This window comes from Podarcis filfolensis (assembly GCF_964270895.1).
Source record: "Podarcis filfolensis genome assembly, chromosome: 5".
Classification (NCBI taxonomy): Eukaryota; Metazoa; Chordata; class Lepidosauria; order Squamata; family Lacertidae; genus Podarcis; species Podarcis filfolensis.
In genome coordinates, this window is record NC_139608.1 from 73,031,387 (window position 1) to 73,103,475 (window position 72,089).

A 72,089-nucleotide genomic window follows, 5' to 3' on the forward strand; every position below is an offset into this window, starting at 1 on the left:
CCACTAACCCAGAAATAGTACCTTGGGTTAAGAACTTTGTTTCAGGATGAGAACAGAAATTGTTGCCCGGCGGCGGCATGGCGGCAGTGGGAGGCCCCACTAGCTAAAGTGGTGCTTCAGGTTAAGAACGGACCTCTGGAACTAATTAAGTACTTAACCCGAGGTACCACTGTACGGGCGAGCTTTCACCTATAATATTCCCACTTGGTGCAGTCCAGAAACAGGTTTATCACTGTATCTTTGTGTGTATGAATGAGGCCATAATCATGACTAACCTTGTCTGGTTTGCTCCCATGATATTTAAGAGTACAGCATCCAAAGGTGTTTTTCTCCTTAATGTGCTGTATAACTGCCAGTAGCAGGGGAAAACTAGTGCACCACATTAATACATTTGTTGAAATATTTTCAATATGCTGGTTGTTGGGGCTGCCTTTTTTTTTAAAAGAAAAATGCACACAGTTATTTCCATTGTATCCAGTCCCTGGAAGCAAAGTGAACCAAAGGTCAGTTCCAAGCAGTATCCTGTATCCCAGATGTCCTGTGTGAGGAAGTGCATAGGATACAGGATTTGTGGGCTGTCGGTGTTGCAGCTGATAATTTACAGCTCACAGTGGAGATTTCAAAAGTAATCAGCATATATAATGGTCTTGGACGGACTCATAGCAATTGTGGCATCTGCGATCAGCATGGATAAGAGACGTGGCCTTATCATCATTAAATAAATTTTCATTCATTTTCCATCTTAATGTTCTAAAGTCTTTTCCTTTTACCTCCGTATATACTGGGTTGTGATCAGATAGGGTTTGTGGGAGGATTTCTGTCTTAATTACTCTTTGCATCAATTCCTTCGAAATCCAAATAAGGTCTATTCTCCCCCAGCGTTGATTTGGGTTTGAAAAGAAGGTAAATTGTTTTATCGTGGGGTTTTTAAATCTCCACGCATCGATTAGTCCCAGATTTTCCACTAGCTCGAAGAAGGCTTTCGGTAGTGTCAGGGAACTGCCATCGGGAGAACAGGAGGTGAAGGGACTCCCAGAGGTTGAGAGAGACTTATCAGCTGAGGAAGGAACCAGCAGGGGGAGGGAAGGAGCTCCTAGGGAAAGTGAGTCGGGGGGATGGCTCAGAGACACTTCCAGCGAAAACAGTGGGGAGGTTTCAGGACCTCCTATAGGGACACCCACTCCTCACCGGAAACTGTCACGCCGAGAGTCCAGAAGGCGGGTTTCCGTTAAGGAGCTTTTATGCTGGAAGAAATTCCGTAAACGCCCACTGTCGGATTCTACCAGCGACTGACGGAGCCATGCTTAGGAGCTCCGTTACAGACAGAGGTTTGCGTACATAGCCAAACTCTGAGGGACTAGGGATTTCACGCACAAGCAGCTCATCATCCCATCACAGCAATCCGACAGTCCCTGAAAGCAGCTTGTGCAGAGGGGCATCATGAGCAACCCAGCCGGAACCAGAGAAGCAGGAGGAGCTGGAGCGGGTCCAAGCCTGGAAGAAAGGTACCGGGTGTTGGAGGTCCAGCTAGTGCTGCAAACGGCGAGGCTCGAGGAGAGGAGGGCGCAGGATGCAGAAAAGGCAAAAGGGACCCCACTGGCAAGAAAGATGCCAGGATTGGTGCAGAAGTTTGGGGGGGATCCCAGGAACTATCAAGCCTTCAGGACAGAGATGCAGTATGCTCTCAATCTGCAGTTTGACGACTTTCCCGACGAGGAATCGCGAGTGGCGTTTGTGGTGGGCCATCTCGAAGGGGGGGCAAGAGACTGGGTTAGACCCCTGATGGCAGGGAATAATGCCGTCCTGAAGGACACAAGGAAGTTTTTTCGCGCCATGGACCTGATGTTTTCTAGCGACATTGAGCAGGGAGTGGTGCACAGATAGTTGATGGCTTGCAAACAGGGGAGCCGATCTGTCCGTGAGTACTGGACTGAGTTTACCATGTTGATCCATAAATTGGGGTGGGATCTATCGGCGGAACCCATTCAAATGCTTTTCGAAGAGGGGCTTTCTTCGGCGGTGAAAGACGAACTTTCCCGGGCGCCCAGGGCGGAGTCTATGGACCAGCTGACCAAATCAGCGCTCACCATTGGAGCGCGCCAGGAGGCGAGAGCCTTGGAGAAGCGCGAAGGGAAAGGGGAGCGTTGGAGGGATTTCCGCATTCCAGAGATTCCGGAGCCAACTTTCCCGCCAGGGGAGCCGATGGAAATTGGAACAGCGCACGCGCGCGCAATTTCAAATCCCAGTGAAGGGCGGAAGAAGGAGGGGAAGAGCCCCAAGAAATGTTATCTCTGCCAGCAGCCAGGTCACTTTGCCAGAGTCTGTCCACAAAGAAAGGAATGGCAAGGGATGGCGGGAGCTGTTGGGGGAAAGGAGGAGGAAGTCCAGGAGCAAGTAAAAGCCAACGCCTGGCTGCCACCGTCAGGGCACAGCAGCCAGGCCAAGGAGCAGTAAAAGTGCCCACGCCGGAACCTCCAAGACCAGCTCTAGTGATAGATGTGTTGCTAGAGCTGCCAAACGGACACCCACTAAAGATAAAGGCGCTTTTGGACTCAGGCAGCTCCTGTAATTTTATGAGTAAGGAGTTTGCAGCTGAACACCAGATACAGACCATCCCTTTAAGTAACCCCTTGCAGGTGACCACGATCGATGGGAGGGAGCTGTTGGGAGGAGAAGTCAGCCTACAGACCGTCCCAATGGTAATGAGGGTGGCCAGGCACACCGAAAGAATAGCGTTCAATGTGGCCACCTTGGGAGGGGCTCCCATTATTTTGGGGATGAGCTGGCTAGCGTTGCATGATCCGCTAGTGGGCTGGCATCAGAGAGTGGTCTCCTTTGGGTCAGCACATTGCCTAGAACACTGCAAAGAGGGGAAGGCTCCGGAAGGGGCAAAGGCCTTCCTAGCAGGGATGGAAGTAACGGACAAAGGGAAGGTGCCCAAACAATACGCTGACCTAAGCAATGTCTTCAGCAAAAGGGAAGCAGACAAACTACCACCGCATAGAGCCTTTGACTGCCAAATCAATCTAGTCCCTGGGGCCCAGCTCCCAGTAGGCAAGCTGTACGCCATGTCAGACAGGGAGATGCAGGAGTTAAGGGAGTTTATTGATAAAAACCTGAAGCGAGGTTTCATCAGAGAGTCCAGAGCGGTGGGGGGCAGCCCAGTGTTTTTTGTGGACAAAAAAACACACGGATAAACCAAGACTGGTCGTGGACTACCGGGCCCTAAATGCCGTGTCGGAACCAGTGGCTTTCCCTATGCCCAGGATTGATGACATTTTGACCAGGGTGAGGAAGGGAAAGATTTTTACTAAACTGGACCTGAGGGGAGCATACAACCTGATACGGATAAGGAAGGGGGATGAATGGAAGACCACCATGTTCACCCATTTGGGGGCTTTCGAATATCTCGTTATGCCCTTTGGATTACAAGCAGGCTCAGCATGTTTTCAATCGTTCATGAACCACGTACTGGGACCTCTGCTCTACAAGAATTGCGTGGCGTTCCTAGATGACGTGTTAGTATATTCAGAGAATGAGGAGCAGCATGTAAAGGACGTCAGGGAAGTGCTGAGCCAACTGCAAGCCAACCAGCTGTGGGTGAAATTGGAGAAGTGTCAGTTTCACACCAAGGAGGTGGAATTCCTGGGGTACCGCTTGTCAGACAAGGGATTAGCCATGGATCCAGGCAAGGTCCAGGCGGTGCTGGAATGGAAGACACCGAAAACGAAAAAGGATGTGCAAAGATTTTTAGGATTTGGGAACTTTTATCATAAGTTCATCAAGAACTTTGCCCACTTAACGGCTCCCATTACGGACTGTCTCAGTAGCAAGAAGAAATTTGCTTGGACGGCGGAGGCGGAGCAAGCATTTGAAGAATTGAAAAGGGCATTCGCTTCGGAAGAACAGCTCCTGCATGTGGATCTACAAAAACCGATGAGAGTGGAAACTGATGCCTCAGACCGGGCGGTGGGGGCGGTGCTTCTTCAGCCGGGGAAGAGTAAGTCGGAGTGGAGACCGTGTGCCTTCTTCTCGCGTAAGCTAAACAAATCCGAGAGGAACTACACGGTATATGACTGAGAACTACTCGCCATTCACGAAGCGTTCCGGAGATGGAGACACTTACTAATTGGTGCGCAACATAAGGTGCAAGTGTGCACGGATCACAAGAATTTAGAGTATTGGAGAACGGCACGAGTGCTCAACCAACGACAAGTGAGATGGGCCCAGGAGTTATCCAAGTTTAATTTTGAAATTTGCTATGTGCCAGGTCCGGAAAACGTCAGGGCGGACGCTCTCTCACGCAAACCTGAATATTTGGAGGGGGAGGGAGCACCCGAAGAGAGACATATCATCCCAGAGGACCGCTGGGTGTGTGGGGCAGCATTGGTGGGGCAAAGGGAACTGGTAGAGGAAACGGAGAATGATGAATACGCCCAGAATAAGCTCAGATGTCTAAGGGGAGAGGGAGAAAACCCCGGAGGTTTTGAAGAAAGAAACGGGGCATTGTTTTACAAAGGGGCAGTATATATACCCGAAGGGAAATTGAGAGGGAGAGTACTCAGACAGCTGCACGACAGCCCCACAGCAGGGCATTTTGGGCAACACAAGACCATGTGGTTGGTTACCAGGGAATTTTGGTGGCCCAAGGTGAGGGAAGATGTACGGGAATATGTAAGAGGGTGTGACCAATGCCAGCGAGCCAAAGGAGAAAGGCGGGCGCCGGCGGGGTTATTAGAACCGTTACCCACACCAGAACGACCATGGGAGGCGGTATCGATAGATTTTATGACTGACCTGCCAAAATCCAAGGGGAAAACCGCCATCCTGGTCGTAGTAGACCTGTTAACTAAGATGGGCCACTTTGTAGCTTGCTCACATGCAGTCACGGCGGAGGAGACAGCGAAATTGTTTGTAGAACATATTTTTAGGCTGCATGGCGCCCCCTTGAGGGTGGTCTCAGACCGGGGCAAACAATTCACGTCCAGGTTCTGGAGGAAGCTCATGAGCTTACTGCACGTAGAGGTCAATTTTTCGACTGCCCGACACCCTGAAACCAACGGGCAGGCGGAAAGAGCAAATGGTATCCTCCAACAATACCTGAGGTGTTATGTCAATGACAGAGAGAACGATTGGGTCGAGAAGTTGGCGCTGGCGGAATTTGCCTACAATAATGCGGAGAATGTGTCCACCGGGATGAGCCCCTTTTTGGCTAATTATGGGTGCCACCCCAGGGCATTTCCAGGGGGAGGAGGGGAGAGATGGAGCGTCCCGGCCGCCGAACATTTTGTAGAAGAAATGGAAGCTATCCATCGTCAACTCCAACTCAACTTAGAAAGGGCCAAAGAAGAATATAAGAGGCAGGCAGACAAGAACAGGAGGGAAGGTGAAACCATAAGGGTGGGGGATCAGGTGTGGCTGTCAACCCAAGGGTTGCCGTTCAAGGGGGGTTGCAAGAAATTGAGACCCAAAAGATTAGGACCATTTGAGGTCATTCAACGGGTCAACCCAGTGGCTTTCAGGCTCCGGTTACCGAACCACATGAAACTGCATCCAGTATTCCACAGGTCATTACTGTCACCGTATAGGGGGGAAGGTGAAGGGGTTTCCACACGGGGACCAGTCTTAGAAGAGAGGGAAAGCAGCAACCATGTGGCGGAAATCATCGACTCCAGGTGGAAGGGTAATCAGGTGGAGTATTTGGTAGCGTGGGAAGGGGAACCGGAGTCAGAAAACACCTGGGTGACAGCAGAGGAGGTCAATGATGAGGTTTTGATCGAAACGTTTCATCAAAGGTTCCCCAGGAAACCTCAGTCAGTAGCGAGGTTCCGGAGGGAATACTTTGGCACCACCGACGAGGAGGAGGAACTGGAAGGATTCGCGGAATCGGAGTTGGAAGAAGGAATAGACTCCGACGAGGAGGAGTACTTAGAAACCAGAAACAGCAACCGGTGGAGGGAAATGTTCGAGACTTCGGAAGATGAGGGAGGTTCTTTCAGGGGTTTTGCTCCTTCGCCGCCCGCAGAGGAGGGAAGGGGAGGGGGTGAAGGGGGCCCTGGAGGGGAGGTGGATGTCAGGGAACTGCCATCGGGAGAACAGGAGGTGAAGGGACTCCCAGAGGTTGAGAGAGACTTATCAGCTGAGGAAGGAACCAGCAGGGGGAGGGAAGGATCTTCTAGGGAAAGTGAGTCGGGGGGATGGCTCAGAGACACTTCCAGCGAAAACAGTGGGGAGGTTTCAGGACCTCCTATAGGGACACCCACTCCTCACCGGAAACTGTCACGCCGAGAGTCCAGAAGGCGGGTTTCCGTTAAGGAGCTTTTATGCTGGAAGAAATTCCGTAAACGCCCACTGTCGGATTCTACCAGCGACTGACGGAGCCATGCTTAGGAGCTCCGTTACAGACAGAGGTTTGCGTACATAGCCAAACTCTGAGGGACTAGGGATTTCACGCACAAGCAGCTCATCATCCCATCACAGCAATCCGACAGTCCCTGAAAGCAGCTTGTGCAGAGGGGCATCATGAGCAACCCAGCCGGAACCAGAGAAGCAGGAGGAGCTGGAGCGGGTCCAAGCCTGGAAGAAAGGTACCGGGTGTTGGAGGTCCAGCTAGTGCTGCAAACGGCGAGGCTCGAGGAGAGGAGGGCGCAGGATGCAGAAAAGGCAAAAGGGACCCCACTGGCAAGAAAGATGCCAGGATTGGTGCAGAAGTTTGGGGGGGATCCCAGGAACTATCAAGCCTTCAGGACAGAGATGCAGTATGCTTTCTGGGATTTCACGCACAAGCAGCTCATCATCCCATCACAGGTAGTTTGCCCTCCCTCACTTCCTGTTTTCTTGTTGATCTGTCCAAGTTTGGGAAAACCACTCCATTAAAGTCCCCCATCAATATCAATTGTTGATCCATCCATTCTAACAATTTGTTACCTAAATCAGAATAAAATGCTGACTTTTTGTCATTGGGTGCATATATCCCCACCACATTTATCTTTTCTCCTTGATGGGTGATCTGTACTACTATCGTTCTCCCCTCTTCGTCTTTATATATTAATTTTGGATCAAGTTTTTCTTTTATATGTAATACCACTCCTCTTTTCTTGACATTATCCGATGCTACAAAGTCCAACCCTAATCTCTTATTACTTAAAATTCTTTTGTGTTTTCTTGTTACATGAGTTTCTTGTAGACAGATTATGTCAAGGTTCTTTTTAAGCAATACATGAGCAATTTGGTTCCTTTTATTTTTATTGTTGAGCCCGTTCACATTCCACGAGATAATTTTTAAGGTCATTTTTAATGTACAATCAGTAAGTGGTCGAATCTAAGTTAGATCTACTGTTCCTTGTTATCTGTCTCTTCCTCTTCTTTTTCTTCGTCTAGATTTTCCTCCCCTTCTCCCTCTCCGCTTCCTTCACCTCCACCCCTCTCTTCCCCCATCTGCTCCCCTTCTGGTTCCCACCCTCCCAACCTTCCCAGTTGCTTTTCATATCTTCTTGCAAATTTATCCAATTCCAGAGGGCTGGATAGTTTGAATCTTTTTTCCTTGAAATAGAATGAAATCCCTTCCGGGAATTCCCATCTATATTGGATCCCGTTCTTCTTCAGTTGGTTAGTTAGTTTTTTATAAACATCTTTCTTATGAAGAAATCTCGAAGGAATCTCTTTAAATATAATAATTGGCTTTCCTTCAATACATAGTTTTTGATTATAGTTTAGCTTTAGTATTTCATTTCTTATATCCAGAGAGTTAAACATGACCAGGACATCTCCTGGCAATTTCTTCCCTCTGGCTTTGGCTGATTTTGTTTTTATCCAAAAGATATTTACAACTGAATATCCTATGTCTTCTTCCTTCATATCTAACCAAACTGCCAATTCTCTAACCAACTTAGATCGTATATTTCTCTAACCAATTCTCTAACCAACTTAGATAGTAAATAAAGCAAAAGAGACAATTGAGGAATACTTTAAGTGGAATTTGAATAAAGAAACATCTCTAGAAATGGTGTGGGATGCTGGGAAGGCCGTCATGAGGGGTTTCCTAATCCAGAAAAATAGCATTTTAAAAAAGAAAAAAGAGAAAAGGAAAGAAGAAATCTTATTGCATCTCATGGAGAATGAAAGACAATTAACAATTAAACCAGGAGATGAAATAATAAAACAAAATATAAGGATGCTACAAGCTCAATTTTCTATGATAGTGAACCAGGAGATTGAATGGAGGATTAAAATGATGAAACAAAAGAACTTTGAATCAGCAAATAAGATAGGGAAATACCTGGCGTGGCAAATAAGAGAGAGGAAAAAACAAAACATGATATGTAAGATAAGGGATGGAGAAAGAATAGTGGAGGACCCAAGAGAGATAAAGAAGATATTTCAGAAATACTATAAGGAACTATACAAAAGAGAAAAAGAGATAGATAATGAGATAGAAGATTACTTAAAAAAATACCAATTGCAACAGATCACGACTGAAGAAAGAGAATACCTAAACCAGACAATTACAGAAGAAGAAATTAGGAAAGCAATAAAAAAAATGAAAACAGGAAAAGCGCCGGGGCCAGATGGTATCTCAGCTAAATATTATAAAATATTAAGTGATCAACTTTCCCCAGTGCTATGCGAAGTCATGAATAATGTACTAAAAGAAGGGAGAATTCCAAACACCTGGAAAGAAGCGTATATTACCTTAATCCCTAAAAAAGATACAGATGGCCTAGAGGTAAAAAACTATAGACCTATCTCATTATTAAATAACGACTATAAGCTATTCGCAGACGTATTGGCGGAAAGGTTAAAAAAAGTCTTAAATAAAAGAATCCATAAAGACCAAACGGGTTTCCTTCCGGGGAGACAATTAAAAGAAAACGTAAGAAACGTGATAGACATTATTGAATATTTGGATAGTAGAATAGACAAGCAGGCGGCGTTGATTTTCATTGATGCCGAGAAGGCATTTGACAACGTCTCCTGGCGCTTCATGAAGGAAAATTTAAAAATGATGGGAATTGGTGAAGGATTTAGAAAAGGTATTGAGGCTATTTATCAAGAGCAAAAAGCCAAACTTATAATAAACAATAATATACCCCATTCAGGGGTACGGACGAAAGCATGGCAAGCCCCTGGATTCCTTTAATGGAATTCCCTTGCAGCAGCAGCATTGGAGGGGCAGGCACTGCCAATCCTTACTGCTCCACCAACCAATTTTTTAACCAACGCCTAACCGCAACCTTACAAGTTGTGACGATTTGCTACGCAGTAGGCAAAAACCAAATGGCACCAGCCAATCAGCCAAATCAACAAAATTCCTACCAGGCCCCTGCCCCAAAAGCAGACGACCCCATGACAGGCATAGCAAGGTCAACGCAATAGCCCTAGATTAGGGAGGGTGGGCGGGTGATCCGATGCATGCAGCAAAAGAGCCCAGTCAGTGCTGCGTGACTTGATTTTATAACCTTTGGTCCGTCCCCTAAATGGCAACATCAAAATTTGCCCAGTAACCCAACCGCCCAATCACTGCAGATGGTCATCCATACTAACCCGCCCAGCAACAGAGGGGTGGCCTGTCAGACCCCACCGCAACACGTGCTCTCTATGAAAGAGAACACGCTTTATCAGCACCACACTCTAACCAACTGAGCTATGCAGGCTGTCATGCTCACTGTTGGTTTTCATGTAAGACCACAAGGGGCAGGCTGGTGGCTGCAAGTGCCACTGAGAGGCCTAAGTGGCAGTATGTGCTGTGGATGAGGCTGTGTCATGATTTGGGTCCTGCTGTCTATCTGACCCATTTCCACATGGCCTGGGAGAGAAGGACTGCCACTGTCATTGACTCCAGCTACTCCTGCTGCTTCAAGCTTTCAGAATCTATTTCCTATGTAGCGTTAGTATGAATGCTTTTGTTTCTCTAAAATACCATGGGTGGGATTCAACTGAGTTGCTGCACATGCAGAATGAGGTTTGCTCATGCAGCAAGATTCTCTCCCCCCCGCCGCTGCCACTTCCACCACCCTCAAGAGGTGTCTCTCCAGATTTCATGGGAAGCCTGTTTAAAGGCTCCTCATCAAATTGTATTTGCAACCGTGTGTGTTGTAGGTTTATGAATTCAATCACATTCTGATGTGAGTTGCACTTTGAGAGAAAGCATCTTAGCACCGTCAGGTTACATGCTGTGCAGGCCTCCCCCCTCTAAAAAAAAGCGCTATTGGCCTTTTTAAACCATCATGGCAGTAGCTATGAGCCACAAAGTTCTGGATGCACAAAAGTGTCTGAATGCACAAAAAATACCGCATTTTTTGCTCTATTAGATCCACTTTTTCCCTCCTAAAAAGTAAGGGGAAATGTGTGTGCATCTTATGGAGCGAATGCAGGCTGCGCAGCTATCCCAGAAGCCAGAACAGCAAGAGGGATCGCTGCTTTCGCTGCGCAGCAATCCCTCTTGCTGTTCTGGCTTCTGAGATTCAGAATATTTTTTTTCTTGTTTTCTTCCTCCAAAAACTAGGTGCGTCTTATGGTCTAGTGTGTCTTATAGAGCAAAAAATATGGTGACTGAATCCAAACCCCTAATTTTAAGCATTAACATCACATCTCGACAAATCTTTGCAAAGAGCTATTCAACATATACTTTCAACACACACACACACACACACACACACACACACACACACACACAATGCTCTTGGTATGAGCCATATAGCCGGGGTTTATGCATCTAGTGTTAAATCAGGCACTTTTCTGTCCAGCCCAAGCTGGCAGATACAGATAGACAGGCATCTGTCTGGCATAGTTTGAGGGCTGCCCTCAGAGACGAGTTCCCCAGAGTACAGGGGTGCAGCAGATCCAGAAGCTTTATAGTAGGCAGTGATAAGGGGATGTCTTTCCACTGTTGCCTGATTCACAGTGTGGGGATTTTGCAGTGTGGTGTTGGCATCCTGTAATAGCTGCTCTGGTGGAAATAAGGGTCTTAACTAGAAATGGACCATGCAAGTTTCATATGTGTTTCATGTGCTATTTCTGGTGGCCCGTGTCAGTTCCACCTGCTAGTTCAGGCCCCAGTCAGGTTAACATGAACTCATTGGTAAATCACATTTCTGTGATTTAAGGGCATGGGGCTGAGGGAGAAACATGAATGTTCATATTAAAATATGCAGCCAAATACACATTTCTGAACGTATTTTCTCACATCCTGTATATTTCTAAATACATTTTCTCATAAATTGTTGTTGTTGTTTAGTCATTTAGTCATGTCCGACTCTTCGTGTCCCCATGGACCAGAGCACGCCAGGCACTCCTGTCTTCCCCTGCCTCCCGCAGTTTGGTCAAACTCATGCTGGTAGCTTCGAGAACACTATCCAACCATCTCATCCTCTGTTGTCCCCTTCTCCTTGTGCCCTCCATCTTTCCCAACATCAGGGTCTTTTCCAGGGAGTCTTCTCTTCTCATGAGGTGGCCAAAGTATTGGAGCCTGCTTCAGGATCTGTCCTTCCAGTGAGCACTCAGGGCTGATTTCCTTCAGAATGGATAGGTTTGATCTTCTTGCAGTCCATGGGACTCTCAAGAGTCTCCTCCAGCACCATAACTCAAAAGCATCAATTCTTCAGCGATCAGCCTTCTTTATGGTCCAGCTCTCACTTCCATACATCACTACTGGGAAAACCATGGCTTTAACTATACAGACCTTTGTTGGCAAGGTGATGTCTCTACTTTTTAAGATGCTGTCTAGGTTTGTCATTGCTTTTCTCCGAAGAAGCAGGTGCCTTTTCATTTCGTGATCTGCAGTGATCATGGAGCCCAAGAAAGTAAAATCTCTCACTGCCTCCATTTCTTCCCCTTCTATTTGCCAGGAGGTGATGGGACCAGTGGCCATGATCTTCGTTTTTTTGATGTTGAGCTTCAAACCATATTTTGCACTCTCCTCTTTCACCCTCATTAAAGGGTTCTTTAATTCCTCCTCACTTTCTACCATCAAGGTTGTGTCATCTGCATATCTGAGGTTGTTGATATTTCTTCCGGCAATCTTAATTCCGGCTAGGGATTCATTCAGCCCAGCCTTTCGCATGATGAATTCTTAACCACTCATAATTTATTTTATCCTAAATAAACATCCATATATGCATTTTGGTACTTTGTATTGCTTTGTTTTGAGCAAACCACATTGCGCGAAACCCAAAGGACAGCTGCATTCTTATCTGTACATTAGCCGAGGATCTGTGGATTAGGTCAGCTCAAAAATCAGCAAAGATCTGGTACCTCAAGCATCCCCGCTCTTGGCACTTTCTGATTCTGGTGAGCATCCGCTGGAAAAAGGGCCAGCCAGCTGGAAGCTCAGCGGTGACCCTTGCTGTTCCTGAGTAACTCACCTGAGGACTGTTGAAATGCCCAGAACAAGCCAAACAAATATATATTAATGTTTGTTGCACTTGCATTCTATGGGGAAGAAATCTGAAAGTGAAAAAGAAAAAGAAGTTAGCAGACTGACAAACGAACAGTGTGTTCTAGCGGTCATGGAAAACGAGGCCACAATTAAAGGAGATTAGAGGCGAAGGAAACAGAGCAGCAGCGTCTTATTGCAATAAGTGTTTGCTGCAAAATTCCTCTCAAGTGGCTTATGACATATTGAGCATCGGGAATGGGAACAGCCCCCCGACCTATAATGCTGAGGCTCCTTCATCAGATAGTTCATGTTGAGCCAATCGAGTTGATGAACGTGCCTCTCAAACTAGCAAATATAAATGACTTATGGGGATAATATTTCAATATGTAATGACACAATTACTGTGAGGATTCTTTGAAGAACCAGCTTATTAAATATTAAATATCAAAGCTGTAAATTATTGTAGCAGCTTTATATAACTAAATTAAATTCAAACAAAACCTAATTTTCTTAATCATTGACTGTAATCCTCCAGGAACATATGTTATTAACTCGGCTGCAAATGGCAGAGAAACGGTAGGACTTCAAACAAGTTATTTGATATTAAAATTTAATCCTCAGGAAAAAACTTCCAACACTGATGTCCCCCTCCACCACCTGCAGTGGGTACTTAAGACAGCGTTTCCCAGACTTTACACAGCCATGGTACACACCCCAAAATTAAATCTAGAGGCACATGGGAGAGGTTTGTTTTGGAGTCTGAAAGAGGAAGAATTCTCTGTCCTCAGAGGAGCCCGCATCCTGTGTTTCTGTATGAATCCCTCCCAAGGATGACCCCAAATAATTTGTGGCAAGGGCACTCCCTTTCCATGGACAGACCATTTTATACACAAAAGCTTATCAGTCTGGCAGCTGAATCTGACTGGAGCTGCGGCAACAAAACAACATCCTGAAAGCGGCAGCTAGACTGGTGACTGGGAGTGACTGCCGAGACCATATAAAACCTGTCCTGAAAGACCTACATTGAATTCTGAGCAGAATTCAAAGCTTTTCTTTTAGGAATTGTAGGTACCAGCATTACAAAGGAGCAGAAAAGACTTTTCATGTATGTGGTAATAGCCACATGGATGCTACTAGCCCAAAGATGGAAAGAAGACAAAGTCACCACAAGAGAGGAATGTCAAATTAAGCTGCTAGAATATGCCGAAATGGCAAAACTGACTGGAAAGCTCAGGAACCAAGAAGACAACAACTTCAAGAAAGAATGAGGAAAAATTACAATGTATTTAGGAGACCACTGTAAGCAGATGAAAACATTAGGTGGATTTTAGCAACACTTGTAATGTAACAAATGCAATGGATAACATGGAAAGATATAAAATATGGGTTAGGTAATGATATGCAGGTGAAAATGCTGGCAACAGGACCCATGGAGGGGAAGGTGGGAAGTCGAGGGATTCAGAGAAATCTCTACATGTGGTTATGTATTTGGTAATGTGATAACTTCTTACTTGTAAAATCAAATAAAATTTATTTCCAAAAAGAAAAAAAAAAGATTAAGCTATCAAGGATAGATCCAAGCTTAAACCACAGTAGTGGTAAAGAAAAAACCACTCCAGTTGCCCAAGAGATAAAATTGCTCATCTTAGGTTCAAAAGTTCTAATGCTCCAAAATTGTCAGCAACCAGCTCTAATCACTTGCCAATGCGATGCTTTTGATCGTGCTGGCCCTATACTATGGTCTGGTTTCCACATATATGCACAGATCACATGGTTTCTCCTGAGAACCCATAGATTAATCTGTGAAGTGACTCCACTGGAAAGCAGTGCATTTGAGGCAATTGGAAAGATTCATGGGATCCATTATACACCTACAGTAAGTCCCACAAACTGATGCAGTGGCTATAAAGTAATGGGCAGGCATGTGTGAATTGGCCCAAAGTAGTGTACTGCCTAGAATGGTAGCCTTGGCTATGTGAAAAATTGCTTAAAAGTTACACGGCACCTTGAAGACTAACACATTTGTTATGGCAGCAGCTTTCATGGACCGGAATCCATCTGAGATGTGTAGAATGCTCTCCTAAGATGCTGCAAGAGTCTTTGTTGCACACCCATACGTACTGGCAAACATATGATAATATTCCATGCAGGTGATGAATTGGACTCTAGTTCACAAAAGTTTATGCCCTAATCATTTGTTAGTCTGTAAGGAGCCCCAATACTTTGTTCTCTTTGCTGACACAGAGTAATACAGTTATCCTTCTGGAAATTGTTAGCCGTAGAGGTGACTGCATTGCACAAGGCAACGCCCTACCTCTTATCCCAAAATCTATCTCACAGGCTTGTTGTGAGAATAAAATTCCTCTCTGAGGATTGCGTTTAGCTAAATCTTACTCAGAGAAGACCCACTGAAATTAATGGACCGAAGTTAGTCGTGTCCATTAACTTCAGTGGTCTTACTCTGAAGTGGGATATGACCCTGGGATACTTGGGGGGAAAGGGAGAATGCAAATATAACAGATACCTTTGTTATCAATAAATGAATGAAATCCTGCATCTACAAGTAGGGCTGGCAAGTAGGCTCCTCCATTAAGATCTATTAAGATCCATTAAGAGGACCAGTCTTTTAAAATAAGACCTCCTGGGTAACGGATAGGCAATTTTTCTCGCTTCTTCTCTCTGTTGAACTCAAGAGCAATTGGCAAAATGTGGTGCTGCTATAAAGGCAGCAGAAAAGATAGCCCATTTATAAATAAAAAAATGCACATTTGTGGCCAGGTTCCTGGTGAAGCCACAGTTCCTGAGAGGTCCGTCTCTCCGGGTCCTGCATTAACACTGCAAATCTTGCCGTCTGGTTTTGATTCCCTCCCCCCCCTTCTCTCAGAGAGTTTTCAGGAAGTCTGGGGGAGGGACAAGGCTGTTTCTTTTTGTTATAATGGGCCCCTTTGTGGAGATGGAACAAGAGGAAAGTTCTGCCCGTCACATAGAGCATCCAGTGTGACTCTCCCCCTTTTGCTACTCCCAGGCACCAAGGTCCCTTTTGGTGCTGGAGGAGAGGAGGAGGAGGCGGGGAAAGAGAGGGAAGCTCAATTCAGGATGGAACTGCTGGTGCTGCTCAATGCCCTGGCGACTCGACTGCTTTTTGCCTTGCACTCCCTGCTTGGAGTCTGGAGAGTGACCAAAGTTATGGAGGAGCCCAAATACTGGCTGCTGGCATTGCTCAATCTCCCGCTCTGCATAGAAACAGTGCTCACACTCAAGTTTAAGCAAGGCAGAGGCTACAAATGGTAAGCAATTCTCTCCTGGTCTCTCTCTGCCTGCCTGCCTGTTGCTTTACATCTGCTTCCTATCAGAATCTTTGAACCGGGCTCTTATTAGAGCTTACAGCCTTTGTCTTCTGCAACAGTTTATCGTCCCCTCCCCCAAACTCCATCCCCAGTCCTCCAGTTTGTCCCATTCTAGTTCAATAGAGTTTCCTTCCTTCCTTCTTTCCTTCCATTCTCTCTCTCTCTCTCTCTCTCTCTCTCTCTCTCTTCTTTTGAACAAGGTTTTTCTGAATCAAACTTTCTCCTGGAAATGCAACGGAAATGCTGTGGCACTTTCTGACTCAGGTTCAGAAGCACTTGCTTGTCTTTATTGCTGGTTTGGAAGGCTAAGCAACTAAGGGGACACCGCAGCTATTTGCATTTCGCCACAGAGAGCAAGAAGGGTGGCAGATCAGGATGACCCAAAGCATGAGGCAGAGGAGAAGCATCAATGCCTGTGCTGCAGGGGGGTGGGGAGGGGGGCTTGCAAAAGAAGCAACAAGTCCAGCAAAAAAACACAAACGTGTGTGCAGACAGAAGGCTTGAGATCATTTGAGCAATAGCTTATCAGGTGGCAAGTTTATATGGGGGTCAAAGTTTTAGCAACACAGTGGATTTGTAGAATTTGGTATAAATCAGACTGTGGCTAAAATGATCCTCCCCTCCTGCTATGACATATGACTGGTATTGATCCACAGTTCCCATAGGAGTTGATTTCTTCATGTATTATAAGACACTGTGCCCCGTTGCAACAAAGGCAAGTGAGAGCCAACGGGGAAATGTAGAGTCAGCAAAATAAAGAAACGTACGGATTGCCTCCCCAGCGTTCTGTGCAACTCCAGACTTTTTCAACCAAGACACTTCCCTTGCTTTGGAAATCTTGAAGTGATTAATTGAAGAGTCGCCTTAGTGTACACTTTTGCTTGGAGCACTGTGGAGGATCCAGTGCAATTGCACCGAGCATCCTCTGTTCACTTCACAACTCAGAAAATGCAAGGAAGGCGGTCTTTCCAAATAAGCAATTACTTGGCAATGCTGCGTAGTCTAGAGAAACGGTTACATGCATTACGACATGTATGGAATGGAACTTCCAGCAGCAGATCCTTTCAGGCAGTTTAACGAACGATGGCATGGTTAAAAGAGAAAAAGGCAGTAAGATTTGTTAACAAATCTTGGCTCAGCCAAACCACACACCTAAAGCTAGCTTGTGCCAAACTGCTAACACTGTAGCAGCCTACCTTTGTGAAGGCTGGTTCTTCTTTCTTACCATGGTGAAAGGTATGGCAACTTTGCCCTCCTCTAACTTTACTGGATTTTATCTAGCAGGTCATAAGCCACAACAAGCTCCAATCTGACCTAAGGGGGAATCACACAATCACCAGTTGCTTTGTTTATGGAAATACACGTATAAATAAGCAAAAGACGGAGAGGGGCCCATTTCACACAAGCTTCCCCATCTCTTGATTTCTCAACCACAAACTATGTGAACTGGCTTATTTAAACATCTCCATGATTTCTTGAGGCAAGCAATATGAGAATACTACCTTTGGGTAGGGTTGCAAGAGAAATCTGGTTCACATTTAGAGCCAAATCTATCGAATTTCTACTTTCTGAAAGAAGATGAGAACTGAACCATAGCCATCCTTTAAAATTCACAATCATCTGTATTTTGTGATGCAGCTCTACAATGTTTCACAAAATGTGCCTATTCGTGGGAAATGTACATTAAAATGAACATATTAATGAACACAATATACAAAAATGCATTATTATTATTAAAATTCACTTGTAAAAATGTGCATGTTAGTTAAAACAGCTCACAAAATGTTTTTATTAGTAGAAATTCACAATATAGTACTGAAGAACTTTCGTAAGGATTTCATGCAGAAATACAGTGGTACCTTGGGTTAAGTACTTAATTCGTTCCGGAGGTCCGTTCTTAACCTGAAACTGTTCTTAACCCGAAGCACCACTTTAGCTAATGGGGCCTCCTGCTGCTGCCGCGCCACCGGAGCCTGATTTCTGTTCTCATCCTGAAGCAAAGTTCTTAACCTGAAGCACTTTTTCTGGGTTAGCGGAGTCTGTAACCTGAAGCGTATGTAACCTGAAGCATATGTAACCTGAGGTACCACTGTATGGAGAACTGAATTTCAGATTGGAAAAAAATGAGAAATGGATAGAACTACAATGGACAGATTCTTCCATCCCTACTTGGAGGTTTTCTTTTTTGACTATGTGATTCCTAGTCCAGTTTGCATTTTTCCTAAGCAAAGTTTTTTGTTTTCTCATTCACGCCAAAGGGGAAAACCTAGGGGTTGTGAGCCCATTAAACTGTCCTTTTTCAAGCCACAGTGAAATGTGTACAGAAGTACTTGCCAGTGATGCATTTGTCATGTCATCAGCTGATGCTTTGGCTCTCTGACTTCATTCCCCAAAAATGAAAAGAGTTTCCTATTACTTGGGTGTATCTTTGGAAACTAGCCCTGTGTTGGTTTATCAAATCCGCATGACAGACAATTGTTTGTCTGATAGAACATGCAGATCTCTCTGTCCGCTTCTGTGCACCCACGATATGGTCCTGTGATGAATTTAAGCAGAGGTGAGGAGCTGGACTGCTACTTGTGATGAGGCAGTCCCAGCTGTGAAGGCTTCACCTTGGAACTTTATGGGTCTTCTGCAGACCCTTTGCAGGATCCAAGGAGGAAACTCCTATGGGGAAGGGGAAGTTTCTGCACGGTTTTTATTATGCCAAGTTACCATTCCTATGAGCTGGGTATGCATATCGAAGGCACAAATCTCTTTGCTCACAAAAGAAAAAGGGAGACTTTCCAGTGCTGTAATTTATGCTCATTAGTGTACAGATTTTCTGCAGTTTAATCTTGAAAATATTCAGGGGTGGCCTTGAGAATCTCGGCCTACCACCCAACTCAGAAAAATCTGGAATGGCACTGCAGGACGATATCAAGGAGCTGCCTGAGCTCCTGGAAATCGTAGGCAGGATTTGGCAAGAGAACATGACTCCCAAACAGAGAAAGAGAGCAGAGTCCGTCTTGGGGATAAGGGTACGTGAGCTTCATTACCTAAGAACCCCAAAATCTGGGATCCCCTTGAAACTGGTGCCAAAGTTTTGTAATTGTTTTGTAGCAAAAACACCGCTATTTGTAGCACCCCACATGCGTTTTACCTTTACCTTTACCATACCATAGACATGCAGGCCAACTGGAGCCCATGAAACTGTCCTTCTTCAAGCCAGTTGGCCTGCATGTCTATGGTATGGTAAAAGTAAAGGTAAAGGTAAAGGTAAGGCCAACTGGCCTAAGCCAACAAGAGGCTTGTGATCCTCACCTCTTCCCTAGTGAGCCCTACCTGGGAAGTTAGTTCTTGCCTGCCTTAGCTTCCTAGAGCATACCTCCCACTGCTCCCTCTGCCTCAGAGCCCAACTTGTTCTGGCCTGAAACCAGTGGCTGTCAGACCACAACTACAACGTCCTGAAAAAGAAAGGTTTGAGGAAAACCCTGCTGTCTCTAAGAAACTGGAGAACAAGAGACAGCAGATGCGTGTAACCCCCAATCCAACAGTCTTTCTGAGAATGCCTTTTAAAGAATCTGCCATATAAATGAATGGGTACCATTCACTCATATGGGGAAAAAATAACATGCTGCACCTCAGGTACTATTTTGCTCGCAACAAAACCAGCCTGTTACAACCGAAAAGGATGCAGTATCCCTCTTTACTCTGGGTCTTCCCTCTGACATACGGGCCCCCTCTTCACCTCCGCATGCAGCATCACGACTGACCTTTCGCTAATTGCAAATAAAGATATATGCCTTTCTTATTACATAACGAAAAGGCTGGAGAGATGGTGATGAATTAGTTCTTAATGACAGACACTGCGAGGAAAGAATATAGTGCGGCTGGCCAAGAATGTTTTCTCAAGATGTCTTCTTTTGAAGAGATAGCTTGAGCCAAAGTCAGTTGGCTGAAGACAACTTCATTAGATCAGCATCAGTCCCTGGCCAGCTGGAAGAATTTTTCATACACTGAAATCCTAGTGGGGAAGCCGTCATCCAGTGCAGAGTGAGTTCCCCGCCACAATTGCTTCTCAGCTTGGACACCTGCTTTATATTGCAGCAATCAGATGGAAACAAGTTGCATGGCTTCCTTATTGAAAGGCTGGAGAGAAAATCCATTCGTAGGAACAATGATATAGTAAGTGATCAAAAAGAAAGAAGAAGAAGAAGAGGAGGAGGAGTTTGGATTTGATATCCTGCTTTATCACTACCCGAAGGAGTCTCAAAGCGGCTAACATTCTCCTTTCCTTTCCTCCCCCATAACAAACACTCTGTGAGGTGAGTGGGGCTGAGAGACTTCAGAGAAGTGTGACTATCCCAAGGTCACCCAGCAGCTGCATGTGGAGGAGCGGGGACGCGAACCCGGTTCCCCAGATTACAAATCTACCGCTCTTAACCACTACACCAATTTGGAAGTTTAGAAAAAGAGCAGCAGCCTTGATCATGATAGCAAACATAGTACAGCGGTACCTAGATTTACAACCATAATCCATTCCGGAGGTCTGTTTGTAAACCAAAACAGGTTGTAACCCAAGGCGTGCTTCCACCAATGGGGCCTCCGGGGAAAAAAATTGTTCGTTAAAATAAATAAAAATAATGGGTTGCAATTAAAAAAAAGGTTGCAAACCGGGACACACACTTCCACATTTGACGTGTTTGTAATCCAAAACGTATGCAAACCAAGATGTATGCAAACCAAGGAACCACTGTATTTTATTATTTAAGCTACCTATATACTGCTGAATTACTGTAGTTTCTAAGCAGTGGTAGAGAATTAGCATAAAGAACTTACAGTGTTGGCAGTTCAGTTTGACTGGGACTTTTCCTTCATGTATGCTAAATTGAAGATATTTTGCATATGCTGATTCAAGGCTATTTATTATGCTTCCAAAATTTGGCTGAAAAGGTTTAGTAAGGGCTGGGGTGGTGGCAGAGGGCATGGACAATGGAGGTATTATACCACAGAGAGCGGGTCTGGCTGACTTGTGGGAGCAAGGGCTAGTTCATTCATTCATAAACTTTTTCTAAAAGACTGCGTACATCCAAACATTCAAATTGCATGGCTTCCCCAGAGAATCTTGGGAACTGTAATTTACCCATCACAATTTCCAGCACCCTTAACAAACTACAGTTCCCATATGTCCGGGGGACAGGACGGGAGGGGAGGGTCGTGTGCTTTAAATGTACAGTCAGTACATAGCCTAAGGCCAGGGCAGCTCATATAGTAAATGTAAATCGAACTTGGAAAAGCATTGGGTAAACCATCAGTGCTAAAGATTACATCGGAGCAGTTAAACCCAAAATAAAACCACATCCCAAGAAAAGATTGAACCAGAAGTGCATACCAGAATTATTGTCACAGGTTTCCTGTCATATTTCTGTGTGTCAGATGATCAGTGTGGGTTGCTCTGTGGCAATACCAGTGATCCCTTTCCAGTGAAAATGAAACTCAAGTTGGTTCTGTATTCCTGGAATTCCTCACTGCTCAGAAAAATGGGGGTAAGCAGAGCAATAATGTGTTATTGTTGTTGTTGTTGTTGTTTTATGAGCCTCAGAATTGCTGCTGTTGTTGTTGTCTGAAGATGCAGCCCCAGCCACCACTTCAAAAAGTAGGGGAGTATTCAGCATACAAAACCCTCCTGAAAATCAGAGTTTCAACAAATATTTATGGGGGGGGGGGTTAAGATCATTGAGTATCGTTCAAAACAGAATGGAATCCCCCTGTTTCTTTTTCTTCCACATGGCGTCACATAATATTTATCCAACCCATCACTTAATTGTTTTGACAGAAGAAAATGATAAACTGTGCAATTCTGGCTAAGCTTGGTAAATCCAGTTTCTTTTTATTCCTTCCCAGGTTTTCCCCAGCAATATTCATCTACCTGATTAGCATAGTGCCTTCACTGTGGCTTCTGGAGCTTCATTTTGGGAGTCAGGTATTGTTCTTTCCTACAGCATATGATGACAATGGGTGGGTGTACAGGCTGGGCTGGTGAGCCAAGCTGCTTCAGGCAGCTAAATTTGGGCACCATTAAAGGGTGTGATTTGAATTTTCTACCTGAGGTATTGAAACGTCAGCCCCCAACACAGAACACTTGTATTTATATATTTATATACCCAACAAATAGCTGCGCTCGGCAAGAGGGGGCGTCATGCAGATACCATCTTACCAGGAAGTCCATTCTGTTTGATTTTGGGATCAGGCCTTTACTGTGGTGGCCCCTGTTGTTTCAAATTGCCTCCCATCACCCATCAGACTCAGGCCATCTCTGTTGTCCTTTTTGGCATCTCTTGAAGACTTTCCTCATTCGACAAGCCTTGTAGGAAGCAATTAATAAGTGAAGCGAATAAATAAATAATTTATTGATACACCGTTAAGAAACCCCATAATAATTCATGCAAATAATTAAGCTTGGATTCAGTAATACAGCCAAATAGGACTCAGCAATCCTATATGCCAGTGATGGGGATCCCATAATCCAGAAGTTCACATCTGCAGGGCAATAGGTTCCCCACTTACCTGGAAGTAAGTCCCATTGATGTGCATAGGGGTTACTTTGACTGAGCAGACATTCACAGGATTGCACTGTAAGTGATGCAAAGTAAGAGAAATTGTGCAACTGGCTCATGTTGCATTTCTTACACAGGCAACAAAAGCCAGCTTTTATTAGTTTTATTACAGAATCTGGATTACAGAATTTTTCATTTTTCATCTATTATACGCAATCATAGTTATAAGATGAAGCTATACGTGGAGCGAAGGGGAAATTTTAAATATTTCTAATAGCTTGCTAGTCTTATAGGCAGTGCATGAGAAGAAACAACTTCAGTCCCTGGTTGCAGGAGTTAACCTCCTGCTGCATGTGGAATTAATTAAGAGGGTTACCAACCCAGAAAGACATCTGTGCATAAGTGTTATGATGTCACTGAAATCACAGTCTGTCTCTTGGTAGTATGTTAGACATCGCTGAGAGATTTTCATGCACTATCACTACTTAGAATCCCATTAAACATTGCAATTTGTGCTCCATTTACATTTCTCCTTTTCTTGCTTTATTACACATGACCGACTACGATTATATTAATGTCATTTTCCTTGCTCATTGCCACGGCTCATTTACACTTGACATTCAGTACTTCAGTAAATCGCAGTATACACAGTTGCATGGCATTATATCAATGTTCGGACCAGTACATCAAGGTCACACAAACAGGAAAATTCAAGCACAACCTAATGACTGTTGATTCAGAAATAAGCTCCACAGTGTGGAATGAGGCTTATTCCTAGGCAAGTGTGCACAGAATTGCAGTCTAACAGAACAAACGTATGTACCCTTACTGGGGAGTAAGTTCTATAGAACTCAATGGGACTTATGTCCAGCTTGTGTACACACAATGCCTTTAAAACACATTTCAAACCCATGGCTTCTTCCAAAGAATCCCTACAACAGTAGTTTACTCTTTGCAAAGCTACAATTCTGAGCAGTCTAAACAAACTGCAGATCCCAGGATTCTTTGGAGGAAGTTGCATGCTTTAAATGTATGGTGTGTACACAAGCCATGCTTCTGTATAAATATCCATCGGGCTATGCTGTAAGTCATGCATGACTGAATGATATATTATAAAGCACTGTTTTAGCATATACAGTGGTACCTCGGGTTACATACGCTTCAGGTTACATATGCTTCAGGTTACAGACTCCGCTAACCCAGAAAAAGTGCTTCAGGTTAACAACTTTGCTTCAGGATGAGAACAGAAATCGTGCTCCGGCGGCGCGGCAGCAGCAGGAGGCGCCATTAGCTAAAGTGGTGCTTCGGGTTAAGAACAGTTTCAGGTTAAGTACGGACCTCCAGAACAAATTAAGTACTTAACCTGAGGTACCACTGTATTATATATTACAGTTTGTCCAGAGACCCGAAGAACACATGTAGAGAGTTGTTCAACTCTGTCCACAGGAGATCTACAGCAGAGGCAGATTTAGGGAAGTGCGGCCTAGGGGGTGCTGCAGGGCGTTGCAACTATGATGTAATAAATTGAGCAGAAAGGAAGGCAAGAGGTGGGAGAGGGAGCCACCGACTTTTGGCCTCGCACAGGGAGCTGCTGAAATTTGAAATACCGAAGTCGGCCCCTGTCTACAGTCCTTTGAAACCTGTCCCGATGCATTCAACAGCATTTAGTTTCAAATAGGTGTGCTTAGAATCGCAGACCTAGCTATATAATATATTTCTTTATGGAATGTTTTCAAGTTCAGCTGGTCTTCTCTTTTGTAAATTGTTCAGGAACCTAACATGATTAAGAAACTTGAGGAATTAAGAAATATGTTAATTCAGCAAACCTGAAGTGCATGCATCAACTGACTTCTACGAATATGTGATGTAATGAATAGCTGCCTATAGGTTGAACAGAAGAAAACAGCCAGCTATCAAAGGCATCTGAGCAAGCATCTTGTGGTCCAAGGGTGGGGACAGGCCAGATGTGCCTGCAGCTAGATTTCATCCAGCCCTTTGGTGACCTCCATCGATCAGCTGTTCAGTGGGGAGCGCCAAGGTCCAGCGATCTACTCCCAAACTCCTCTCCTTCTTCTTCTTCTTCTTCTTCTTCTTCTTCTTCTTCTTCTTCTTCTTCTTCTTCTTCTTTAGATGCATGGTTAATTTACCCAAGCCTGTTCTGAATGAAATTCTGAATTATTGTCCAGTATCTCTTATACTTAATTTTAATTTCCTGTACACCCCTCTGATATGTTATAAAGACATAGGATGCTGCAGATTTTAAAAAAAGTTTTTTACAAACTTGTTTTTTTCTGGAGAAAATGGAAGGTGAAACTTGAGTGGAGGTACTAAGAATTAAACTTATGCCTCTGTTTCCATGGGAAATAGCTTTGTTTGTGTGATTTTATATGGGTATGTGATTGTGTATGAGTCTGTGTGCATCTTAAGGATGTATGATTGTGCATAGGTCTGCTGACCCCTGAAAGTTGTCCCACCATGACAATGCAGTTGTTGACCTGAAAAGAGTTACCCACCACTGTTCTAGACATTAGTGCCCAGCCTTCACGAATGTGTAACCTTCAAGATCCCACTGATCAAAATCAGGATGCTTGTTTTTTGATCCTGAGGTCTCACAGGAGATAACTGACTCGTGCAAGAGCACAAGCCCAAAAGATGAGCATCTTCTGGTCAGTTGTCACGAGCCAGCTGTCTTATGCCAGAACACTGGACTACAAAATGGGACATTCCAGGATCCAATCAGAAGCTGGGATGGCTTCTTTAATTCCAGGATGTGCTGCTCAATTTAGGACAGTTGAGGGGTATGCAACTGGGCTGCTTTTGGTACATATGGGCCACCAGTTATCAAAGTCAATAGAGCAAGCATATTCTAAGACATCAGGCACCTATTGAGTAACATCTTTGGAAATCAAGGCAAAAATACAGTATTGTAATAGCATGCAATATTGCATGGTTGTTATTCTTGGACACTTTTCATGCTACTTTCCCCTACAAAGCCTTCTGGAAATGTATGCAGTAAAGGGGCCAAAATTGGCCAGAAAATGCTACACCTGTTTGAAAGGAAAAACAGAATTCTGTACAACACATATTAGTGGAAGCTTATATATATATATCCAGATTCTGAAAGTCTCCAGTGATGCCAGATGTTAGAAACAGGCTAAACAGAGTGTTGGGTATGGCAGTTATAGAAAAATTTACAGCTTATTGATTTCAGAAAAGTTTGAAGAATTGCTGAATCTTTCCCAGGTAAAATGGTCTTCATTTGTTTTTGATAAGGGCTTGGTTTTTCATGCATTACTGCAGGTGAGGGGGGAGTTTGGTTTATTGTAAAAATTGTGGTTTGGGATATTTCCATTGTGCATGCAAAGTCCATTTATTGTACGTTTAAAAATTCATCTGTCATATTATTAATAATAAAAAAGAAAAGGCCACGTTTTTATAACCTCATGAATGAATCAAGTCGACTGCATAACTGGGAGAGAGCAAGAGAGATGAATAATAAGCCTCTCATTTCAATAAAATAAAGCAGTTGCTTTAAGTTCTCTTCAAGTATGGAAGGCTCTCCCATGTTGGAGTGGGTCTGTGCTGGTGAGGCTGCAGGTTTGAGCTAGCCCCATGCCACACACAACTATACTTGTACATAGAGGTTTCTCTTCAGATGTTCCCACTCAGCACAGGAACTTCCTGGGGCAGGCTAACTTGGCAGCACAACCTCACTCCTTCTATCTACGAGAATTCTCCTCCCTGAGTAACATCTGAAGAGGGCCAAACAGTTCAGTATTATCTTGCAGTGCACTTTGTTAACGGTAGCCAGGCTTGCACACCACACTAACCCAAACCATGGTTTAACATCAACATGTGAGTGTGCAGACTCCGAAAGATGAATCTGCAACCTCTTTGGTCCTTTTTTTGCTGCCACGTTGCGCTGAGCAAAGCCATGGTTTTGCAGGCTATCCAAATGGGACTTGTGGTTAAGCTCTCTCCTCAGCAGCAGTTGGCAGGGCTGAGCAGGATGGTTAGTAAGGCGAGAGCTTAACCATATCTTCAGATGACACAGTGAGGCAAAAATTGGCTCAGCTCAGTGTGACACAGCAGTCAAAAGGCCAGAGAGGAGCAAAGTGGTTGCAAACCTCTCCCAGAGCCCACATGCTTACACATTCTCTATAAGCTGAGATTCACTTAGGGTGATGTGCAAACCAGGCCATTATGTACACAGCTGTGATTATATATATATATATATATAATCTCAGATTGTAAAACATGTTCCAAGCAGTAACTAGCAATTATAAGGACTGCTTTGTTTCTGGTAAAGCAATTGCAGTCTTGACTTCATTCCAAGTGTTTCGTTGCATAGCCATGGGAGAACTGCATGGCATTAAATGTGTGTGTATGTGTGCAAGTAAGATGCAGGTTTTTTTAAACAGCCAGATTGCATGAATAGGTTTTTAAGGATGCAAATCCGCACCAATGGGGAATTTTCTTCCAAGGCGAACACTAGCTTTAGAGGAGGAATTTTCCTCACGACTGTAACAGGAGATGAATTGGTTAATTTCTTTCTTCATGTTTGTTCTGATGCTGTTAGTTGTCAGGTTTTTTTCCTTTTTAAAAATGTACTTTAAATGCAAAGACACATTTAATGCCAAAACTAGTTTGAGGTCCACAATGACTACAACTTTCCTTATATGTGGCTAAAACAAAAGGCAGTTCCAGAGAACCGGAGACTCCTTCCAACAACACAATTGACACTCGTTATCTCTGGAGTTTACAAGCAAAGCAAATATAAAAGATGTATTGTAATTCCCTCTTGACATGAGAATGTGCACTGAAATTGCAGCTTACCTTTGACCCTGTCGTAGCAGAAAATCTCAGTCTGCTGGCAGCAGTTCTAAATATATACGGAAATAAAGGGGAGATTAAATTAAATGTTGCTTTGTTAAAAACCTAACCATGGCACATTTTTGAGGATACAAGGAGAGACCTTCATGCCTCAAAATGCCTGTTTTGACTTGAAAACGAAGTCTGAGTGCAGAGAGAGAGAGAGAGAGAAAAATCAAATAATCTTCTTCCTGAAACAAGATCAAAATGTCTACATGGTCAGGTGTACTTTCACAAACCTGTTTGAAGCTGATCAGCAGATGCAGGTATCAAAGTATTTGAGAATCACAGAATTACATTCATTCAGAGATAGATAGATGATAGATAGATAGATAGATAGATGATAGATAGATAGATAGATTAAGAGAGAGAGAGAGAGAGGCAGGCAGGCAGGCAGGCAGGCAGGCAGAGAGACAGAAAGGCAGATGGGAGAGTATCTTTGCTCAACCCAAGGTGGTATAGCAGGTGTCATGCCTGCCCAATCCTAGTCCCTGGCTCCCCTTAAAGCCTTGGCTGTTATCAGGGGTGCCAATTTGAATAAAATATTGTGGGGGGGGGGAGGTAAGCCCTGCCCCGCATAATCAATCACAAGACATGGCACATGACCACCATTTGAATGGCAATGTCCATCAACTTTGGGGGAGGGACCCCTCAAATATTTTATGGGGGTGGGGCTGAACAGACCCTAGGAGTTGGCTCCTATGTATGAGAGGATTCACAGTCTTTTAATATACGAAATATGGGGCCTCCAGTGCCCTAACTTCACTCATCCATTGCATTCAGTTTACAATCTAATCTGTGTTTAGTAAAGTGGTGTGAGGTACACCTGTGAGTAGCTGAATGAAATTTCAGGTTTCCAGCTGAAAACCAATGGATACTTTGGCAAAATAAAACAACTCAGTATGCAGCATTCAGAGGGTTCATATATTACATCATTAATCTTTACAACCACCTTGTAAATCTGATCAGTATTTATTATCCCGTTATTGCAGATGAGGAGTAGAGACTGAGGCTTGCTTAAGGTTATCCTAATGAATCTATGGCAGAAGGGAGATTTGAACCGGAAACTTCTTGGTCACAACTTAACAGCCCAAAGTTCTGCACGTTTAAGCAGAAGCAAAGGCCTCCAATACTCAATGGGTCTTGCTTCTGGAAAAGTGTGCATAGGATTGCAGCCTAAGTCTCTCAGCTTTTGACATCTGCCTTACTTCCAAAGCATACTGCATGCAAATGTGAAAGGGTGAGAGAGATAAGAGACATACTTCTGCTCTTCCTTGGAAGAAATGTAAGAGGAACAAAATATTCTGTTGCTTGCAACTCAGTCAAAAATTCCAGAATGAGCTTCTTATTGGCCTGAAATGAGAGATTGTTAGGAAGATAGGTTTTAATAATAATAATTTATTATTTCTACCCAGCCCATCTGGCTTGGTTTCTCCAGCCACTCTTTAAAAAACCTCATCCAGTTTTCCACTTTAGATGTTTTTAATGGTCTCCTCCAGTTAAATAATGAACAAGTCAATGAGAGTCAAATTCAGTTTTCAACCACACATCCTTTTTTTGGTGCAGAAGGATTGCTGCCCTGCATTCAAATGATTTTTAAGGTTTACCTCCCTTGCCTTTCCTCACAATCTTTATGCAATAAAAAATATTGTTTGTCAGTTGCTGTTCTGAAGATATTCACAGGGGCCCTTCTTACATCATGTCTGTGCCAAATGAGCTCCTTCCTGCCTGTAATCTGAGAAGCCTGGAGGGAGGAGGAGCCTATGCTGTTGCTCCTCCCACCCCAGTGTGGATCATTTCGAAACTGGGACAATGCTGCCATTTGGACTCTTTCCACATGTTCTGGGGTTTCTCATGTTACCTGAACAGTGTAGGAGGGTCCACACATTACAGCAGTGTTAAGCAATATGGGTTATTTTAATTAATGTCTATACAGAATTAGAGACTGATTTATCTCCTGAATTGAATTTTTATTGCAGGCTTGCCATAATGAATCGGATATGCGGCCATTCACTCCAAAATATGAACCCGCTTATCAAAGCAAGGCCATAGATGGTCCCATAATAGGAACGGTAAGCAGGGTCTCATGAAATGACAGCATCTACTTAATTCTTGAAATGTTGGTGTCTGAACTATCTTGAATTCTACTACTGCGAACTGTGTTGTATTATCAGTTGTGAGGTCTTCTAAGACACCTACTTTTAAAAGAGTGTCCTTAAGTTGTGCAATGACGCTGTGGCAGATAATGTCACACAAATGCAATATCTCAAGGGTTTAGTATTACAAGAATGAGCCAAACCTCCCCTTGAAGTCACATGCTCATCCTCTGGTACAACCCTAAAGAGACCATGCTTCCACTTCTTTTTAGATTAATCACAGTTTATAGTGATTCAACTATGGTTAATCTTAACTCCAGTTAGTGAAAACAAGCCAGCTTCATAAACAATGGTTTGAAGTACTGTATGCTTGTTTCCACTAATTATTGTCCAGATGTTTTGGGACTACAATTCCCATCATCCCTGACCACTGGTCCTGTTAGCTAGAGAAGATGGGAGTTATAGTCCCAAAACATCTGGAGGGCCAAGTTTGGCCATGCCTGGTCTAGGGTTTCCCCCCTTCAACATTTGTGGCAATAACAATACAGCTTCCTCTCATTATTAATCCATTTCTAGGTTTAGCAAATTACTTCCTTGGCATTATCAAGACACTATCTATAATATGTAGTGTGTATCAAAGTTGGCTAGGCTGGTTCTTATATCTGTCCTTATAGCCCTCTTTAGCCAAGATGATTGTAATTAGAAATGTCACTGGCTTCTTTGCACCCCCCCCTTCCCCCAGCACAAAGAAGTAAATTCTTTACTTTGTGGTGAGGTGAAAGCAATCAAATATCTCTTTCCATTCAAGCCATATTACAGAATGACTAATGCCGAAAGCATTTGTCCAGAAAACTGGGTCATTTCAAGGATTGTGAACCACAAACCTCTGGCACCAAGTCAAGAAGTGCTGCCAGGATGCATATCCCTTTATAGCCCTCAAATGTCCACAAATGCAGTGAATGAGCCAAAAGTGGCTAGGAGCAGATTCTGCCCCTGCACACTAAAAACCATGTTTCCTATGGGTATCTTCCTATGTGTATCTTCCTATCTGGGAGCGGCCACTGAACTGGAAGCGGCTGCCAAGAACCCATAACACCGGTCTTGAAAGACCTACATTGGCTCCCAGTATGTTTCCGAGCACAATTCAAAGTGTTGGTGCTGACCTTTAAAGCCCTAAACGGCCTCGGTCCAGTATACCTGAAGGAGTGTCTCCACCCCCATCGTTCTGCCCAGACACTGAAGTCCAGCGCCGAGGGCCTTCTAGCGGTTCCCTTGCTGCGAGAAGCCAAGTTACAGGGAACCAGGCAGAGGGCCTTCTCAGTAGTGTCACCCGCCCTATGGAACGCCCTCCCACCAGATGTCAAAGAGAAAAACAACTACCAGACTTTTAGAAGACATCTGAAGGCAGCCCTGTTTAGGGAAGCTTTTAATGTTTAACAGATTATTGTTTTTTAATGTTTTGTTGGAAGCTGCCCAGAGTGGCTGGGGAAACCCAGCCAGATGGGCAGGGTCTAAATGATAATAATAATAATAATAATAATAATAATAATAATAATAATAATAATAATTTAGGCAGAGCTCCACACGATCAGGAACCCTGAAAAAGCAGGATTAGGAATATAGGAAGCTGATTTGTACTAAGGCAGGTCACTGGTCCTTGGCAAGATAGGAGCTGTAGTCCTAAAATTTCTGGAGGGCTACTCTTAGTGATGGAGCAAATGTCAAGTTCTATTCCTGGGATTTCAGCATCACTGAGAAAGACCCCCAACCTGAGACCTTAAGCAGCCATTCTTGGTCAGAGCAGATGATACTGGGGTAGCTGGGCCTATGGACTTCATGCAACTGTCAAAAGCCAGTCCATCTTACATTCAGATTGTCATGAGGCCAGGGCGACATGAACTGATCTCATCTTCCACACCTACCATGCACTGAACAGTCATGTGAATTGGCCTCTAGTGGCAGAACACCGCCAAGCTCCCTTTGGGTAGCTTTTGCTGAATGTTCAGATGAGTCCAACATATTGGGTTTTTTAGAAGTGCTGAAAACCATCTGTCCTGGTTCAGGTATAGGGATGAGGAAGAAATCTGATCCAGTTCACATTTAAAGGCAAACCTACCTAATTGGCACAATATTGGAAATGAAACACAGCCGTCCTTCAAAATTTGCACTTCATCGAATTTTGCAAGTTCCTGAGCCAAGTAATTTGTACATACTCCCCAAGGAACCCAGGGTGGCAAAAAGACTCACAATTTACAAACAGAAATATTCTAAATGAGTTAAAACTTTCTAAAAGCAATTACAGTTGAAAACATTCTTAAAGCAGTTACAACCAAAAACCTTGTTCCATCCAGTGATATCAGGGTTAGTTGTGCATCTAAATGCATCTATTAATAAAAATAGCATATTAAAGGCATCATTATTTGGGGAAATTTCTTTACAAAAATGTATATTTTAGGCAAAATTGCATACAAAAGTAGTATGTATTCACACTAAAATACTGGTATTTGGGGGGAGGATTTAAAATGTGGAGATGTGGAGAATTGTAATTAAGATTGGACTAATGAGAAATGGAGAGAGACAGGAATTGACCAAATCACGCATCCCTACTCCTGTATCTGTTCATATTTCCCACAGTTCCTATGTTGATTCTTATTTTTATGGCTCTTTGCAACAGGCCATAGAATTTGTCAACACAATCTCCGCTGTGTGCGAGTCAGTTTGGATGCTTGGTCTCCACCAGACCTTTCTACTGCTGCTTATCATTGGGAGATGGCTTCTTCCCATTGGGGGTGAAATCACCCGGGACCAGTTGTCGCAGCTCCTTCTTATGTTTGTGGGTACTGCAGCAGACATACTTGAATTCACTAGTGAGACCATGGAAATTGAGAACGTAAGGTAGGTAATTTGCTAGAACACCCATTATTTTGGAGGCCTTGGTCATGTCAGTCCCTGAAGAACTTCACCAGAAAAGTCTAGATGTTCTTCGGATAAATAGGAAGATGCAATTTTTGTCCAAGTAGGATTGTGAATTTAAGAACTGCAGTGTTCGGTATCACTTTGCAAATGAAAGGCATCCAGCAAAATAACAATAAAAGAAAGTTAGGCATTCCTGAGTTCTACTGAATAGCAGTGCTACAAAAGCTAATCTCAACTGACTTGTTCCTTTGCTTTCAATGGGATTTAGCTGTAGCTCATTTATTGCGGTGTGAGATTTCAGAGGCAATGCCTACATTACTAGGTGCATGGAGTGATAACACAGATAGTGTATTTCTCTATCTTGCTGCCCATTTACCTATGTTAGACTAATGCAACATCTGCATTACATAGAGATTCAGTCATTAGCTCCTGATCAGTACCTGCAGACAGCAGAAGTGGGAACGGGGGAATACTGTAGCACACAACAATGACATCTGCAAAGGGTAATGGAACAAACTTCTTTCCTGTTGATTAAGTATGAATGGCTCTTAGACACGGCGTCTTTCTGCCTTTTTCAGCAGTACTGCTTCTAAGCAAAATGTCTCATTCCAGAATTGCTGAATTACAATGGTTTACAGCATTCCGGATTCAGCAAATATCTGAAATTAGGCAAATGGAAACGTTCACATGTGAATGCTGTCAATCCCAGAGAAATGTTACAAAGATAAGGAATCTCAGGGGTGCACCCGTCATAGACAGTGAATGTTGATAGCCACTTACTGCCAGCACTCACTCACGGATTTCCCAAAGCAGGAATCAATTTTTAGGCATACACAAAACATATTTGGGTTTGGCAATATTTGCATGCAGTAATTCTCCTGATTTTGAACATTCACTGTAACATGCATAATAGCACTTCCAAGCAGTAATCAGCTGCTACATCATTGTCTAATGTATAGGCTGGCTCAAGGACACATTCAAGACAGGGAGAGTTTGGGGCACTAGTTAAAAATACTATTTCACAGTTGGGTATTTGATACTACGTATTTGAAACTGCTGCTAGTATCTCTCTAAGATAGCTACAGAACTAATTTAATTGCTGTTATATCCTTGTTTCATTTGTTATTTGATTGTTGTCTCTGTTGTCCTTTTGGTTTTGCACTTTATTGCATTTTTGTTGCTTAATAAAAGGGGAGGGGTGCAAATATTTTAATAAATTGCAACAGACACTACATGTGCCTCTAGGACTGAGATGCCCCAGTGTAAGGGAAAATGCAAAACAAAGCAGCTCCCAAGAGCTTGCTGATAGCTCAATTCTAAGCAAGTCTAATCAGAAGCAAGCCCCGTTTAATTCAACGAAACTTACTTCTGAGCAGACATGCATAGGAGTCTGCTATAAGAGACCATTAGGGGAATTATACCTTTGTTCAGGAATCCCAGGCCCTGACCTATATAGAACATGCTTTGTCCCCTGCACATACCACTGACTGCCTTATCACCACCTCACAAGTTCCCCATATCCAATTAGTTTCTGAGCTGTATTTTCACTTTGCACTAGGCAGGAGGATACAGGCCAGAAGCTGGATGCTGCCCATAGGATATTATTTGGTCATTCCTCATCCTGAGATTCTGAGCACAATGGTCTGGGAGACATTACTGTAACCATGCCAGAATGCCATAATAAATTCACAAATGCCAATCAAACTCTTGGGCTGCAGTTTTGCTAATGGGTCCTGCCAACACACACGGAAGCTTGGATTTATTTATTTTTTTAAAAAACCTTAATTGGATGTCTTGTTTTCAGGCTGGATTGTTTTATAGTATGTTTTGGTTAATAACTGGGGAAATTTGGTCTTTGGTCTTGTAAAATATCCTTAACATTATTTCTATACCTGGATTGGATTCCATGAATTTTCACACTACAGTGGTACCTCGGGTTACAGACCCTTCAGGTTACAGACGCTTCAGGTTACAGACTCTGCTAACCCAGAAATAGTACCTCAGGTTAAGAACTTTGCTTCAAGGTGAGAACAGAAATCGTGTGGCGGTGGCGCAGCGGCAGCAGGAAGCCCCATTAGCTAAAGTGGTGCTTCAGGTTAAGAACAGTTTCAGGTTAAGAATGGACCTCCAGAACGAATTAAGTTCTTAACCCGAGGTACCACTGTATTGAGGGGTCCTAAGAAGTTCTCAGCCCCATGAGCTGGACTTGGTTGCATTTTAATATGATGGCATTCCATATACTTTGGAGGGATTGCTTTTTAAGTATATGTCATTCATTTTTGTTCATTTTAGGACCAACCGCACTGTCGTGTATGCAATCCTAGCCGTATGGACTTGGAGCATGCTGCAGTTCCCCCTGGATCTTGCGGGTGAGTGACAGTAACAAATTCCAAGGATTTAACTCAAGAGGGGGTTATTCTACATGCCACTAAATAAAGAAAAAACCCTCACCACTGAAACCTTGATTAGCAAGGACTAACTTCCCCCACCAGAAGCTTATGCCACTCTGACTTCCTTAAACGTAACATAAGCCAATGGGAACAACTGCCTTCTTGTCTCGTGAAAAGTGCTGGGTTGCTGGCATCTGTCTAAAGCCCTTTACAAGAAGCAATCACTTAGCTGATATGGCAAAGTTCACATGCGACACTAAAGTGGATTTCTGCAGATCCCAGAAGTAGTCTCTACACTGGCATTCACATGTGAAATGTAACATGGGAGTGAAAGCATACCTGTAGTTCTACACTGTAGATAGCAAATTGCGGAAGTTGCCACACCTGAGATCATAAACTGCTGGCTCATGTAATCTCACTTCTGTGAATGAAAGCTTTGGATGCAGGAGAAATTCAATTCAGTTCTCATTTAAAGGTGAACCAACCTAATTCACACTTCCAAAACAATACACTAGTTGTAACTCTGCCGCCCTTAAAAATTCACACTTCTCTGAATTTTCCAATCAGTTCTCCAGTTTTGAAAAATAATAACAATATATTAGTGCAAACAAAATACTAAAAATCATTTTATTAGGTAACCTAGCTTTGCAAAAATGTGTATATTAAGCAAAATTGCATGCAAGCTTAGTCAGAAAATTTGCCTGAAAATGCCGGTGAACGATCATGAGGACTTCATATGATGCTTCACTTGATGTTACTGTAATAATAACAATGGTCTTCCTTGTTTGTAGTGCAACATGTTGGCTGCGGTCGCCCAGGCTCCTCAAAGAGGGTCTTCAGTTTGCTTCTTTGCAGATACAGTGCAGACCTATGGAACATTGGCATCAGCTTGTTCATTCAAGATGGCCCTTTCCTCGTGGTGCGCTTGATACTGATGGGCTATTTCCAAGTCATTAACCAGATGCTGGTCTTTTTCACAGCTAAGAATATCTTAATTGTGATGCTACAACTATACCGTCTAATAGTGTTATCATTAGACTTCCACGCCTCCCTTCGGAATCGGCCAAACAGCCGGAAAGGAGGAGTTGGCTGTTGCCCATGTGAGCCCAACACTATCAGCCTTCCACCCAGCAACTGTGATACCGATGAAAGGGAGCGTCCTTCAGTTGCTCTGGAGGATTCTTCATCAGTCACCGTTGACGGCCTGTGAGCTCAGATCTCCTTTTCATGATGTTCAGTCATTTCCTCCCTTGGCTACATAGAAAGGGGACTGGCATATCAGAGGCAGTCTGATATATTTCCTGTCCGCTTCAAGATGAATATTTGATTCTCGGAAGCAAGAGGAAGTGTTGGAGCAGCAAACTTGCTTGAATGGAAATGTTGCAATCCTACTGATTTAAGTAGGCAGGCACTAAATCCACAGTATATTTATTTAATGGGATTTAAATAGAGGTAGTTTTTCAGAACTTAAAGAAAATGTGATGTGTTGGAGTACTTAGCTATTGACTCTTAAAGACACTGAGCTATCAGAATATTTGCCTATAGTATGGTAGAGAAACTATTTACCTCTCTGGGGAATCACTTCAACTGTGACAACGGCATGCAAGAGTTTATGAATGAAATAACACATCCCTTCCGCTCATCTGATGTAAGAACATTATACAGTCAATGAATGCAAGAACTGTTTTAGTATTATGCCTCTCTTGACTAGATCAATAATAATGGTGGTGTTTACCCCATGTAGGAATGTGAAAAGAGCATGCAGTTCTTTCTTTCAGATACAGCCAAGCAAGACATTTCCCCCCAAACCTTGCTCAGCATTTCATCAACATTATGCCTGGTTTAACCCCACAGCAAATTCACTTCCTTGAAGGATTTTATAGCAGTTGTTTTATACAAAGGTACCGGTACTTGTCCTTTTCACAATATCAGGTCATTTTAGGAGACCACCAATCTGTGATAGCTTTTACCTTCTCAATATGGTTCCAACTGCTGGGCAATCAATAAGAGTCAATTATTTTTTATGGACAGTCTGCATGAAAACTGATGATAGAAACGCCAGATGTTGAAGTTATCTAGTGCATATCTGGTTCTCTGTGAGCATTGTGTGAATTTCCCTCAGGATCTAGTCAACAAATGAAATTGTGAAAAGTTGTTTTCACATATCCTCAGACTTTGAAAAGAAATGCTGAATTAGCAAATGGATTATATGAATGAAGTGGGGTGGAATATTCAGTACTGTAATCACTGTTGTAAAGGTTGCATGCTTACATATTTTTATTTTTTGACAAATGTTTGCAAAGAAAAAAATAAATAAATGTCCAGATAACACAGACATTTCCCCCTGCTCAAGGTACTCCCAAATCCACATTTGTCTAGATATTGTGAAGTGGGGGAGGGGGGCTTGCAAAGGGTCATCAGCTGATAGAAGAGAGTGGTGTTTCGCTTCACCCATGCTGGGTTATTGTTTTTTGCAAAGCCCCTTCCACAGCTGAGTTTGCTTCTGGTTTGGTGCCACAGGTTCCCCATCTCTGTTATACAGGATGGTTGTAAAAAATGACATTTTGTGCTGAGTCATGTTAGGCTTATTTGAGTGAGATTCCAGAATTGCTTCCTTCCAGTCAGCTGCCTCAGAGGGAAGGTAGCTCTGTGGTGTATCTGGAATTATTAACAACAGCAATTTTGAGGGTTGCATTTCCTCCAGTCACTGGATAATGCTATCCCACTTGGCTTGAATTGACTTCTTTACCTAGTACACGACCTAAAATTATATCTCCAGCTTTGCTCATATAAAAACGGCAGTGTTTGTCATTACTTCTGCTCTTTACCTAACAAGGAACCTGTGTTTTTCACTTAAGGAAAGGCTGGAGACAGAGTAACTGCTGGATTTTTACATTTACAAAAATGGGGGGGGGGTGTCAGCCACTGAGTGCTTCTTGGAGCCTAAAAGTAAATCCTTTGTGGTTTAAAAGCAGACCAGCTTCCATGTTAAGTTAGAAAAATAAAGAACAACACTATTGCAAAGGTTTGCTGAGATGATTGTTTAAAACACTTTGAACATTCAAATAGAAAAGGTGTATTAAAACACGTTTATCCTGATTTTCACCATGTTGGTATCAGTGGCTTACAACAATAAAGTAGACAATATGCAAAATTTAAAACATAAATTAAACCCCCATAATTTAAAACCTCAAGGCTTCCTAACTTTTTTTTAAAAAAAGTGAAACATCTGAGAAGCATTTGGAGTGCAATGGCCTCCTGAAATAAATAAGTTTTGACCAGGTGTTTGAAACTCTGTGGGGACTAAGTATATACAATGCAGGTATGCTGCTAATATTCCTGCATGCACAGGAAAAAACCATGCTGCTGTTTCTTCCCAGTCATGAAGGCAATGGTCATGAGATGGTTAATGCTTGGGCTTTCTCGTTTTCAATATACTTTGGAGTCAAGGGGAACCTGGGTGACTTTAAAGGGCTAGCATGCAATGAACACAATGAAGTGGCTGCTTCTAATATTTTATCCTCTGGCTCAAAAAAGACAGAGCTCTTAAGCCTTTAAATTTTTTGACTATGGTATAATGTCTGCTTTTTACCTCTTTTTTGTTTGTATTGATAAGAATTCCATAAAGCTAGTATGCAGAAGAGATTTGGCAATTATTTTTAACACTTTCCCACAGATCTTTTGCAAATAAAGCACAGGTACTTCTGTTTACTACCCGACAAACCACATTATTAGCCCATTTCATGGACAGGTCCACACAATAAGTAACACATGGCCAGAACTGGACTTGGGGCATTCTAGTGCAAATATAAAATAATTGCCTTTAAGTCAATGTTTTTGTTTAAACACAGGACAAATTTGGACGGTAATTTGCTCCACAGAAATGAATGTGGAAAGATTTCATGTTCATCAAATACTGAGGACTCAAGAGAAACTGCATAAAATGGTCTGGAATGCAAAAAATGAACTCTGGGACCTGGGGTCAACTGGCCTAGGCCAACTGGTAAGGTAAAGGTACCCCTGACTGTTAGATCCAGTCGTGGACGACTCTGGGGTTGCACGCTCATCTCGCTCTATTAGCAGAGAGAACCGGCATTTGTCCACAGACAGCTTCCAGGTCACGTGGCCAGCATGACTAAGCCGCTTCTGGCAAACCAGAGCAGCGCATGGAAACGCCATTTACCTTCCCGCTGGAGTGGTACCTATGTATCTACTTGCACTTTGACGTGCTTTCGAACTGCTAGGTGGGCAGAAGCTGGAACCGAACAACGGGAGCTCACCCCATCACAGGGATTTGAAACACTGACCTTCTGATCAGCAAGCCCTAGGCTCTGTGGTTTAGACCACAGCACCACCTGCGTCCCTTAAGCCAACTGGTAGGACATCCCTATTTTAATCAGATAAATGTTGGAGGTTATGGAATTATGTGACCCCCCAAGCCAAAAAATTAAGTAACCATACAGTGGTACCTCGGGTTAAGAACTTAATTCGTTCTGGAGGTCCGTTCTTAACCTGAAACTGTTCTTAACCTGAAGCACCACTTTAGCTAATGGGGCCTCCAGCTGCCGCCGCACCACCGGAGCACGATTTCTGTTCTCATCCTGAAGCAAAGTTCTTAACCTGAGGTACTATTTCTGGGTTAGCGGAGTCTGTAACCTGAAGCATATGTAACCTGAAGCGTATGTAACCCGAGGTACCACTGTACAGCCTTTAGAAGATATCGGAAGGCAGCCCTGTATTGGGAAGTTTTAAAATGTTCAGTGTTTTATTATATTTTTATCTATGTTAAAAGCCGCCCAGTGTAGCTGGGGCAACCCATTGAGATAGGTGGGGTATAAGAATAAGAATAAGAATAATAGAATAGTATGTCCCTATTTTCATTGGACAAATGTTGGAGGATATGGGAGTGTACTGACGTCTCAGAGCCCTCTATAGTCACATAAAGCACCACATGTGAGTAATGCTAGATCCCTGCATTTCACAGGCTGTACAGAGTCTCTGTATTGATGAGGCCCCATATTAATCTTTGGAGCCTGCTATTTTGCCTTTGTCGACAAAGGAGTGCATCCTGCTGGCTAGTTTAGGGTGGAGCTTCTAATATTTTAATGTTGGGATATCAAAGATTGAATTTTGGTTGTGGAGATTTTTGTCTGATGTCTCCGTATGTATATCCAGCTTTGGTTGTACACACTGGTATCCTAAAACCTTTTACTCCTTACATAACCAACTTCTGCTAAAAGTAACACTTTGAAAACTGGGGGGATTGAGGTGGGATTAAGCTGTCCTTTTCCTTGAACATGCACACTTGGTATTCCTGCATGCACACACCCAACATGACCTTTCCTTTGGGATGATTTCATAACACTCTGCCGAGCGCTTTAAAGTAATATTTCAATAGAAAGCACAAGAATCAATAAAGCTTTTGGTTTTGCCTCACTTAAAAATAGTCTTGATGGAGGAAGGATGTATGAAAGGTTGCAGTTAAGGAGGTGATTGTCTTCCAAGCTGCCTTTTTCTGACACGGCTGTAAGATTAGCTGCTGCGTCTCTGCAGATCTGTTCAGAGATAGCTTGTGTTTTTACAGCATAGTTTGTACAAAAGAAGACCCAATGCATGCTGCAAGCTGCAGCTTCAGAAGGGACAGACAGAACCACAGGAGCAAGTAAATATGCTGTGACTCAATGCAAAATCCTAAACATCTCATATTTAATTGAGAAAAGTTACCGGAAGGGGCAAGGTGGTAAGGAGGTTGGATTGGTGCAAATGTGCCAGTGGACCCAATCCCGCACTCCTGTTAGTGCATTTGCACCACACCTGCCTGCCCACCACCTTGCCCCTCCTAGTAAGCAGCACTCAATGGACAGAAAGGCAAGATTTATTGATAAATACTCCAAGCAGCTTAAAGACTTCCTTTTCTGTTTCATCAGCCATTCAAGTGCAAAATTAGGAGGCAATACACTTGACAAGCCCACACACATATTGGAAGAGGGAGAGAGGGAGGCTGCCATGAGTAAAAGGTGCCATGGGCTAGCCTGTAGCTATATGCCAGAAAGTTACTGTGTATGTATGTTGTGTGAATTTTTATCCCCCTAGTCAACATGAAATGAGCCGTTACTATGGCAATTTCTGACATTGTAAGGTGGTTGTGTTACAGTGCAGTACATCCATAAAAGAAAGCTACACTCCCAGTCCTGTCAAGTTATCCTCTGCAGCTAAGGTGTTACGTGGTCTTAGAAAAAAGCAAGGTGTTGGTATAGGATTTTGCGCAGTCATAAAGGCAGGCTGGGCGCTGTGGCTTCCAGAGGTCACAATTTAATCAAAGAGCTGTTTCAATGTCACACTGTTAGTATGTCAACTTGTGATTTTGGAAAGCATATTTACATTTCGCTAGTTGCACCAGATAGGCCCCCTTCAACTATTGCAAGTTCCCAGTGTTTGATGTGGGGTGGATACCACCACAGAAGTAGCCCCATTTCACATTTTCTCAGGGGAACTGAATAGCTCACTATCCAGTCAAACCAGAGTAGTTGGGTTCAAGTCACTTTAATTGGGATTGTTTATGATGAATCAATAAGCAAGTTGCAACTTGACACTAGCCCTGGATTTCACAACATTGTGTGGCTTCTGTGGCATCTATACTATACATATCAACTGGTTCAACAGCATTTCCTCTTTCTAGGGAACTCTGGGAATTGTAGTTCCACTATGAGAATTCTCTGTTATCTTTGCCAGACCATGACTCTTTCAGAGGAGGCCTGAAGGCAAATGAGCTTCCATATGAAACCAAATAATTTCATCAAGTAGATAAACTGCAGGTGCAGAATATATTGCTTTCCAATAGTTACTGATTGGATTACAACTCCCATTGTCACTGACCATTGGCCATACTGGTTGTTGGCTAATAAGAGCTGGAATCCAACAACATTTGAAGGCCACAGGTTCCTCATCCCTGAAATAAAGACTTTCAGTAATCTAATCAAATTACGTTTTGACAGAAGAGTCCATTTCTTTCTTTGTTGAATGTTGGTGTGTGTGTTTCCACTTTCCACTGTAGGCTTGCCACTTTCAATCAGACGCTGTGGCAGTAGCATTTTCATTTGCAGGTAGTAATTTTTTGCCTCTATGCTGTAAAAAGCTTTACCTTCTGATTTTTGTAGATCAAGCTGCAGTTAAAGGCACAAGAGCAGGCTCAACTGTGGATTGTTTTTTTCTGGTCAGTTGGCAATCCTGGTTATCTGTGATATATATTCTTCCTAAAAACATGCTGTGAAGAAAATGTTTTTCGGAGAGGAAAGCTCTGTGATGTAGCAAGTCCAGACAGTAATAAAATTATATTTCCTAAAACTCAGGGGGAAGGTGGATCCTTTGAAATGATAACAAAGAAAATAACTACGCTCGAGTTCAAAAGGATTCTTTGAAATAGACCCAATGGCTTTGAAATACTCACAGAACTAGAGGTTAAAAAGGGTAGAAATAGGTATCAAAAGGAAATTGATGTAGTCAAATATTTTGGTGGACTGGGAAATAAAGCAGTAATTGTGCAGCTTGGTTAAAAAGAACAAGCATACAATAACTAAACATGCAACATCTAAAGCTGTGGAAAGCAAGGATTTGGAAAGCATGCAGTTACATTGACAAAGGTTACTGACATACCGTACTAAGTTAACAAAACAGCTACAAAGAAAGAGTTTTGGATGATCAGGGAATTCTGGGAACTCAAACTGTGAGAATTTATACCTGAGATTTTATTTTATTTTTTAAAAAAAACGTTTCATAAATTAATTTAGTAGTTTTAGTCCTTTCTATCTTTGATGTGCTAGACTGAGGGAAGTCATTTTTATTGTAGTTTAGTGTATATTTTAGCTTTAATATGGTGTTCACCACTTGGGGGGCCTTTGAGCCAAACAGGGATATCACCACCACCAGGAACAACGAAGCACTTTCTACAGAAGTCCTTGTTCAAGGGCTTGCAGCCATGAAAATGTAGAAGACGCACCTGCCAGGGAACTAGACCTAGTTCTTACCTAGTTCTCTTAGGTAAGAACAGAAGACGCTCAGGAAACTCCTGACTCTGCCCAGGTACAACTAAGCCCACTGCCATCTAGTGGCTAATCTATATAGTTACACTATCCACATACTAAGTAAGCAGAAGACACAAGAGATGGGGAGCCTGTGGCCCTCCCAATATTGGGGACAACCACTTCCTGACCACCTGCTGTGCTGGCTGGAAGGGCCACAGGTGCCTCTTGAATCTCTTAGCTAATTTGACCCAAATAGAAATAGTTAAAATTACTTTATTTACTGCTCTTGTTAGTCGCTTGTTACCCAAACGTCTTCAAGTTACATACAACACTTTTAAAAACATAAACACAAATACATCATACCATTTAAAAAAATGTACAAAACACCTATCATTTATATATAAATATACTAGGGGCTGCCACCTATCAACTCCACCAACCCCTTTGCCAACCTCCCTTTCTTCACATCCATTCCCTCACAGATCCCCTCACAGCTCACCCAAACCTGCTGCTTCTCCTCACAGCTTACCCCAGACACCTCCCCTCACAGCTCAACTGAAGCCCCACCTGCATTTCAAGGAGGGGTATACATGTCAGAGAGCAGTTTGGCAAACCGTTCTCTGAAGTGCCCCCCCCCATTAAGCAGCTTGCTTGGGCTACCTGCCCCCCCCCCACTGTTTGCTTGCTTGCCCGCATTTCTGTCATCACACTGTAGTTGGTGTGGCCTCCTATTGGCAGCCACATGAACTACAGCATGATGATAGCCTTACATTTTTCGTAATATAGGAAGATATTATTCAGGTTGCATAATTAAAGCTGATGTGGAAGTGTTGAACAACAAACACACTTCCCCCTAAGAGTGGACTATTTGAAGAACAGCTTTTTGAAGAAGTGATGGGGAAATTGTAAGTGCAATTTATCACACAACTGCTCGATGCAGCAGCATCTAACCTCTCCACTAACAAATCAGATAGATTGCTCAATAGATGGCATTGTCTAATCTCCCTGCAAAAAAGTCAGGATGAGTGCTCAATAAACAGGTCATTTGGAAGCAACATTTGGCTACAATCCTGTAAGTACTGACCTAGAAGTACGTGTCATTAAACTGAACAGGACTTATTTCTGAGTGGACAAGTGTAGAGTTACATTGCTGTGGTGCAATTCTATGCATTTTTACTCAGAAGTGGAGCCTACTTCGTTCAACAGTGTTTACTCCCAGGTTATTGTGCACAGGCTTGCAGCTTTACAATGCATATGCAATAAAATAATAATAAAACAAAATTATTTAACAGATGAAAGGCAATAATCCATCAGCAAAGGCAACACATTTACCATGCCATGCACAGAGTAATCTGAGTCTATTACTTTTGAAATGGAAAAATATGGTTTGCTGTACCAAAAATTGGTTTGCTTTACACCAGGGGTGGGGAGGAATACACAGCTGGCTGTCAATCATGCTTCCATCCATAGTGCCTCCTCTATTTAGATGTAATAGCCTAAAATGATCCCTGTGTCTTATATAAGTCCTTTTTATTAAGCTATGCTTTCCCACATCAACCTCTCATTGTGGAGTTTGGATGAATTGTCCGTCTGCGTAGAGCCTTCAGGCTCCTTGCCAAGCCTCATCATCACTGTCAATAGCTTGGAAAACATTTTGTCTTCTTTTGGATTTTAAAAATCATCTTCACAGTAGGCTGAAGAATCAAGAGAAATAGATATTGGAAGTAGCTTTTCTGACCTCTGTGGCTCTAGGGAAACAGCAGCCGGGGTACTGACTAGATGGATATTAATGGAGGGACTCTCCATTTCATAATGGACTGCTGTGGATTGCAACCAGGTTTTTGGGTCATACTTTCCTTCACCTCAAAAAACTACAGCAATGCTAGTCTAAATTACCTGAATTAAGGAGTGATATTAACTTGGGATGATGTTCTCACTGTGCACCAGCACACGTGCTGGTTCATACTAAGCCACAGTTTGGCCTAGCATTCCATGTGAATGAGGCCACTCTAGCCATAGTATTATTTATCAATTCACAGTAGAGTGTTTCTTGCAAGTCACTATAGCCATAGTACTGAAATATGAGTGGTACTCATACTCAGCTGATCTTCCATCATTGTCCCCCATACTTAGTCTAAGAATACTTGCAGCTCATTTGGAGATGGTAGCTACAAACCCAGAAGTGATACAGGAAACACCTCATTGATGAGGGTGGTATGAATGTCCTCTACCTCCCCACTCCAGTCCACCCTTGGAGTAATAGTTAACACACCTATTTGATGTTAGCCGCTCTGAGCCCAGCTTCGGCTGGGGAGGGCGGGATATAAATAAAATTTATTATTATTATTATTATTATTATTATTATTATTATTATTATTATTACTAGCTGAGGAGGTGGGATATTAAAGAAGAGAGTGAGCGCTGCTGGTTGAAAAGGTTGGAAGCAGAGGCAAAATAACAGCATGCAAATTAAAAAATTCCTTCCGGTAGCACCTTAGAGACCAACTAAGTTTGTTATTAGGGATGCGGGTGGCACTGTGGGTTAAACCACAGAGCCTAGGACTTGCCGATCAGATGGTCGGTGGTTCGAATCCCTGCTACGGGGTGAGCTCCCGTTGCTCGGTCCCTGCTCCTGCCAACCTAGCAGTTCGAAAGCAAGTCAAAGTGCAAGTAGATAAATAGGTACTGCTCCGGTGGGAAGGTCAATGGCGTTTCCATGTGTTGCTCTGGTTCGCCAGAAGCTGCTTAGTTGTGCTGGCCACATGACCCGGAAGCTGTACTCTGGCTCCCTCAGCCAATAAAGCGAGATGAGCGCCGCAATCCCACAGTCGGCCTAATGGTCAGGGGTCCCTTTACCTTTTTAAGTTTGTTATTGGTATGAGATTTTGTGTGCATGCACACTTCTTCAGATACTTCTGAATAAGTGTGCATGCACACGAAAGCTCATACCAGTAACAAAGTTAGTTGGTCTCTAAGGTGCTACTGGAAGGAATTTTTTTTATTTTGTTTCGACTATGGCAGACCAACACAGCTACCTACCTGTAACTAGCATGCAAAGAGTGAGGAAGAATGATGAAATTGAGTGAACAAGGGAAGAGAAGTAATGACAGCAGGTGGGTGTAATTCACATCTAGGAAAGGTAAGTGCGTAGGGATGTGGAATTGAGAAATTGCCTTCTACCAACCTCCTCTGAACAGAGAACTTCAGAGCATTCCTCTGCTGGACTAGGGTGGATGAGGGCATTCCCACCAGATTTCCCGTGTCACCACTGAGTCAGTTCTGTCACATTGCTCCCGTTTTCTCTCTGTGCTTGAGAGCTTTTATTCATTTATTGTTCCTTTGACTCCTCCCCTTTCACAAATAAATACCTTGCCATTACAAAGGGCTGAAACAACAGTTGCAGGTGGTTTCATAAAACGGCTGGTGTCTCCATTCCACCTCCATTCACACACATAGACTGATCCTGCCTGTATGGCTTTCACTTAGCAGTGGTCATGATGGGGACTCACCCAGCTGATGTCTGGTGCTTCCAGATAGTCACCCACCAAAGCCAAAGCAGTTTGTTCCAGTAAACCAAGACCTGGAAGCACCATAATTCTTAAAGATATGGCACTTAATCATACACTTCAGGGATTGGAAATACCAACTCAAGATGGGATATTAGGTGGAATTTCTGCATGAGGGAGCCATGCATGTTTAACTTGAGTCATCTAGTCGGCATTAGTATTGTGACCCTATTTAATTAATTCATGTACACAGACTTTCTTCAGAGAATCTCAGAGCTATTATTTTTTTTAAATGGCAAAGTTATTTCACCTCTATCACTGATACAATCTGAGCAGAGACATTTCCACAAAGAAAATGGGAAAAAGAAAGATGCAGGAAACCTCAAAAAACACACTTTGTGACCAGCTGCTGCAACATCAGGTCATGCTATTTAACCGAACATTATTTTACTCTCCTAAAAAAGACATTGCTGGACACTGGGAATATGAATTAATAGCTAGTGTGACTCCATTTACTTCATTGTGATAGAATTCATTTTACTTTGCAACATAGCAAGGAGGGGGTGGAATTCTACAGAACGGTTTAGTACATTCTTATTCTCAGATATTATTTTATTTTGGATCACATTGTGTTAAATGATGAAAGAGTACAGCAGGTACAAATGTCAATTAAGGAATCTAAGCAGGGCCAGATTAACTATTATGCTGAACCTCAAAGAGCATTGCGCCAGCCCCGTTGGGATTCTGAATTTTTATATTTACAGTTCTATTAGAAAGTGGGCCTCTTTTGCTCTCTGCGCTCTGCAGCTCAGAACCTGTGGATGTTGCCATAGCTACCTGACAGTGGAACAGTGGCCAGTGCAAGCCTTGGATATTTTTGTACTTGTAAGAAAAAGTCATGCGTGTTGCACACACTTAGATACTAGTCCAAAACGTGGAAATGGAGGTAGGAAAATGGCAAACTTTCTGGAACAAATGTGTTAATCAAACTGCGCTGCTTGAATTCCCTCCCCCTTAATTTTGATGAGCTTCTTGTCAGACCACAGCTATATGTGCTGAAAAATAATTTTCTGAAACCGTTTAACAAAATTTTATTTAAAGGGGGAGGCTGACATTACACCTGAATGGCCAACCTTATGGGATTTTGTAACCAATAGCAATATCTGGGCAACGGAGGTACTTTTTGTATCTGCGTAAGATTTTGCAACTCCAATGTTTAATCCATGAGTTGCACCTAACCTAGGCTTGCAGAATCGTGGCCCAGTAAACTGAGCACAGAGCAATGCAAGGCACTGATAAACCTATAGATTTTGCTTCACAAATCAGAGGTCATCAAGCACATGACATGCCCATTGGATGCATTAAACCTTGCTTAATTGAAGCAGACCCTCCAAGTGTTCCTGTTTTCCAGGGACAGTCCTGGACTTACAGAAGCCACTCTAGTTTCTGATTTGATCCCAGAATGACCCACTTTTCTTTAGGACATCCCTATTTTATCGAATAAATGTTGGAGGGTATGGAGGTATGCAACACCTGAGCCAAGGAGATAAGTATACAGCCTGTAGAAGGCATCCCTGTATAAGGAAGTTTTTGTTAATGCTTAATGTCTTGTTATGCTTTTATATATGTTGGAAGCTGCCTACAGTGGCTGGGGAAAACTCAGTCAGATGGGTGGGATATTATTATTATTATTATTATTATTCATCGGAAAAATGTTGGAGGGGATGTGAGGCCCTTTTAAAGGTTTTGTTTGCTTAATGTCATATGAAGAAGCTTACTTAACAAACGTGTAATTTTAAAGGCCCTTTTCTTATGAAAACTAATTAAGTTTATACAATTTATTGGGGGGGGGGAGAAGAGCCAAACTCCGACCCACCCTGAGGCTGTGCCTGTGCAAACTCTTCCACCTCTGCTCTCCACAGGAGCTGGCCTGTACAGATTCCTGCTCTCGCTCTCCATGACCCACCCTGTGCCCCCACAAAAACTCTCTCTCAAATGCCTCCTCCTGGACCCACCCCACCCTCTGCCCGTGTCATGTGATAGCTTGCTCCTGCTCTACTCCTCCAATGGACCACAAACTTCCACTCATCCTCTCTCACTCTCCTCCTCCCCCCGGTCACTGGAGCTCCCCTCCAGACCCTATTTTCAAGAGATAGTTCCGGATTTACAGAAGCTGTCCCAGTTTCTGATTCAATCCCGGAACATCGTGCTTTTCATCGGAGAAATGTTGGAGGATCTGTTGAAGGGTGGCATAACATGGTGATGAGCTGAGACACAGGTCTTCCTGTCGTCAGAGTCTTCAGATGGAGGAGGTTTCTGGTTTCTGATGGAAGCAGATGTCTGGACAGCAGGTAAAATCTAATGTTATGGCTCCACTGATTTCGGAGGTGTCCATTAATGTAAGAGAGGGTGTGTGAGAGAGATATTTGTTGAGTCACCAATTCAGCAGCAGCTACTCCTGTACACCCCCCAAATGTGTTTCAAGGTTGGCGGGGGGAACCATACAGAATGGCATGGAAAGTCTCCCCATTTCTTTTCTTTTTTTAATAATATTTATTAAAGATTTTTTTAAAAAAATTATAAAAAAGACAAAACAGAAAAAAGACAAAACAGAAAAATAGAAAAAAAAATACATCCATCATTCTCAGATTTCTAACTTTCATTACCTTCTTTCTTTGACCTTCTCCTCCTCCTCCCCTTTCTTGTATCCTGGTTAATAATTATCACAGCAAATCCTTTCCATAGTTCATAATATTTTGTCCTTACATTATCTTAATCTATTTTCATCTTGTCTTATAGCAAACCTTAAAACTTAACACTTAAATCTTATTTTTACCAACTTCTCATAACCATATCATTAACCTAATTCTTTAAACATTTTTACTAGAACCAAGTAGTTCCATTTCAACATTTTCCTAACATTCATCAATTATTTTAAAACAGTCCTAATGATAAAAAAAAGAAAAGTAAGACAATCCAATCTTCATCCAGCTTCCCTTCCTCCTGGTTCCGGATTTTGTCAGTCCTTTTTGTCCCATTTATCTAGCACATTAACCTGGTGTCCTTATATCCGAGGCCCTCAAGTCTCTTCCATGTCCCTTCCGCGGCTCTTCTTCATATTTTCCTTTCACTCGTAGGAGCTCCAGCTTAGTAATATTTTTGACCCTTTTCAACAGATCAGCCCCATTTCCATAGTCCAGACTAAACTCCATGTGATATTTAAACACCTGTTTCAGATTCCCTCCAAAATTAAAAGCCCCCACAGCTCCAAACATCTGACGGCCCATTACCAGACTCAGAAAGTCCAAACATCCCGGCATGGGAGGGTCATTCCAATCCCCCATTTCCAAACCAAACCGAACTTTATCTTTCCAAATCTGGTTTTTTCCAAATTCATTTATCAAATCCAGAGGCTCATGATCCTGCAGGGCCGCAACTCCCTCCATTTCTGACACCCAAGATTCAGCAGTATCCTCTTCTCTCATCTGTGCTGTCATAGCACACTCCTGTTTTAGTTCCTGGGTAGGCTCCATGTAGTTTCCTACTGCCTGTTCAAAATTTCTGGTTGCATTAGTCATCAAATCCGTCTTCTGGCTTAGCTGATCCAATAGGGCATTTATTTTACAGAAAGCACCCAACAGAGCTTCTGAAAACATTGTCCTGCAAGGTCACAAGTCCTTTCCCACGATTGTAATCTGTAACAGCTGCAAGCTCCTGAAGTTGGTTACAATTTCACAGTCTCCCTCTAGGGGGAAAACTTGTTTATTCTTTCTTTTAAGAACAATAGCAACAAAGTTTCTTTTTTAAGATATTCAGTCAATATTTGTTCCTTTGAAATGCGAAAGGAAACAATGGAGTCACTATGTTACTTTTCTTTTAGCTATCTGTCAAAAACATTTGTCTCTGGTCAATGAGCTTCAAACGTCAGTCCTGACACTCCGCTCCAGGATCAGGACGGTGGAAAGTTACTTTACTTTAAACTCACTTCTGCAGGTTTAAACAGTCCAAAAAGAGGTCCCCCTTCTTCTCCTGCTACCGAAGGGGGGTTCCACGATTTTAAATGATGAAAGCCAATCCTTTAAAAGTGAATTTCTATGCTCTAGTTACGTTTTCTTTGCTTTATTCTGACTACAAAGACACGGAAGGCTGACTTCCTGTTTAGACCTTCCCGTTTCAGTACCAAATTGAAGTAAATTTTAAGTCCAATTCCTCTCTACTGGCCAATCCTTATTTAAAGTCCAATTGTTCGAGTTTTAAGTACTCACGGGTGATTCTTTAGATGCCAAATTGTCCCAGAAAAAAGGCAGCGCTCTCCGGCAACGGCTATGCAGCTTCGCTCCACGGAAAAAGCAGTAGACTCACAGCACCGCGCCACTTCCCCCTCTTCGCTTCGGAGCCCGTTTATGGGTTCCTTTGCGGGTTGGGGGGGCGCTAAAGGTGCCCGCCGAGTCCCATGGCCACAGGCTTCATCCGCCTGTGATTTTTTAAAGGGTCCCCGCTTCGCCGTAGCGGAAACGACCTGTTTTGCGCGGAGCTGGTCCCTCCGGTTCAGAGGGAGTCCGCCATTGCTGATGGCGCCACCCCGGAAGTCCCGGAACGTCTCCCCATTTCTTACATTAACAGAGGCCTTTGCTAGATCAAAAGCTGTTCTGCAAATGGGACGTCAGCATTAGATTTGCAAATTGCACTATATGCATGTTTTAATTGTTCCTGTTATTATAAAATTGAGATAGATGACACTGCAAAGCATTATGAACTTCAGCAGCGCTTTTAGATTTTAGAAAGTGTGTTAATTAAGCAGACGTTAAGTATTGCACATATGAATATTATTCTCAGCCAAATTTAGCTATATATATATATATATATATATATATATATATATATATATATATATATATATAAATTACACAGCATGCTGAGTGGGCCCTTCTACTCAGTGCTGGATTTATGTATAGGCTAAGTAGGCTGAAGCCTAGGGCCTCTAAATCTAGGGGGCCTCCCCAGCAGGCAACGTCCCCTCTCCCAAAATTGCAAACCCAAGACTTCATGCGAGGGCAGGGCAACTTGGGCCTCTAAATCTAGGGGGCTTTAAGACCATAAGAAGGGAGAGCAGGGGCCTTGAAGTTCCCAACAGCTGTTAATCAAGCAAGCAAGCCCACAGGTCACCTTTGTCACAGTCAGGACTCCTATGTCCTGGCCAGGTCTGCACCCAATCTTGTTTTTGTACAATCTTCTTTGTTCTCAGTAACCAAAATTATATTATCAACATATACAAGCAGAAAAGTTGTTTTCCTTCATTTGCAAGGAATCGTACAAAACAAAGTGGCACTAATAACGAAAAGTTACAGGGTGACAACAGAAAGCAAACTAAGAATGCTTTTGCAGCTCATCAGAACTATCCAGCAATATCAAGTTATAGGAAAACTGGTGCTATTAACAGTAATCCTTCTAGTTGCTTAAATGATTTGGCAACTTCCATGAACATGACGTCTTATGCTAATTCCCCCACAAAGAGTTAAATGATAACTCATCAGAGGCAGCTACAGTTGCAAATGGAAATAAAATATCTGTGAAAGGAAGAGGAGCAGGTTTGCTCAAGTGTGTTGCAGGTAGAAATACCGGTACTGTTTGTAATGAAGTGAGAGCAGTCGTTGCTAGAATTAAAATTAAGAAAGTTTTGAGAATTTACATGCTAGATTAAAATTGATTAATTCATTGAGAAGGGGACTGCAATCTCCTCCTTTATTTCCACACTGTGGCTGCAGACCAAATCACCTGAGAGGAGATCTATGAGATTCAGGGGAGGGTCATATGCCTTGTCAATCCCAGCAGGTATATAAGAGGACGACCTGGCCTACCCAGGCCTATATTTTCCTACTACTTCTAAGCATTTTTTTTTAATGTCTCAGGTTTCAATCTTTGGCAGAGGATAATGACCTACAACAGCTGCAACCCACCTGGGGGCAGGTTCTCCTGGTGTTTCTTGTGGAAAAATGACTCTCCGGGTGTCCCTATTTTCCAGGGACAGCCCTGGATTTACAGATGCCGTGATTTGATCCCAGAATGTCCCACTTTTCCTTAACACGTCCCTATTTTAATCAGGGAAATGTTGGACGGTTTGGTAGGATAGTCCTACTTTCATCAAATAAATGTTGGAGGATAATTGATTGTGTTTGTGAGTGTGTGTTTTTTTAATGCTGTTTACAAAAGCAGGCTTTTATCTTCAAGGAGTGTGGGACACTTCTAACAGCTCAGTGTGGGCCTGGGATCAGATCTGCAGAGGACAGGGTGGCCAAGGAGGTTTTGGGGCACAGAAAATCCAGTTGATGGATCTGGGCACTTCTAATGGCTCCCCACCCACCCCCTCTTCGCAGGGGTGCTTTCGTAGGGCCATTCCCAGGCAAAGGGAGCCCACCACCTGGAAAAGAACATTAGCAGCCCATATGTAATTTGTCGTGAAACTGAAGCCTTGCTCAGCCATAGAAATTTTGGTCAATATTTGTTAAAGTTTATTACTTGATAAAGAAGGAGGGGTGTTGAGGAAGAGATGGCCATCTGCCATTGTTATAGGATATCATTGCAGGAAAGCACCCAGTTTTATATCATAAACATGTGGTACTGACAGCATTTCTGTTTCTCTGGAACTCTCTTCTCGGTTTTTAATAGACCCCCTGCTGGCTTAGACTAATACACTTTCTTACCATTCTGTCACATGTGCTGTTGCACATATCTGTTAGTTGGCTTAACAACGGCAAAACTTTGCTTAAACAATAAACGGAGAGTCTCACGAGGCAGCCGCAGGAATGCAGTTTCTGCAGTTTATTTGTGTCCTGGGTTTTTAAAAAATCTCCACAGGCTTTATCTATATTTTCTGTGCAGAAAATAAGCATGGCATCCAAATGTGATATGGATCACGAAATATCAAATAAAGCCAAAATGAATTGGTTCAGTGGTTCAGTATGTCCGTCACTTCCAGATGCCAGCATCAAATGGTGATTTGCAGGTTATGAGATATCATGTTCATATGACCTTACATCTCTTCAAACACAATAGTCACAAAATTCAGCTGCAAGTCATCATAAGAGCGTTCAGTTGAGCCCCCAACCCAGGAAATGCATTTTTGTTAAAAAAAAATTGATAAGTTCTCAGTTATACACTCATATCATTTTCCATCCTTATACAGTAGTTCTTTTGGACTTCCCATCTAGCATTCCATGACAGTTCTTTGTATATCTTAATTAGCTGCATATACAATAATACCTTCACCTTATTTTCCACCTTCCAATACCATTTGTATTGTCAACTGCTGGCCAAGAAGTAACCCCTACCTGGAATTTATATTTAAGACCATTTTTTTTGGGGGGGGGGAAATATTCCCCTAAATACTCCCACTCACTCCTTGTCTGTTTACCGTCTACATTTCTTATTTTAGATGTCATACTTGCAAGCTCAGCATATTCGACTAGTTTATTTAACCATTGTTCTTTCCCTGGGATCTCTTTTTGTTTCCAGTACCTTGCGTACACTATCCTTGCAGCTGTTGTTGCATATAAGAATAAATTATGGGCTTTTTTTGGTAACTCATTTCCAATTATGCCAAGAAGGAATGCTTCTGGTCTCTTGAGAAATGTAAATTTAAAGATTTTTTTTTAACTCCTTGTACACCATTTCCCAAAATTCCTTTGTTCAATTACATCTCCACCATAAGTGAATAAATGTACCCTCAGCTTCTAGACCAGGCATAGGCAAACTCCGGCCCTCCAGATGTTTGGGACTACAATTCCCATCATCCCTAGCTAACAGGACCAGTGGTCAGGGATGATGGGAATTGTAGTCCCAAACATCTGGAGGGCCGGAGTTTGCCTATGCCAGTTCTAGACATTTCCAACAGATTTTTGAGTCTTTTCTATACATTTTGGCCAATTTGACCGGTGTCAAATAAATACCATAGGTATTGCATTTTTAGAGCATTTTCTCTTATTTGATATCCAGCAGAGAAACTCGTTGTTTGGTTCCATAGTTTTTCCCACTTGTCAATTTTAATATTATATCCAGTGTTGATGGCCCACTTAATCATTGCTTCCTTTGTAAGTTCAATAGCTTTTTTATTGGTTCCCCAAATCCCTTTTTCAAATTCTGAACCTTCTTGATGCAATGCATTTTTATGGTTGCACCTTCCACATGACTCCCCAGTATTGCACACTGCTGTAGATTCACCCTAAACACTGAAGTGCATGCCAGGCTTTCCCAGTCATTTGGAGGAGCCCCTAAAGTGTGCACATGTATACAGGCGCCTTCATACTGATGCCACATGTGCAGACTTCATGGTGTGTTGCTGGCATGCATGAGGCATAGCTAGCAGGCATGATCCTGCTGCCCCTCAATTCTTCATGAATGCATAAGGGTGTTTGGGTGGACAGTCCTCAAGGGACTCCACTCTGGATTTGTGTAGGGTTTACTCCTTAACCTTTTCTTTTCCTGAAGATATCCCACAAGGCATCAGAGGTTTAGGATCGGAGTTTACCTTCTCCTAGATAGGCTACTTTCCCAAGTTGACAAGTCCAATCTGCCCCTCACTTCCCTCTACAGCATGTTCAGAAACCGCCTTCTTGACTGCTGGACCCACTATTGCTCTCGTCTGCTCAACCTACTGGAGCCTGTCTTCTCATGCAGGGGAAGTCCCTAACTCACCAAGGGTTTGAGACCCATCAACTACTCTCACCTGGCTTAGCCAGCCAGTCAAAGCTATTCTGGGAGTGTAGCCATTGCTGCATGCTGCCAACTTCTAGGGGTCACAGGTGAGAGTTGAGTGCAGGGGGCAGGGACCAAAGGTGGACAAACTACCCCAGAGGGAGCAAGCTGTGTCCCCCAACAGAGGTACTACCCTTCCCCTAACACCATGTACACACCAAAATAAAATACAATATATAAAAGAAGCAATACAAATAAACTTTAAAATCAGTATGAACATAGGCTGCAATAACACATGGGCTGTATTTGAACTTAGGTCCCATTAAAATCAATCACTTAAGTTAAAAATAATTAATCAACGGAAGCTAAGTGCAACTATTCTGGTCTTGATCCAACCTAACATACAGGTGTATGATGTGGCTACATTTGCAATATTGTTATGTTTTCCTATGACTTACTCAGTGAATGACTGCACATAATTGTCCAGAATAAAAGGTGACAGCTAGATTTGGCCTTCCAAGATTGGGCCAAAACAAAACCATTTCGCAATCAGTCTTGCCAATGAATATTTTACGTTTCCACACAACTGGTGTTTGTTTTTTGTTCAAGCTGAATTTCACCTCATGAATGCTGGAGCACAGTACAAATGTTATTGATGGATGTGGCTCTCTTAGGTCATGTTCTCCCGAATGCATGAAATAGTTATGTACCTTTTCTCTCAAGCACTGAAATGTAATCCGTGGCACGGGCATAACTGAGCTTTTACAGAGGGAGTAGTGGAGACAACTGAGGCAATGCACACACTCTCTTTTCTGATGCAGCCAATAATCTAAAATGTAACAATGGAAGAGTCAAATAAGGGACATTTCAGTGGCTCAGGGAGTTTGGCTACATTGTGGAAATAATTCCCAATGGATCTCTTTAAAGCTATGTAACTTGTTAACAGGAGGATTCAATGATGTGATTCAATAAAGCTTGCAATAGGTCACATTTGCACTTCTTAGAACAGAACTTTTATTGAATTACCCAGATCCATATTCCAGTCAGGCAAAAGCACTGGAGAGGAAGAAGAAGAAGAGTTTGGATTTGATATCCCACTTTATCACTACCCGAAGGAGTCTCAAAGTAGCTAACATTCTCCTTCCCTTCCTCCCCCACAATAAACACTCTGTGAGGTGAGTGAGGCTGAGAGACTTCAGAGAAGTGTGACTAGCCCAAGGTCACCCAGCAGCTGCATGTGGAGGAGCGGAGACGCGAACCCAGTTCACCAGATTACGAGTCCACCGCTCTTAACCACTACAATGCAGAGCTGACTCAGTAGGGTATGTGGCCTAGGAAGGGGAGGGGGTCGTCTGGGTAGTGTTCCAAGGGCCAGAGAGAGAGAGAGCACCCAGGATACAAACCATACCTTCCAACATGCTGAGATGAAGAACGGAGATGCATGTTTTCTGGGGCCCTGTGCAAATCACATATAACCAGTGTAAGAGCGTGGTCTCCCCCAAAAGCAGGATCCCAGGAGATCCCAGTGCCCCAAAACATGTGTTTTAGGGTGCTCTGCTCTCACATGAAAAAAGGGATGTCCCAGAACAGTTGAATATCACACACACACATTATATTGCTAAATCTATATGAAGCCTTAGCCCCCTTCTAATTCCTTGAATAGCCAAACTAGCTTCCTGGTGAGGTGACTGGCCATTAAGGGGAACAAAGGAAGTGGCTCTGAGCGAGTTGGCAAATGGGTGGGGACCTTCCCTCAGCTTGTGGGTAGTTAGAAGGACAAAGGCAGAGTTTAGAGGAGAGAGTTGGGAGTGATGTAAGAAGCTGGAAGAAAAGTTGAGGGCTGGGAAGCAGGCAGAGAGAGGCATGATTGATCTCTGTTTGAAGCCAAGGCTGCAGATAGGAGAAGCAAAGTCCTCTTGGGGGGGTTAATGCTGTGAAACCCTTCATTGTAGGCTCAGGTTGTATATATGTGCAGATAAACCATATATCATAAAGACACCACAGTCTCCAATGTGCCTCATTTCGAAGTATAGCTGAAACCTGGGTAAGTGCCTGGAGCCACTGGCTTCTCGCACCACTCAGACATTGGCATGGCGTGCAACAATATGAGTAGACTATGCTTCCTGGAACTATTCTGAATGCAAGCTGATTTTCCCTGTGTATTTATTTCGTTCACAGTCCTATTTGCTCCAAAGAAAACTACGTTTCGGACTTTAAGAGAATATTCAGTTAGAGTCTTCCGTGTGTCACAGCATTTAGTCCTTTCAACACTTCTTAAAAGCAAGGAATAAAAATGATCCCCAAAGGACCTATTGAAATTTCTCAACTCTCTGGGCATGCATTATGCATTCACCAAATTTGCTGCCGGTGTTGAAAGTTTGAAACTCTCCCGCTGGTTTTCATTACAGCTGCATAGCCTCCGATTTGAACAGCAGTAGACAATTGCTCTGCAGAGCCTCCATATGTGTCTGTGTGTGTGCGTCTGTGTGTGCGTGCGTGTGTGCATGTATCCTTGTTTCTTATCACATCAACTTTCAGCTGGGGTTACTTCAAAGTAAATTCCTGGTTCCTTCAGATTTCCTCCACTTATCATTTTAACAATTAGCCAAATGCATTTCCTTCCACAAAGCGGAGCCATTTGCATATTAAAAGGTCGGTGCGCAGGTTAAAGTTATTTAACTATGAAAGAGATGATAATTTTGCAATCTTCCTGGCATCCACATAAAGCACAAAAATTACCTCTGGGTTTTTAATTTACACATTTGCCAGCGCACAATGAAAAGCATTCTAGGAGAATGGATAAAGCATTATAATGAACTTTCAATTAGAATGAGGCATGGATTTACTGAGAATCATTGTGTTTATCACATCCATTTATGACAAATTGGGAAAACTTCATTCTGAATTTACAGCAATTTCTAAACATGGAATAACCACTCTGGACCCTCACTCCTCCACAGAGCTACCCTCCTGGCACTGCCATCACTTACCTGGGTGGGGATGGGCAGCTGCAAGGTCAGGATTGCACAGGTGGATCAACAGGACCACCAGCCACATTCCAGTCCTCCCACCTGTGCAACTGGACCTCTTCCAGCTCTACCAAACCCTTTGGGAGGTGGGGTGACCAAAAGTGGACACAGTATTCCAACTGTGGCCTCACCATAAATTTGTATAATGGCATTATGATACTGGCAGTCTTATTTTCAACCCGCTTCCCGATAATCCCTAACATGTAATTTGCCTTTTCCGCATCTGCCACACACAGAGTCAACATTGTTACAGAGCTGTCCATCATGCCTACAAAGTCTCATTCATGGTCAGCCATTGCCTGTTCATACCCACCCCCATTAGAGTATATGTGAAACTGGGGTTGTTTTGTAAACACCGTGAACTGCATTTGCCATGTTAGTGCCCAGCATAGGAGCCAACTCCTAGGGGTGAGGTAGGCTTATGCGTGCTCCGCCATTGCACACGATGACCCGGAATGTAACCCCCACACAAATTGGTTGTTGCCTGTACTGAAACAAATTCCTGATGGTTTGAATTCCAAGTGCGAGTCTTTTGCACCAATATCCAGTAGGTGGATCTCAGGATTCCATTGCAGACACTTACGGGCAGCAGCACCGATCTTGAAGTGATACAGTGCCTTTGCCATGTGTTTATTTTCATTCCCCAACCCCCACTATCATCGCCATTATTCACTTGTAGAGCTTTGTGTTAATGTGATTGGAAAATCACGGCTGCATTGAGAAGCTTTGCTTGTAATTTTCCATTCCATTTCGGTCTCTCCATGTACAAGCAATTTTATAACCTGGCTGTGCATTAATTCCTGCCAAGGTTTTTATATAGTTCCAGGGGGGAAAATGGAAGCTGGCAATCTTCCTTTGCAGTATCTTTCATTATTTATATTCATAGACAGCAATTGTTATGATCAGAGATGTACTCAGCGAGACCTTCGGTGTTCTAGCTACTTTCCTGCTTTTGCAAAGGGGAGAAGTTTCTGGGAAGCCACAGGGAATATGCTGTTTTATGTGCTTAAATTTTGTCACATGCAACTCGGTGCATCTCTGCACAAACCTATTTTGCTTTCAGGGGAGAACAGTACAAGATAAATAACCTCAGGCCATAATAAATTGCATTTCCTTGTCTTCCAGGTGGTGGGACAACCACCTTTGGGCAGTAGTTGGGAGAACTGTAAAACAATTGACACTGAGATGCATCCTGCCCATGTATTCCTTCTACCGTCATTAAGTTCCTAGAGAGACAGGAATCAATTTAAGTCAACAGAATGACAGTTGAATGGTGTGATGCATATTTGTGGATCCAGGAGTTGAAGGCAGGTTTTCTGTAGCAAAGGTAGAACAACTCACCCCCCCTTTCTCCCAACACTGGGGAAATTCCTGAGAGACGCTGCAAATTAAAACTCATGGGACTCCCTCTTCCTGGCTTGTGAAATCAGAATGTTCTGATCTGTGTAATTTGAGTTCCATGCCCTCATCACTTAGCTGCCTCTTTAAAATGGCAACATAGTAAACTTTTTATTCCTTTTTTAAAATTCCCATTCCCTGCTGAAGTTTTCTTTATAGGCACAAGACAGGATGTCTTGCACACCAAATTCTGGAAGGCAGGATAGAACTCTAACGATAAAAAAATGTTGGATTTGTCCACAATGAGAGCTGTTTCAGAATGCCCTCCCTGGAGAGTAACAGTTGTAGTCTGAGAACTATAATCAAACATGAACAAAATATTCACAACCATCTGAAATTCACCAACACACCCAGTTTTGCATTTGGAGTTCTGAATTTGAAATGCTGAATTTGCATTTTGAATGTAAAGCTTTCCCTCAAAACGCCAAAGTGCTGAAGTAGGGCTTGACAGCATGTGAAACCATATGTGATCAAAGAGTTAATGCAGTTGCACGTTGATCAAATTCCATCAGATATTAAAGGACATTGCATGCAAACTCTCAGATTTTGATGAATACTAAATAACAAATTTAAAATTATCAGCTGCTAAATATGCAGTACCAGACTTGAATAGCATGGGGTATCAAGTATTGTGGCAATCTGGAGAACATTAGACAGCAAAGTTTTCAGAGACCTTTTGGGAGCAAATTTGTTCCAGTTGTAGAAAGCAACATGTATAACGAAATGAGGGACAACATGAAGAAAAGTCACCCTCTGAAATATACCCAAAGTATGAAGGTGTTGATATCTTGGTGGATTTATCCTTTTCGGGGGGAGGGGGGAGCATTCCCTGTTGGCGAACTTTCTGAAGGCTCCAGGTGTGTGCCAAAGTAAAAGTGGGCATGAGCATCCTTCTCTCTCTCCCTCTCTCTGTCTTTCTCTCTCTCACACACACACACATACCTGATTGGGAAACAAATGGTTCAACAGTAGGGAAGAGGGGTCTGTAGAAGTAGTGCATGCACCCAAATTGTAGTTGGTTTCCCTCACCATTCCAGTCCTTGATCAATGTGCTCCTAGATGTGGACCTTTCCAGCTAGGGAGCTGCTCAGAGTCTTCTGGAAGATCTGGGTTCTTGTTTCCCCCACCCGCCTACTTTCACTATAGCTTCATATCTACTTTCCCCAGCTGAATAGATCCACTAAAACAATAGCCATGAAGCATGAGAAATGTATGTATGTATGTATGTATGTATGAACAGAGAAGTACTGACATGCTGAAACATTGGATGTCTTGAGGCAGGTTTTCTATTTGATTTATGAAACCATTTGAATAACTAAAATAGAATCACTTTCAGTACAGGGATGAAGATCTTTTAGTCTGTGGGATGGGGTGGATAGGCTGAAGGAATCTATCACTTATCACATTCCTATTACATAGCAGGTCACAATATTTAGGATGAATTAGCAATTTTCCAGTCTCCACGTTTAAGTCAACAATTTTATATTGTAAAAAACCCAACAACCTCTTTTCTGCTTTCTGGATTTCTCCATATCCAGTCCAATACTAACAACCACAAGATGGCACTGATGTCTGTTGACTTCAGCAATTGTAGCTCTCTCGCTTAAGTTGTTTGGCTCTACTCCTGCTATCACAAAATGAAAAGAAATATATTACTTCAGTAACCTGCTACACTGATTTGAACTCTCTTTTATTTGCTTGCATCTTTTACTTTGTGACAATATTATCTCCAATTTTTAATAAGGTAATTATGGTAAGGAAACATTGATTCTCTTGTTTTTGGTATGTGCCTGTACATTTTTGGGTGTCCGCGCACAGCACATTAATAACTTAACGATAGACCTATGGAATGATGTTGAAACCTGAAGAATAGCAATGCTAGCAACTCATAATAACTGAGTTTTCCTATCCCCAGAATCCCTACTATCCCCACAAATCTTCCAAAAAGGCAAAACAGGGACATTGTTTTAACAGGAATCACTATCAGAAAATTGAATCTGCCCTGGTCAATAAGGACAGTTTGTACAGACTGTGGGATAACCAGTCTCATATAACCAACATGCTTAAGTCTAATTGATGCATGAAGGAGTTAATACCATAGAGTAAGCTGCCCTGCTATGCTTAGCTATGTCACTTCCCCTTACATTGGGAGGAAATAGGTAATGAAGCTATTGCTTTCTCTAGTCTACATGAGACGCCCAGAGTGTGAAAAGGTTTGAGCTGGTTGCTTTAGCTCAACCACTCTTGAGTTCCTATAAGTAATAAACCAGGAACTTTTACCACATTACTGCCTGTGCAACTTTTCTGAAGCACATGTAGCTGACCTTCAAAGAGTTTGGTAAATAAACCAATTTTTAACTTACCAAACATGTCTTTTCCTATGCTGGGGGAAGATGGAAATTTTGGTACTCGTTTAGGTTGGCATATTTTAAAGGTCTAACAATCTATATTTCCACACATTACTATGCTGCACATTTTGTGACTTTAAATCTCTGTTGGGGTTCTCTCACCAAAGAGTACTTGCCCCAAATTTGCCCTAATACTGACGACTCAGTGTGAGACACAGGTAGAGAATAGCTCTATCTAGCTGGGAGAGAGAGAGAGAGAGAGAGAGAGAGAGAGACAGAGGAGATGCTTAGGTTGCAGTTTATATGACATTATATTCCTGAGGATGGAGGTGGGAGAATGAGCTGCTTGTAAATTATGCTTAATACTGCTGAGTATTTTTGCAGAATAAACATTTACTGTGTAATAACTGGTTGGCTGGGGATTTGTTGAGTTATCTGCACGGTTGGTGGAAAGGAATGGAAGAAGCTTGACTGATTGGGACAGGAGCAATTGTCTTTTCAGTATCCACATCTAAATTGCGCCCACTCCTAAGCTGGGGCTCAGCTGGCCCCCACTTTTGCTATCTTTCACCAGATGGTAAAGGCATTTGTATTCTGGCAGACCTGTGTTTTACTGGGGAGTTAATGTTTTTGATATGATGAAGAACCATAGCTGAGTGGCAGAGCACTTCTTTTCTATTCAAAGAATCCCAAGTTTGATCACTGACGCCTCCAGTTAAAGCAGTCAGGTAGCCAGTGATGTGAAATAGCCTTTGCACAAAAACCAGGAAGGCTGCTGCCAGCCAGAACAAGTAGTACTGGGCTAAATGGGCTTGCTTTCCATTTTTTTGGCCCCTTTAAACCTGTCACTGGGTGCTAATGATTGCTCATTCCTCCTGCTGACCGTGGTCCACTGCCTATTCCAGCTGATGACCCTCCCGCTGTATACATCACCATTAGTATCAGTTTCCTTTGTAGGGTGGTAAAAGCAAACCCATGGATAAAAACATGTGTTTCCTCTTTCTCTCTGGCAGGGAATGAGCTGAGAAAGGAAACAGTGGTGGCGGCAGCACCGGAAATCTCTGAACTTATCTGGCCAAAGAATTCTTGACATAGAGAGCGTTCTCTCTCTCTCTCTGCAAAAATATAGATACACCGCTTTAATTTTCACTGATAAGTTGGAAAGCAACTTACAGAACCCACTGACCAAACAGGCAGATTTAAGTACTGGACAGTTTTATTGTTCTTTAAAAGAGAATAGTTGGCTTTTCCATAGATTACTGAAACATGGCAGCCAATTTTTCTTACAGTTTAGGTACAGATGGTTTTAATATCAAGGCATTAACACTCTGCCTCTCTAATTGAAACGACACAGGCTCTTACATCATGTAGAAAATGCCATAAATCCCAAGCAGTAAATCTCAGCCAAAGCATTTAATTCAAAATAGCTGGAATACTACTTTTGGAAATTACTCTTCAAAAATCCACAGGCGTTAGCGAGGCTCATAATTTCCCAGAAGGTCTCCCGATTATGGATTTGTTGCTTTCAGAAACTGTTAAAACTACAAGGTAGAACAGTCCACCCCAGTGCAAACTCTCAACACTCTGAGTAGTCAGAGTATGCTTGGGGTATTGAGATGGACATACAGAGTCTACTCGTGGAGAGCTGGCAATGTCAGCCTTGCTTTTACACTGTAAGTGTGTGTGGGGGGGTAGGTTTCACCGAGGAATGTCAATGGAGGCAGAGAACTATATCCAGTGTTCTCTGTCCACTAGCTCAAGGGCTATTGTGTTGGTGAATGGGTTAGTTTTGATGTTGAACTGCAGGATCCAATGCAACAGTCAATGCAACAGTTGCACTCATGGAAACTTGTGCAACACGTGTGGGTTTTGTGTTTTTTTGCCCCAGAGCTTTCATCACGAAAACTCGTTCTTTAGTGCTCAATTGAAGCAAATGTCAATCTGGGTTTTTCAAGTGTTGCCACTTGCTCCAATTGAGCTTTTAAGAGTGAGTTTTCTCAGGGAAGCTACCAGAGCAAAATAAAAAGGAAATAACACAGGAAAGGTAAATGTGAATAAGCCCTTTGTGCTACCCTGATACAACCCAGAGTCTTGAGCCCACCCCACTTTTCATACAACTTTCCGCTGAAGCACCTGAGTCTCTGGTTCTCTGGTAACCACAACAAAAACTCTTTAATCTGAAGGGCTGTCACACAGAAGGAGGTTTGTGCCCTGTTGCTTCATGGAACAGGACTAGAACCCCTGGGTGGAAGTTGCAAGGAATCTGGTATCATTGAAACATTTGGAGAAATTTCCAAATAGTAAGAACTGTTTAGCAGTGGAAGAGATTGCCTATGTCTTCTTCACTGGAGTTATTTAAGCAGAGGGTGGATGGCCATGTCAGGAATGCTGGAGCTGCAAGATTCCTTGAAGAGGCCACTGAGATAAACACAGCCTTCATCCATGCCTTCTTTCAGATCAGCAATTAGAAATCACAGGAGTGGCTTGATCAGTGCATTCACAAGAAAACTTCACGATCCCTGCTGGATCAGAATCAGAATCCATCCCAGTGTCCAGTTTCTAACACTGGCTGGCCAGATGCTTCTGGAAAGCTCACAAGCAGGGCACAAGGGCAACATTGCTGTCTTCCCTCTTTTGCTGTCACCCAGCAATTTTAGAACTGTTGACTTCAAAAGAAGGGAACTGGACAAGAAAGAGGAGGTTGAAAAGGAAAAGAGGAAGGGAACAACTATGTGAAGCAGAATTAATAAGAACTTGTCTCCTCTCATATGACCGTGATGACATCTGACCTTCACTTGCTCAGAGAAGGCTTTCACACCATTGGCTTACTAAGCTGGAATTCTCCAGAAAACTCTGATTCTCTCATCTTAGCTGTCTTAATACTATTTTGCACTGCACAACCTTTGGTCCACCAAGCTAAGCACAGGCAACCAGTCGCATCCCATTGCCCTTTTTACCTTTTGCTGACTGTCTGGGTCACAGGGGTTGTCAACATCTTTCAGTCCAGAGTGAAAACTTACTCCCACTCTTCAACATCAAAATCACACTCTTTAGAGTAGGGGTGAGGAACCTGTGGCTCTTCCAGATGTTGCTTGACTCTATCCCTGCCTTAGGTATGTGTGTTCTTTAATGCACAGTGATGGGAGTTTGGTGGCCCACTTCCAAGAGTTCCATCACTTACTGCCTTCTATGACTTGGTCTTCTTTGATTATTCCAAATCATCCAAGACATTTTGAAACCATCCATGACATCCCTAGACTTCAAAGGAGAGGAAATATTTTGTTGGAGATTGGTAGGTATTCCTACTACATCTGCTAACATTTTGTGACCCTCCTCCCATTTTAAAGCAATTTTCTTAACTTCTGTGTCTTCGGACACAGTCTCTACAGAAAAACAAGATTATTCAAGTCATTTTGACACCTGTCAGTATCTAATGAACTCTTGGGGGTGATCAGTGGGTGCTGTCATGGACTGATTGGACACAGAGGAATGGTAGGATGAACTAGCTGGGGAATCACCAGGGGGAAAAGACCCAGAGCCCAGAGATTGGTGGTGGGATGACAACGCATGGTCAAAGAAAAGGAGGTCCAGAATCAGAAGCTGAAGCTGGCGAGTGGGAGGTCAAGAGGCTGAGATGAGTCAAGCTGGTGAAGAGTCACATGTGGCTCCCCCTCCTGCTGAGACAAGCTCCCCTCCCCCTCTGTCTCCCAGAACCAGAAGCGGGCTGAAATGGGTGGAGCAGTGACAGGCTGCATGTAGGTAGCAGTCTCCAATTGCTTGGGGAAAGCACTGGAGAGGAGGGGACTTAGACAGCTATGGGGAGGCAGGAACTTTCAGTCTCAGCAACTGATTTCATGGAGGAAGACCCATTGGGAACAAGCTGCTGTGCTCTTTAGGTCTGACACTACGGAGACTGTGTTTTTGCTTTGGACTGTGTGTTTACTGACCGGCATGCTCTGTGACAGATACAGCCTGTCAGTGGTGTATCCAGCCTTTTGGGAACCAGTCCTCCTTAGCATTTCCTTACCTTCAAAAGCAGGCTCATCCACTTAAGCTTTCTTGGGTCTATGCTCCCAGCATTCCTTGTAACAGGAAGCAGGAAGAGATAGCTGATAGCTTAGACAGAAGCTTGTTTCCAACCTATCTGCTTGTGCTTCAAGCATGCTTAAAAAAAATGTCACCCCTTGTCTTGTCCTGCTTTGACCTTCCCTGACCCTCTAATAACTTCTGTCATTTGTTCTGACTCTTACGCAATTACACCTGCTATAAACTTATTTGCTTTTAATGGTCTTTGTTGCCATTTTAGGTTTTCCTTATGGTGTTCTCTGATTCAGCATCCTCTCTGCCATTATTTGGTTTGTGATGCCTGATCCCTGAAGTAAGTCAATTCTTGAAGAGATAAATGGCTTAAGTCTTTGTGATCTGTCCCCCTGCCCTCTGCCGTCTTTCATCACCATCCTTATCACTGTCACATTGACATGCTGTAGTTTTATATTTGGCATGTGACAAATGATTTTCTCGGGAAAATAACAACCTGTCATATCCTCTAAGATACCAGCAGTAAATCTTTGTGTGGACACCTGCAGATTGAAAGACTGTCATTTAGCCATTCATTCTTCCACCTTTGTACCACACTTATGGATTCTTTCAAGACAATGCTGGAAATTTATATTGAAGTTGACTGACGAGCAAATCTGATGACACCAAAGATGTAATTTCCCAGCTGTCTCCACCCACACCCCACCCAGTCGATTTTTGATACTGAGAATGAATGAACTCGAATTGATTGGCTGGGGGGCAGAGAGGAAAGGGGTGGGAAACAGTGGTGGGTCTTATGGCACAAGGAAGAATTTGGCTATTGTCCCAAAATGCACTGAAAGTTCCACTGGTTGTCATGACCAGCTCCAGATATGGAGGGGGGGAGCTTTCAGTGACTTAGTTTATGGGGAAGGGTCCATAGGAGGGGCATAGTGCTTGCAAACTAAGAGGTTGCCCTTAGGATGGACTGATCTTTCCATTTCTGATTTGTGTCCATTCATATGTCTATTCCATTCCTGTATCATCTCCCTTTTTTTAAAAAAAAGGGGGGGGGACAGCCACACATGCACACATGAAAATTTACATTTTAAAAACTCCACAAAATCTGCATTTTTACATGGACTTCTTTTACCCTTCCTCCTCGCCACGCCCTCACTCTGGACACCTTGAGTCATGTAAAATGTAGTCATTTCTAATGTGGCTATTGCAGTAAAGTGGGGGTTTTTTGGGCGGGGGGCGCTACTGCCACTGATAGAGATCCTTGCCAAGGGCACGAGAACCTAGGTACACCTCTACATACCATAGTTCCTTTTCTGACTGCAAGGGTTTCTAAGGTAGGATCTCACATCCCCAACATGGCATCCATGTAGGTCTAAGCTGGCTAGGCCCCATGCCAAATGAGGACCAAGTATTCTTAGCCCTTGGCATTTGCCTGACCCTGCTGGCCTCTGGCACCAGCCATACTGGTTGTGGTGAAATGTGGAGCCGAAAGGATGGACCAAAAGGCACAGAGGATTTTATTCAGGCCACATTTCCCCACTTGCAGATGTGCTGGGTAGAAAATGGCTCCTCTGGAGTCACTTTCTGGAAACTAAGTTAAAATTAACTTTGGAAAGAATAATGTATGCTTTGAGTCGTCTTAAATGTGTAGTTAACATGTAGCTCTCTGGCTATAGTGGGTTTGTTTCTTTTTTCCTTTTTTCCAATACATATCTCTCAGCTATATTGAAGTTGCAAATGCAAATTCCAGCACTCGGAGACATTATGTGGATTTGTCACACTCCCTGGAGGGCTGAAGGCCTATAAAGCAATGAGTGAAGAAAAGAATGTGAAATTAGAGTCTCTCTTTATGACATTTTACATGTAGCCGCATAAAATAAACTTCCATTCTGCCTTCTGATAGTCATTCTCACGGGGCCTGACTACAGAAGCGTTTTATACATGTGCCCTGGAAAATGCTTTCTCTGTACTACGTTAATAGATATTCATCTCTCCATGATAGGCTTTAAAATTTAATTTTATGGCCCAGCATATCCCTAAAGCTCTGTTGGTAATGCTTCCTTCTTCATGTCATTCATACTCACAACAAACCTCTGAGTCTGTGAGTCTTTTTGCAGATGGCTATCTAGTGAGACCAAAACAGTTTAAAAAATAATAGTAGCAGTTAATACTTGGACTATACTGTGGTCCAATCTAGCTTTTGCCAGAATGCTTGAATATACCGATATGCCTGATACAGTTTTCAAAGAATTTAATTTCATACATACATATGCTTATTCAAACATTAGGGAGAAATTTGATCGCTAAGTGCCCATTTCGTTTGGTTTTTCAGACTAAGGATGCAGTTCCAACCCCATTTACCTAGGGTCCAATGGCTAGCACCCTTGACATCACTAATGCACCTCACCTAACTCTGTTATGGAAATGTTCCTAAAATACTGGTTTGGTTAATGGTAAGAAAATGGATGAAAGTGAGTTGAATCATGTTGTTTATAGAAGGGCTTTAGATCCAGTGGAGGGGAAATTGGCTGCCCTTAGTTCATAGACACCTCTGTGAATGGAATGACTCTTTCCACTCTCAGAAGGGTACAGCAGGATACAAGGCTATATGCACAAAATAATAAATTCTATTTCAGATGAATTTGTTTAAAAGGAGGAGCATCTGCCTGATATGCTCAAGGAGTAAGGTAAGACTGTGTGTTGGGACACCTCCATGGCACAGAAACTTATTTGTTGGTCTGTACACGAGTTGCAGACCAGAATTATGCTGTGGGTGAAGACCGTCCTGGGAATTCCCTCAGCATCTGACATTGCCCTGAGTCATAGTGACTCTGACTGTATGTCTAGAGGCTTACTGCGTCTCAAGGTCAACAGTTCATGCATGCAATGGGAAATCCCATGAATGTGTGGAACATCTCCTTTCTAATACAAGAGAAGTAGAAGCCCCTGCACGCTCAGGGCTCCATCAGCAACCATCTGTCTAACTGCTGAGGCACATGCTCCACTGAATTCAAAGGGACCTGTTCATTGCCCACACATAAGCAAAGCTGATATTACATTTCCTTGAAAGCCGTTCTACTGGTCCTGATCTATACCAAAGGACATGAAGCAGTTGGCTGCTTCTGCTCATGCATATACCGGATTTTTCCGTGTATAAGACTAGGTTTTTTCCTTAAAAAATAATGTCCAAAATTTGGGGGCATCTTATACCCGGATAGTTCTCTCCCCATTTTCTTAATTCGGAGTCCCCAAAAATAGGGGGCGTCTTATACATGGGGGCGTCTTATAGATGAAAAAATATGGTGTGTCGTACACGTGCCTAGCCACCCAATAAATAGCTGGCATTCTCGGTTCTGACAGCATTGATCACTTGTTGGGAAGAGATGGGGAACCCTGAATCCAACCTTTTCCTTTTCCTGTGAAGGATGGAGAGGAAAGAGGGCTAGAATGGTTTGTCCTGGGCAGGGACTGAAGCCACCGAAGTTGGAAGCTCTAACCACATTCAATTCCTAATGCAATGGGTTCAGAGAGGCATCACAGGGAGTGGAGTGCACAGCCCATTCCAACCCCCCACCCCCATGCATTGTGCAATTCAGCAGGGAATGTGTGCTTACAAGCCGACTTCTGCATGCACATCATCCCTGCTGGGTTGAGCTGACTGTCTTGAGTAGGATGCCTGCAGAGTAAATTACCTGAGGATTACATGAAAGAATTTGGGCAAACTGGCTGGCTAGGCAGAAATCAGTGCAGCATGCTGAATGTCTGCATAGAATTAATAGTTTCCTCTCTCTTTTTTCCTAATGGATCATTCATTTCTCTGACATATCCAATGCGAAAACCCTTTATATTTTTACACCAGGAGAGTATTCTGAGTTAGCTGCATTTTGTTTGTGTCAAACTAATCTCATTCTAGGAACAGTTTTCAGAGCTTGCTATCTGAAAGGGCATCCTTAGAAAGAAATCACAGTAAGTCCTGGTTAATTCTTAATTTATATAATCATTTTTTAAAGTATAAAATGGCATGATGTTACATAATGCACTTGATCACCTGGTAGTAATCTCAGCTCCAGGTGTTCCTGGATGAGACAGATTATCTAGATCAGAGGTAGTCAACCTTTTTATACCTACCGCCCACTAATGCATCTTTCTTGATGGTAAAATTTCCTTACCGCCCACCAGTGCTCGATGGAAGGAGGATTCAGCTTGTGTTGTAGAACCCCCTACCGCCCACCTAGAATCCTGAAACGCCCACTAGTGGCTGGTAGGGACCAGGTTGACAACCCCTGATCTAGATTCATTATGTAGATCCATTTCAATCCAGCTTCAGGTCTAGTTATGGTTTGGTTACCTTCCCACTTGGAGAGGGAAATTGAGGCAGGCAAGGTGGAGATATTGTGGTTCTTTGGAGAGGAAGTCTGTAGGAGGGAAAGACTGATGCAGAAAGAAGGATGTTGGAAAAGGAAGCGAGGAGGAGTAGATGACTACCTAACAAATGCACATTTGCACGAGTGCACAAAGTGAATCCCTTAGAAAATGGCCCAGAATCCTTTGTAAGGTGCAGAGATTCCATAGCAGGCACTCAAATGTTCACTGGCACAGGTGCCATTCCTTGAAGGTCAAAAACTTGCATATAACAGGTTTAAGGCACCTGATGTCATTCTGTCTCTGAACCTAAATCTGCAACTATTGCCTTAGAAAATATGCATTTCTAAATGCATTTGGTCCTAACACAGTCATTTTACTACTTTTTGAAACAGTGCAAAGCCTGGAGGACAACTGCCTTCTGATTCATACAGATCGGGCCAGTTTGCATTAGTATTTGCAAATAATGAATCCGTTAAGCATCCCAAATCACAGTTAGAGAACTGAGGACATGCCTGAAAATGCACCATTCTGCAGTTGCGCATAGCAAGGGAAAATCAGTAGCGGACAGAGAATCTGCTTTTCAAGGACATTTGTCCTGCATTTCTGATCTTCTCATTGCGACAAGCTTCCAGTGAAGCTAAATCTATCCTGGAACACATTCTCTACTTCAGAGTGTTCTCTGAATACTGTTGTAGCTGTGCATTGGTGTCTTTGTAGCAAGATTGCACCTGCTTACAGATAACATATTTTTCTTCTCTTATTTTGCTCTTTAATCTCTTCCTTTCAAACTACACTGGAGCTTTTCTTAAATTGCAAGCACAACAGTGCCCCCAGACTGTGGAAAAACATTTCAGCAAGTGCATACAACAACAATAACAACAAAATGTTCTGATTTTATTTTTTTTTTAAAAAAAATCTGTCTGCCTAGATGGTGAGTAATATTGTGCAAAACTGTGTCTTGTGCCAATTCGAAGGAAATCCATTCAAAATGCCACTCCTGTAGCTATGTCCTTTTCAGCAGTCTAAATTTATCATAAACATAATCTGCTTCTTTTGACAATAATGATCCCAGCTGGAATATTGTTGTTAGGTGGAACACTGAAACGTTTCTGAGAAACTAACAGTTTGACATGCCTAATAAAATTATCTCTTCCTAACCAGAGAGTTTAAAAAGTGTAGGGACAGAAACTCTCAGTTTAGGAACCGACAGTAGGTGATTCCTTTTCCTAAAGAATTACTAAGGGCCAGCTGAGGTGGCTCAATTGGTACAGCATGAGACTCTTAATCTCAGGCTCCCGAGACCCACATTGGGCAAAAGACTCCTGTATTGGAGGGGTTGGACTAGATGACCCTCGAGGACCCTTCCATTTCTACAAGTCTATGGTTTTATTATTCTAAGACAGGGCTGTGTTCACACTCTCGTTTACCATGCTCTCCCTGCTTTTCTGGTGTGGGGTATTTAATCCATGTTCACATGACGTTATAAAAAATGCACATGGATCCTGAACATTGTTTCTCAAACTGGCTTCACACTGATCGGAGTCCTTCAGCCTTTCCTAACTCATCTCTAGCCAAAATGTGAATACTATTGCACAGGGTAAAATAATATCTGCTCCACTGACCTCCCTGCCCCCACCTGATGTGCACACAAACAGAAAAGAATTTGACACTAATGAAGCCATGCTGATGTGAAAAGCTGGGGGAGGGCAGGGAACTGCAAAACTGCTCTCTAAGTCCAGAGTGTAAGATCTGCAAAGTAGTGGGGTATTTTTACAGTGGTGAAGGGTTCCTGATTGCATGGAGAGCTGCCTATGCGTATACATTTGGAAATGCATAGGTTTGTTTCAGAAAGTGACATGAATTCCTGAGGGTTGAGGGGGCAAAGACTGTCAGCACAATGTTGTTGTCTTCTACTTACATGCACTGAGGCTGCATAAATCAAATGCCTGGAAAGGATTCCAGGAGTGATAGAAATGTATTTTTTCCAGCATACAGCTAGAGGTGGGTTGGGGGTGGGAATGATTCTACAACTTTGCAGCAAATGCCAGCTGCGAAAAGTGCTACTTGGCTATCCTGCTCATGACATCTCTAATATTATGTCTGCCTGCATCCCAAGACCGAGTGTCCTCTCAGGCTGATGCAGGGCTGCTCTTTGGG

At 42.9% G+C, this 72,089-nt stretch overlaps 1 protein-coding gene across 1 annotated transcript; it reads left to right on the plus strand.

Moving 5' to 3' along the window:
* Positions 1-15,305: 15,305 nt before the first annotated feature.
* Positions 15,306-36,871, plus strand: TMEM26 (transmembrane protein 26). Its single transcript, XM_083614493.1, has 6 exons — positions 15,306-15,663; positions 21,610-21,688; positions 29,114-29,206; positions 31,905-32,125; positions 34,439-34,515; positions 35,328-36,871. Exons 1-6 carry the CDS (start codon positions 15,473-15,475, stop codon positions 35,744-35,746), a joined length of 1,080 nt encoding a protein of 359 aa, XP_083470619.1. The 5' UTR covers positions 15,306-15,472; the 3' UTR covers positions 35,747-36,871.
* The last annotated feature ends 35,218 nt before the right edge of the window (positions 36,872-72,089 follow it).

Coding starts and splice junctions, on each gene's coding strand:
- TMEM26 (XM_083614493.1), top strand. CDS start 15,473: ATGGAACTGCTGGTGCTGCTCAATGCCCTGGCGACTCGACTGCTTTTT. Junction 15,664..21,609: donor CAAGGCAGAGGCTACAAATG/GTAAGCAATTCT, acceptor ATTCCTTCCCAG/GTTTTCCCCAGCAATATTCA. Junction 29,207..31,904: donor ATGGTCCCATAATAGGAACG/GTAAGCAGGGTC, acceptor TCTTTGCAACAG/GCCATAGAATTTGTCAACAC.